Source organism: Mytilus trossulus, chromosome 8, assembly GCF_036588685.1.
Source record: "Mytilus trossulus isolate FHL-02 chromosome 8, PNRI_Mtr1.1.1.hap1, whole genome shotgun sequence".
Classification (NCBI taxonomy): Eukaryota; Metazoa; Mollusca; class Bivalvia; order Mytilida; family Mytilidae; genus Mytilus; species Mytilus trossulus.
Window position 1 is genome coordinate 10,227,318 of NC_086380.1, and position 72,089 is coordinate 10,299,406.

A 72,089-nucleotide genomic window follows, 5' to 3' on the forward strand; every position below is an offset into this window, starting at 1 on the left:
CTGTATCCCTCAGTGTGAGTCTTAAGATTAGAACATAATGTTGACTGATGTATCCCTCAGTTTGAGTCTTAAGATTAGAACATAATGTTGACTGCTGTATCCCTCAGTGTGAGTCTTAAGATTAGAACATAATGTTGACTGATGTATCCCTCAGTGTGAGTCTTAAGATTAGAACATAATGTTGACTGCTGTATCCCTCAGTGTGAGTCTTAAGATTAGAACATAATGTTGACTGCTGTATCCCTCAGTGTGAGTCTTAAGATTAGAACATAATGTTGACTGCTGTATCCCTCAGTGTGAGTCTTAAGATTAGAACATAATGTTGACTGATGTATCCCTCAGTGTGAGTCTTAAGATTAGAACATAATGTTGACTGATGTATCCCTCAGTGTGAGTCTAAAGATTAGAACATAATGTTGACTGCTGTATCCCTCAGTGTGAGTCTTAAGATTAGAACATAATGTTGACTGATGTATCCCTCAGTGTGAGTCTTAAGATTAGAACATAATGTTGACTGATGTATCCCTCAGTGTGAGTCTTAAGATTAGAACATAATGTTGACTGCTGTATCCCTCAGTGTGAGTCTTAAGATTAGAACATAATGTTGACTGCTGTATCCCTCAGTGTGAGTCTTAAGATTAGAACATAATGTTGACTGATGTATCCCTCAGTGTGAGTCTTAAGATTAGAACATAATGTTGACTGATGTATCCCTCAGTGTGAGTTTGTAACCCGGATTTCGTTTTTCCTACATCGGTTTAGGAATGAAGAACAGCATTATACTACTGTTGCCTTTCTTGGACATATTTAACAATCATATATGTTTGTTTTGTTCACACACACATGTGTTGAGAAATGTGTTTCCATGTGGCTGTCATACAAGTTTTGAAAAGGTTATGCAAGCTATAAAACAAAATGCAATCCATCATTTTCTAGACTACAGAATGAAATTCTGTACCAAATCAAGGATATATCAGTTGTTTTCGATTCATAAATATATGCTTGTACAAGTCCTAGCCTTCAAGTTCCTTGTGCCTTTAATTTCTGTATGAGGAGCTACAAGTTCTAATATATGTTTGTGTGACACCTTACCTTTAATGTATGTATGACGAGCTATAAGAGCTTATCTATTTTTTTAGACCTTACCTTTAATTTCCGTGTGAGGACCTACAAGGTCTAAATATATGTTTGTGTACGATCTTACAGTTACTTTCTATGCGAGGAGCAACAAGGAAATATTTAAGTTGATATGATACATCACCTGTAATTTCTGTGTTATGAGTTCAAAGACATAATCTATGCTTGTTTGAGACCTTACTTTTAATTTCTGTTTCAGTAGTTACAAGGTCTAAATTTATGTCTACATAAGATCTTACCTTTATCATGTTTATTTTCTGTTTGAGTAGCTGCAAGGTCTTTTTAAATGTGGGTGTGAGATCTTACCTTTTTTTACTATCTGTGCGAGGAGCTACAAGGTCTAAATATATGTTTGGGTGAGATCTTACATTTAATTTCTCTTCAAGGAGGTACGAGGTCTTGTCTAATATGTGAATGAAACTTTGCCTTTAATTTCTGTGTGAAGAGCTCCAAGTTTCTAATCTTTGTTTGTTTGATACCTTACTTTTTTGAAGTTCTTGTGATGTGCTAAAAGGTCAACATATATGTTCGTATGGTACTTCACCGTTAAGGTCTGTCTGAGAAGTTACAATGTTTTAATTTATGTGTGTGTTAAACTCTACCTTTAATTTCTGTCTGATGATCTACACAGTCTAATATATAAAATTGAGAATGGAAATGGGGAATGTGTCAAAGAGACAACAACCCGACCATAGAAAAAACAACAGCAGTGTGCTTGTTTAAGACCCCAAGTTAAAGTTCTGTGTCAAGAACTACAGGATATAATCTGTGTTAATTTACCTGAAAGTGGAGCTACAAGGTCTAATCAGAGTGTGAATGAAACCTAACTTTCAAAAGAGGGACGGAAGATACCAGAGGGACAACCAAACTCATAAATTGAAAATAAACTGACAACGCCATGGCTAAAAATGAAAAGGATAAACGGGCAAACAATAGTATACATGACACAACACAGAAAACTAAAGAATAAACTTGTTTTGCGCAAGGACTTACATGGTCTAATTCTACATTTGTATTGGAACTGACCTTTACCATCTGTGTGAGGAGCAACAAGGTCTAAATCTACGTTTGTTTAAAAAAATATCTTTAATTATTTCTGTATGATGAGCTACAATGTCTTATCTATGCTTATTTGAAACCTATCCTTTGAGTTATGTGTAAGGAGCTACAAGGTCTAATGTAATTGTGTTTGAGACCTTATCTGTAATTTCTGTGTGAAGAGCTAGAAGTTATAAATGTGCGTTTGTATGTAAGACTCACTTTTACTCTCAGTGTGAGGACCTACAAGGTATAATCTACGTTTGTTTGAGAACTTATCTTTGATTTCTGTATAAAGAACTTCAAGGTCTAATCTATATTTATATGTAAGATCTAACATTTTTTTTGGTGTGAGGACCTACAAGGTCTTATTCTACGTTTGTATTAGACCTTACCTTTACTTTCTGTGTGAGGAGCAACAAGGTTTTATTCTATGTGTGTATGAAAACTTACCTTTAATGTATGTGTGAAGAGCTACAAGATCAAATCTACGTTTGTTTGAGAAATTACCTTTTATTTATGTATGAAGAGCTACAAGGTCTAATCTATGTGTATATAAAACCTTACCTTAATTGTCTGTGTGAGAAGATAGCAACAAGGTCTTATCTATGTTTATTTGATAGTTTACCTTCAATTTCTGTGTGAGGACCTATACAAGATCTAATTCATTCATGCTACGGTCAGTGTACGATACACTTCCTTCCCCTTCAAACTTACACCAGTGGGGACTGATAGAAGAACCAAGTTGCAAGTTATGTGGTGAACGAGGTACTATGGCACATATACTTTCAGGCTGCAAGGTTGCTCTGACACAGGGAAGGTATCGATGGCGGCATGACAAGGTCCTTAAACATCTAGCAGAGATCCTTGATGTTGAGAGAAGAAAGAAGAGACCATCAAAAACAGAGGCAAAGCAGATCAGATTCGTTAGAGAGGGAGATACAGGACATGCAACAAAGTCGCAACAGCACTTCATCTTGGACAAGGGCAGTGATTGGAACATGAGAGCTTACATTGGAAAGAAGTTTGTGTTTGCAGAATGCGTACAGACAACACTACGCCCAGACATTGTAGTTTGGTCACAGTCGTCAAAGATGATAGTTGCAATATAACTGACAGTTCCTTGGGAAGAGAGATGTGAAGAGGCATACCAGCGGAAGAAGGAAAAATACACAGAGCTGATGACAACATGTAGAGAGAGAGGTTGGAAAGCGTGGCTGTTCCCAGTAGAAGAGAAGATTGAAGAGGTTTTCATGCACAGTCGGTATGGAGGATGCTACAGGCAATGGGAATAGTTGGAAAGGCCAGGAAGACAGCAGTAAGACAGCTAGGGGAAGCAGCAGAACGTTCATCTTGCTGGTTATGGCATCGCCGAGATAATCTGAGCTGGAAGCCGCGTGCTGATGAGTAGAGGTTTGGCCACCTCTACTGACCGGCCAACCAGAGGATGTAATGGTACAGGGTCGAAACATATGGTGAAGGTTGGAACCATCTGAAGAAATGAAAGCACCGGCAGAGAGCGACAGGGATTCAGAGATGAAGGAAGATGAGCAGTCAAGAGAATATGACAGTAGAAAAGCAGAATACCACCATCTGTAAGTAATAGTCTAAGTTTGTATCTAAGAGGTAAGGTTTAGTTTCTGTAAGAGGAGCTACAAGTTATAATCTACGTTTGTTTGAGAACTTACCTGTAATTTCGAAATTAGCAGCCACAAGGTCTTATCTATAGATATAGACAGATGTGGTGTGAGTGAAAAAGAGACAACTCTCCATCCAAATAACAATTTATAAAAGTAAACCATCATGGATCAATATACGGCCTTCAACATGGAGCCTTGGCTCACACCGAACAATAAGCTATAAAGACCTTCAAAATGACTAGTATAAAACCATTAAAACGGGAAAACCAACGTTCTAATCTATATAAAAAACGAGAAACGAGAAACACGTATAAATTACATAAAAAAACGACAACTACTGTACATCAGATTGTAAAAGCTGAATTCTGAAAGCAGATTTAGCTACGAGATATATAACAAATCTAAAGTTTGATTTTTATTTGGTTCAATCACATGATCAATAATGAAAGTGAAATAGTGAAATAACAATATGCTTTTTGCAGCCAAAAAGGTCAAATTTTGGGAAATTACGCTAAGAAACCTTGATAATTTTTAATTCACTTGCAAGTGAATGAGTCGACCTCTTTAAATCCGTCTTCATGTTAACTTCAATTTAACCCCTAGCTATAGAGATTGAAACGCTTGCATTGTACGTGTACTCATCTATCTGATTATTTAAAGAAAAAGAATGTCAACAACGAAAGTGAAACTACGGTAAATCATTTGATTACTGATGAGATGCACATAAAATCATTCTTATACGGTTAAAAACAATGAGAAACATCCATTTTCAATCTATAAAATAAAATCAAACAGACCTATAAAAATCCAATTGCATGTGTTGGTTTAATCTATTCATATCTTTATTTATGTTTACATCGCTTATATGGTCATATGATGTCAAATCGATAGTTAATTAGATGGCGTCTGGACTAAAATGCACACGAAACGAACACATATGTATTATCTACCCCATGCTCTGTAAACTGTTTATTTTCGACTTTTGATAGTTTGGATAAATGTTTTACATTTTTATAAACCAAATATAAGAATTTGAGTCAAATCGGTGACCATGAATTCGACAGCTAGTGTCCCTTTAATCACTGGTATTAAAGAGATAATAGTAACTGCAATTACGATTATCCCAATATGGCGACGGTAGATATAGGTAAAATCTTTACACTCGTTTTTCTTAAATGTAGCATGTACTTGTCAATAGTTACTCAGCTGTAAGGTTTATCTATACCATTTCATCATATTTGAATCGTAACGGTGCACTGGAATTGTCTAAGCGCTGTGAAAATAGCCGTTGAAAAATTCGGGATGATAATCGTAACTCGGAAAAAAAGATAATCGTAATTATGTATCTAAAAATAAAAAAGATAATCGTAACTGGAAACTGTTTTATTAATATTGACACTAAAAACGTAAATCTGATAGCATATTATGAAATTACGGCGATGAATTATTTACGAAACGTACCAACATCTTATGACATTTCTTTTTATGCATATATATTTAATAGTTCTTATGAAAACAGCTATATACTAGTATATCATACAATTGAAAGGGTGAACAAGCTTCAAGAAATTTGGAAATGGGAAAACACGAACTTTGTTAATTTACAGAAATTTCCAAACACTAGGTAAGCCACAAAATATGTGAATGAGCGATGGAAATTATGATACATGATAATAATTGTCAGGCGACACGCATGTGTCACCTTATATCAGATTTCTGATTAAGACAGTAAACAAAAAATAATTTCTGAAGTAAATAGTAAATATAGTTAATATTGTTTAAATTCATTTATTGCAGGTGGTTATATGTGCTATTTCTGCCCCCGGTGATTTAATTCTAGAACATACCCTATTATGCCATAACGAAATAGGAAAGACATTTAGTATTCGTCAAAAACCGTTTGACGAGAAATTAGTGGCTACAGTTTTCATGTCACTTCGATCATTTTTCATGGATGATATCCTAACTTAAAAGCTATGATGAACAAGGGAAAACTTTGAAAAGTGTTTTACAGTGTCATTTCGGAGTCTTTTATAGCTGACTATGCAGTATGGGCTTTGTTCATTGTTGAAGACCGTACGGTGACCTATATTTGTTAATGATGAGTCCTGTCTGTCTCTTGTGGAAAGTTGTCTAACATACCACATCTTCTTATTTATATTGGCTACTTCATGACTGTCACTGAAATTTCAGTATCTCAGATATAAACTGTTAAAGAATCAAATTTAATTTTGAATTATGATAATATGACATCCTTAAAACATTTAATGCTATATAATTACATTAGATGTATGTTTCATTATAATACGTTATTCTGATTGGCTAATTGCACATCACATGGTATTCCGTAAGCAGTTGCATGAGACAATAACATTTCATTCATGATGACACGAGGTCCCACAATAAAGTGCACATGTGAATTTAAAAATTAAACTTCATGAAAATCGTGTTTTTATAATCCTAGCTATAAAATGTAATTATAAGTATTGAATGCTTCTTTTTGTAACTTTATAGGGTTGTAAAAGCGTTTGGCCAAAAGCCCGAAAATCAAGAAATAAAATTGATGTGGCTTTGAATTTTCTTACAAGAAATACTTATTCAAAGAATGACTGCAAAATTGAAAATAATTGAATAACCCATATTCCGCAAAATAAGAAACAAACTTATTAAAAATTCATAAATACTCGGTATATGAAAAATATGCTGCATACATATGCATGGAAGATATTGTAGAGAAAAATATTGAAGGTACTAAACAAGGAACATTTTTGTATTTGCATGCTTGCCATATAATTCGTACTTTTCTATTAAATTACATTTTTAACACAAAAAATACCATTGAAATGCTGAAAGACACGTTTATTATGTTTCAGTTACTATTATCCGATTAAGAAAATTACGATTATCAAAGAAGAAAAATACCATAGAGTTACGATTATCATCCCGAATTTTTCAACGGCTATTTTCACAGCGCTTAGACAATTCCAGTGCACCGTTACGATTCAAATATGATGTAATGGTATAGATAAACCTTGCAGCTGAGTAACTATTGACAAAAGCATGCTACATGTAAGAAAAATGAGTATAAAGATTTTACCTATATCTACCGTCGCCATATTGGGATAATCGTAATTGCAGTTACCATTATCTCTTTAATACCAGTGTTTAATAAGAACGGTGTCTAAACGAACATAAAAACACTGAATTTAATTATTGTTCACTGAGACCTGGTGGTCTCTGACAGATAGAGTGTTTAACAAAAACCTAAGTGAAAATTAACGGCAGTGTGACTTTTAATATATTGCATTTATCTTTAAAACTACGTATACAATATATTAAAAAAAAATAGTGCACCGTGTCTAAACAGATTATATTGTAAATTTTAAGGTCCCATTTGGGTAAGTTTGGCTCTTGTGTTTTTTGTTCTTGTATTGCCTATTATCTTGATAACTTATCTACAGATAGCTAGTTTTTCTTAGCAAAATGACATAGACAAGAACAGATTAAAAAATAAGTCAATTACAATTACTGTTATTTTCATCATTGGTAGTGGGACGTGGTAGGAAACACGCTTGGGAATTTCTGTTTTTTTTTTACTTCCGAGTCATTACCTTGCAATAGGAAAAGAACAATCAAGACCCTATTCCAAAGACATAAACTTTTCAAACCCCCTCCCCCTTACCCCCTCCCCTCAAAAAAATAACGCCAACGAACAATTACACACACATTTCTTTTATACTTTGGTTCGTAATAACAAAAAGACTCATTAAATTGCTTGTCTTTACTGAACGACTGTATCCGAGTATCCAGATGTAGGAAGGTAGCAATTTATCACACATATCCTTTTTGAAGAGCAGTTAATCTTAACTGCAATAATACGTTCAATACCGTCATTTAGAGTTTCCACATACAATGTAGCTATCAAAGGAATTCCAGCCAATAAGAACTCTACCATTATCACGTGAACGCACAGAGTGTACTTTCGGGAAGTTACAGTCAATTGATAAATTCTACTATGACTTTTGGACTAGGTTTAATATCGGTCTATTTCTGTATTTTATTCTTACATACTTTTGATTTTTTAACCCTGTATGCTTATATTGCCTATGTAAATTTTAAAACTGTTTGTATGCACATTGAACGACAAATTTATGTGACGTTAAAAATTTCTGACGTCAGACACTCAAATCAATTAATGTGTTCGTAGATAGAAGATGTTTTTGTGTTCGGTTAAATTGTCCCCTTTTAAAATTGTCACGTTATACGATGATGACTGATGTACCCATATTTTGACTATTTTATTAATTGTGACTGTTTATGTAACGCATCATGTAAATATAACGGAATTTGATGAGACTGTTATTAAAGTGAGAGGGTTAGCGCTATAGAACCAGGTTTAATCCACCATTTTCTACATTTGAAAATGCCTGTACCAAGTCAGGAATATGACAGTTCTTGTCCATTCGTTTTGATGCGTTTTGTTATTTGATTTTGCCATGTGATTCTGGACTTTCCTAATTGATTTTCCTCTGAGTTCAGTATTTTTTTGATTTTACTTTTTGATGTAATAGCATTTAATTAAAGTGTTTAAGTGTTCTTTATATTGCCACAACCAGTGCTCTTGTAAACAGATGAAATCCTTAAAAGGTAAACATTTTCTCCAAAAAGGGAGCATTGCCTCGAAGGCCTCCTATATTGAAATTCAAAGGTTAAAAATGGTCAACCACGTCCCCTCGATTGCACGGTTACATCTCCCGTGTGTCTGGTTCTGTCATTTCTTTGTCTAGAAAAGGTTTGAATATTGAATATCAATAAATTTGGTTGGTTTCATTAGATGTGGTAATAAATAGACAATAATAGTGCATTGACTTGACATATCAACGAAATAAGGGTGAGGCTTAGAAACGGGGAAATGCGAGGCTGCAGTGCCGAGCATTTTCCCCGTTTCGGGCCGAATCCTTATATCGTTGATATGTCAAGTCAATGCACTATTGTTGTCTTTATACTGCAATCTAAAAAAAAACATTTCCTATTGTTGTTTAGTGTGTTAATGTTATTTATTTGATATAAATATTGGGGGGAAAAAAACTTTAAAAAGGCCTCATATCACACAGGCGGAGAAATATACAACACGATGAAATGTACATCGATATCAGTACCTGTTGAAAACCGGAATCAATGGTGAACGAATTCGTTTGTTTACAGACTAAAATATCAACAATTAACATAAAACATAATGATTTATAAGTTGCAAACAAAAAATAATAATAAGTGAAATATGTTTTCCCAAAATATGTCAAAGAAACAAGTTTGAGTCGTTAAATGCATCGTTGTTTACAATGGAAACAAGAACAGGTTGAAGAGGTCATATGAATAATTAGATATAATTTCGACAATTTCTATTTAAATATTCATGAGGAAAAGTGATATCAGGTCAGTGACTGTATATGACATAGACAATAACTTTTTAGTGTCTTTAAATATCAACTGTATTTGTACGAGGCTAGGAAACAAGGTGTACATCTACACCTGTTTCGAGCCGAGTACAAATACTGTAACAGCTGATACTTAAAGACACTAAACAGTTATTGTCTTTATCCTGCAATTAATTCTGTATATTGTGTTTTGAAAGACACAAAAACTAACATATTTAGCATTTATTTTAGATTTGTACATAATCCCTTGAGACCCGCGTAGTAATATCAAAATCACACATAACGCTGAAGACGGGTTCGCAAAAAAATTTATCATATACTTAGACTAAATAACATATAAATTTTACCGTATGATAATAGCATTAAATTGACGTAGATTTCATATTTTTTTAATTGGTGCTTAGCGGGCTGATATGAAAAGTTTATCACATGCTTCGATTGTTATCACATGCCTTTCCGTAACGTTATCACATGGCATTCCGGTGATACTCGGCCAATTCCGGAAAAAAACACTTCAATGCTACGTTTTCAGTGAAAAAACATTACAAAGTAGTGTACAAAACAATTATAATGGAAAGTGTATCGTGTAAAATAATAAAAATAATTTAAAAAAAACAAACAAATTATTAAATAAATGCATTTTTTTCCCCTGAAACATGATAGTAGAAAATTTACTTTTCCAAACAATGTTCGTAATTATGTATATTGTTGAATTATTTTTTTTGTCGATTCGTTTATATTAAACTGTTGTTTTTTTCTCTCTCTCTCTCTGTTGAGGCATATGACAGAAAAAGTTCATATTGAATGTATCAAATTTTGGGTCCGACGTCCGTGAACGTTTTTACTCTTTAAAGTTCGGGAACCACGTAAAAGGATCAATACATCAATCTGTTGTTTTTCTTTACGGTTGAAGCATATGATAAAAAGATCATAACATGTCATTTTTCATATCGCATGTATTATCAGCCTTCGGTCAATATCAGCCCTCGAGCCATGCGGCTCTTGGGCTGATATTAAACCTAGGGCTGATAATACATGCGATATGAAAAATGCCATGTAATAATCTGATAATATCGAATGGTCAACAATTATACATCGCTAAAGGTGAACAATTATCTAATTTAACATAACAACTAATTTCAACAGTAAAAACAAATAACAAAACATTGTCAAATTTGAAACAGAAGTGTACGAGTTGTCCTACGCTTCAGACTTGCCATTCACTAAACATGCATGCTGAAATTGACATGGTTTATTTTGTAACACAACCATACACATTCAAATTTTGAAATCGACAATTGTCATCGTCAATGGAATGCAACTGGAATACACATTCTGAGGTCACACAGGTTCAAACAATACTCATTCCGGCAGTGGGCGGAGCTTTAAAGCGATATCTGTATAGTATACAGATACAGCATAGCGATATCTCTAGGGCTGTATCTGTATAGTAGGACACCCAATTGCAGGATAAATAGAAATATACGGTCAACGCATTTTGACTGCTCAAATAGAACGAGTGCAGTATAAATGACGGTAATATAACACTACATTGTCAATGATTTCGGTCCACTACATATTCAATGATTTTGGTTTCAATAGCTTGTAATAAGACGTTTTTATTTAGAATGTAGGACAGAAAGTCACAGGACAAGAATTCACAGACAAAAAGTGACGGACAAAAAGTCACAGGACAAAAAGTCACAGGACAAAAAGTAAAAAAAAAATAAAAATTTCTGATTAGGGCTTTTTTTACCTGGGAGGGGGGAGGGGGGGGGGGGGGGGGGGGGGCTGGTCATTTTGAAATCAAACATACAAAATTTCTTGATCCACCCTATAAAATTTCACTATTTTTATTTGATCCCCCCAGTAAAAACATTTTATTTTTTTTTATCCCCCCTCTATCAAACATGCAAAAATTTTAACATGCAAAACACTTATCATGTTATTTCACGAAAATATCGAAAATGATAGATTCTCAGAGGATTGAGTCAAAATAAATAATTTGAGGGAAATTTGTCTTGAAATAGGACACTTCCATGAGGCCTCTGCCATAAATATAAGTAGGTAGCACAAGCCAGTATTTTGAGCAATTTTTTTCTGAATTTTTTTCTTCTTTCCAGTATCGTGCTATGTGTTTCAGAAAAAGAGAGAAGGTTTTGATCCATAAAAACGTTTAATCCCGCTGCAAATGTTTGCACCTGTCCTAAGTCAGGAATCTGATGTACAGTAGTTGTCGTTTGTTTATGTAATATATACGTGTTTCTCGTTTCTCGTTTTGTTTATATAGATTAGACCGTTGGTTTTCCCGTTTGAATGGTTTTACACTAGTAATTTTGGGGCCCTTTATAGCTTGTTGTTCGGTGTGAGCCAAGCTAGGCTTCGTGTATAAGGCCGTACTTAAACCTATAATGGTTTACTTTTTAAATTGTTATTTGGATGGAGAGTTGTCTCATTGGCACTCACATCACATCTTCCTTTATCTATTAAAGAAAACTTGATCCTAAGCAACTCTAAAAAATAACTTTTTGAAATAGTAAGAACACATTATCTACTAAGAGGAATATATTATATGTCCTCCTCTTACACACTGCTTAAGCTTAAGTTTTATGTAAGGCCTTATTGAAATGTCAATTGAGGCGCCAAACTTTTAAATGGAGATATTTCATGCTTTCAGCTTGAACAACTAAGTTACTCATTTATTGTCCCATTTCATTTATAAATGTGTGATAGTACATGTAGCCTCAAAATTTTGATTTATTAGCCTAAAGGTACAGATTTTGCGGGAGTAAGAGGTATAAATGGACTCAAAGAGATCTTGTAATGGAAACAAAAAGTTACGTTAGTGTTGTTAATCATCTCAAAATTATTTTGTATTCAATATTCAACTGTCTGTATGCAGATTCTAAGATGAATATTTAATCATTTATTGGAGAATTTGTTATTCTTCACTTCATTCCTTCATGATGCAGCATGCTTTGTATTTTTGGAAAAAAATTGCACAAATCGCTTTCGATTTCGCTTTAATTTATACTTTATTTCTCTCAAACTATTAAGCTGATTAAAACAAAACTTGGCAGTAATGCTTGATAATTTAGTGATCAAAGTGAGTGAAATACATGTATAACGACTGAAGTGCGGAATTATTTGGATTATGAATCACCTACATCAACTGTATATGAATGGTGCTAAAAACGTATTTCGATTTGACTGTTGCAATGTTCTTCTTGACATGTTGTCTCTTGAAGTGTGCGAAATACTTATTTCCATGTGTAAAAAATATTGATCCCCCACTTTGAGTTTATTAAAAAATGTGAACCCCCACTTTTCCACACACAGAAAAAAACTTGATCCCCCCTGTATTTTGACCAGCCCCCGCCGCCTCCCAGATAAATAATGATAAGTCCCTTATTTTCTTTGAATACTTGAAAAACGCTTATTTCTACAAACATATATATTTGCATTTTTCTTGAGCTATTGTATATAAACCAACTTTGTAAACAAAATGTATCAAAAAAATATCGAAGATGATCAAGTAATTGTTAAAAAAAACAAAATGTCAAAGTGGCTTGGCATTTCAATGGCTTCATGGTGCCAAGAAATCTTTCTTTTGCGTGATTAAAATTAAATAAATCTTCATTTTTTTAATATAATGATACATGTCCTAAACTTTAATATGAATATATGTATTGAAAAGTAAATATTTCAAGATATTTCTCTTATATATTCAAACAATTGTCAACATATTATTTGTGACTTTTTGTCCTGTGACTTTTTGTCCTACCATGCAATTCATTGTGACTGTATGTCCTGTGACTTTTTGTCCTGTGACTTTCTGTCCTTTAAGGTGGTATGGGAGTCTAAAAGAAAAATGATAGAATTTGTTCATACTTTGCCAAAATGTAGTATCTATTGATATATGTTGGAAAATATAATAAAAATGATAGGTTATCGCGCTTTTTCTCGAGCTACAGAATGTGACAAAATGACACATTTTGTATGGATTATACAAGAAAAAACACCATTTTGTGATTAGAAACTAAACAAAATGATAGAATTGTTAAATACTTAAGGAAAAGATAGCTTTCAGGCATTGCTTTGAGAATATCAAAAGAAAAGATATGGTCACTGTACGTTTTTTCCTGCTAAAATACAAAATAGGAAAATTACATGAACAATCCTTCAGAAAATGCACTGTTTTAGAGTTACCTCCCCTTGATATGCCAATCTCAAAAATATTAAAAACAACCAAAAATAATCAACATTTGCAAACATATAAATATTTAGAAGTTATATTCTTATAAATTGGCCCCTCAAATAAAAATTCACATTAAATATCTGAATTCCTGCATCAAATTTTGCTAACTTGATAGAAAATCTGGACCTTTGGTTCTCTGTTTTTTACAATCCAAGATGGAGGAAGACACCCATACCACCTTAATAGTTATGAATCGTTATCTACACTATGACTGTTGATATCAGGGTTGCTTTATAGTAATTTTGTTGATGGACATGAAAATCTGGGACTATCTTATCACTGATTAAACTATAATTGGTAGATCTATAATATTCCCTTTTTTATATATACATTTGCAATTAGCAATGCCATTTTAGAAAAGAAAAAAATAGCCGGCAGTCATCTGCTTCATATTTATTTTTTAGCCAAAATCTACTGATTTAGAAACAATTTCCGTTAATAGATCTGAAATACTTGTTTTTTCTCTGTTTTGAATTGATACGATGTAGTGCGTTGTTGTTGAAAAGTTATGGTGGGTTTTTAATGAGAGCTAAACTGATTCTTAAAGAAAACAATCTTGCAAGATATATATTTACTGATTATTTCCCCTGGCATGGAAAAGTAAATGTCTACAAACTGTCAAACGGTGTACATGTAAGAATCAGTTGTAATACTAATACAAAGTATATTCTAGTACAACTACAAATTAAAAAAATAAACAAACAAAAACCAACAAGAATTTATAGCATGCACCACCCGCAATAACTCTGCAATACAAAAGTTTGTTCACAAACAAAACATGTATAAAAACGTTGTCCAAAAGTGATAAAATAGTAGCTGCTAAGTTAAGGTTCATCATAACAAACGGACAAATATGGCTGTATTTACATGCCAAAAATTACTCTGAGTACAGACTTACCTGTAAAGTTGGAAAAGTTTTAATGTCCAGCATCCACTAGATATAAAAAAGTTAAATCCGTTTTGTGTTTCAGAAAGATAAAATCTATTGGATTTTGATGGGCATTTTTTTTCCTTCATGCTAAAGGTGTGAAAATTGACTTCAGTTGTGGAACAACTATGAGATGCTCCCTCAGGTAAAAACCGGTTTGTATTGTTTTCATTGTCCTTAATTGACATGGACACCAGGTATCTTCACAACTATAGGTGAGTTAAAGAGTTTATCTGAGTCAGTGAGTGGACAGTATCAAAGTAATGCAGGTGTTTGTTTATTTTTGCACCTTCTGAAGAAAGGAAAAAAAATGCCCAGCAAAAACCAAGAAAGATTTTATCTTTCTTAAACACAAAATACTTTTATATCCCTGAGGAACCAGTAATGATGCACCTAACGTTGTGTTTGTCTCTACATTTAATCTACCATTTAAAAGAATTAGAAAAACGGAACAGAATGAAAGATTGATCACTTGTTAAAATATTTCAATCATTAAACAGTTTATTTTTGAAACAGTAAAAGCAATAAAAATCCTGTTTGCTAACATTACAAACGGACTGTCAACCTTATGATGGGTACCAGTAATGACGCACTGTAAACAAACCAGTAAAAACCACTTGCACGTACCTGATGTTCGAAAAAATGCTTCAATCCGGATAACTTAAAGTTAACACTTTTTTCAAAAAATTCAATTTTATTAACAAATTTTGACATTTACAGTCACTTTTATGATCATGTTGATAGCAACACAATTTTTTTACATTAATTTAATTGTAAGTTGTATCCTATTTCAAATTTTATATTAAATTGTTCAAAATTTATCAAAGTGACATATATATTCCAAATACTTGTAAATATGAAGTAATTGCATTCATAAAACAACATTGAAAATAATACATTTATCAATGTATATTTCATACAATGAATGAAAAAAATCGATAAACCATAGAAAATTATATAAGCGATGACCATTTGTTCTACAGTGATTCCCGCTTAAATGTAAAACCATGTCACATGACAGTCACATGATTTGAAAAACACAACCTGGGGAAGCATGCGCTTACATACTTTTGCCGATCAAAGTGGATTAGGACTGATAATCATTTGGGGAAGGGTAGACTGTTTTTGACCTTAATAAAATGGCGGAAATTGCACTATCTTTAATAATTCAAGCAATAATAACATTTCTGGACAGAGTTTTAGGCATCTATGTTGTAGTCATATGACCTTCACCATCATGTTATGAATAGTAATAATCAATGACGTAACAGCTTTTGTTTAGAAATATAAAACCCAAAACTAAATTGGTGCATCATTTCTGGTCCGCGTCAAAACAGGTACCAAGACGATATATCTAGTGGATGCTAGGCATTAAAACTTTTCAAACAGCACAGGTAAGTCTGTACTCAGAGTAGTTTTTGAGGTAAAAATACGGCCATATTTGTCCATTTGTTATGATGAACCTTAAATAGTTTATTAAATTGTTGACAGTGATTTCTAGATCAAAAATGATTTATGGTACTGTACGTAAGCCTTTGAAAAATTGTTGGCTTAAACTCACACACCATGACATCGTTTACAGTGAAATTGATATAGCACTCGCTCACTCATTCGCAGCATCAAAAATTATAAACATCAGGGTCACAAAATATTACACTACAAAATGGCAAATTGGGTCCAAAAAGAAAAAAGAAACATACAAACATCTAAAACCAGATCAAAATAAAATGAGTCTCGATGAATGGAGAGCTTCAGTATCCAAAAGTCTTCTGAAAAGAATATTCCTTAAAAAAAAACTTAGTTACAAATCAAAACCAACTAAAAAAGCTGTTTAACAAGAAAAGCAAACTTTACAAAAAGAAAAAAGGAAATCTTAAGTACAAAAAACAATATACATGTACCAAGAAATTAAAACCAAGCTCTAAAAAGAAATGAGCATGATGAGAAACTCTTATATATGGACCATAATTTGGTATTCAGCCTTTGGTTTCTTTTTGTATCCTTTTTTATAAGTTCTAAGATTTTAACTTTTATTTTGTGGGTTGTGTTGGTGTTAGAATAGTATGAATGAAACAATTGAGTTTTTCGAGAGAAAAATGATACATTTTGAATCGACGTTTACGTGACAGGAAACCAAAGAGGAAACCAATCTTTATTTTCTTTATTTTGCACAATATAATTGAAAAGGCATAAATAAACACCATTACTAGTGTTACTTGCTTCATCTTAATATTTAAAATCTATTTTCGGTGTTATATTAAAGTTTTTTTTAAACGTGACAGGAAACCATAAGAAACCGAAAGCATTTTTTTAGTTTTATTTTATTGCAAAATCTGCTTAAAATAATCTGAACAGTATACTTTTTCTTAAAATTCATCTTAAATGTAACAGTATTAAAAAACTCCTAAATATGTGCTTGTTTTGAAATCAATTAGTACAATTTATTCAGAATTTTCCATATTTTCTTCATTGATACAGGATACCATAATCGTTGTATCTTGATGTTTTGGCCAAAAAAATATATTTATATTTGGTTTTGAAATTCCAGTTATATAAAATTTATTCCAAATCATTGGCAATGTAAAATTCTTTAAATCCAGTAAAGAAAAAAACTTTTAACGTGGAATAAAAATCTTAAAAATAGGCACCATGTGATATTTGTGACCTGTACACCATCTACATGGTTTCCACATTTTAACCTACTTTAGTGGGCTACAATCAATAAAGTACTTCCTTTCAAGTCATGCCTAGTAAAAGTTTACTTTTCCTTTGACAAGTTTATCATTGTTTATTGCGTTTCTGAAAAGTGTTTGCAGAACATGAATAAAAAAATTAATTAAAAATTGTGACAAAGTTACCAACTTTGTACATTCCAAGTGTAACGGTATATTAACATGCATTTTTCATTTAATTATCTTTATTCACCTAAAATATCCAGTAATATTTACTGCTGAAGCAAAATCAATCCAATGAACATTGGCACCATGATAAGAGACGTAATTTCGATTTAATTTTCCAAGGACCCTTTACATCGTTATTGGGAAACGTAGTGTGTTTAAACATCGGTCAAATCTGAAATCGATTTTGTCAAGTCATTGGGCATTTATTTTCACACAAGATCGTATGTAACATTATGCACATAGGAAAAATAATAGACCCCCGGCGCAATCTCTTTGAAAATTGTATTTTCCTTTTTTAAACAAGTCGAAACAAGTCTACAGATTATGTTTGCTAACATCCCGTTGGAAACAAAAACAATGTTTGGAACTAGTATATCGTATGTCCGGCTGTAAGGGCGTGATCACATGGTAGTCACATGTTTCACGTATGACCGGAAATGATTAGAACTTAAGGACAAAAACAATTTTAATAAATAACTGGACTTCTGTTTCGTGTGAAATGTAACGCATAACGATAACGTCATTTTCTTACTTAATTATTACGAAGATCAAAACAAGAATGTAAATCATCTCTGATTTACCTGTTTACGAGAGAGTTCATATTTGCATATTGTTTTTAAGAATTCTATTACAACAAAGCAGATTACATCATCTAAAATTTGCGTTACGAAATCGGACACAAAAGTCACGCCACTGTTCTTACATCTGCTACTTAAATACTTATAGTTCTCAGCATTTTCTTCTCACTATTCTTATTGGTCAATGTTCTTTGTTATTTGAAAGCAAAAGTTACGAATTTGCCAGTGACGATTATCTATAAATCAGTCAGCGTTATGCTCTTCGGAAGCTAAAAGTAATGCGAGAAACGACACAAAAATACGGTTGTAGAATCTTTGAAATTCGTATACATGTATTTCAATTTTTTTTCTAGGGAAGAGTAGCATACACCATTGTACACTTGTATGTTGATAAAAATAATGGCATCTTTAGATGTAGTTACAACTTTTCTTACAGTAATTCACATTTTATCACTTTTCTATAGTTATAGGAAACAGAGCCCAATAGCAAATTATGGTCCATTTAGAAAATACATGTACAATGTATGATCTTCAATATTGAAATAAAGGAACCAGCTGACCAACCTTGCTTCAAAAAAGCTATAGTCCTATATTAAAAGCCAGAAAAATTAAAATACTGCCATACAAATGTAGCTCCTCTAAGAAGTGTAGGTACATTGCACTCCAATCCAAACAAACAATTTAAATGTAAGTCAGCTTTTACAATGTACATCTGAAGCAAATACTGACATTCCAGTTAAAGGTCCTAGTATTCATCCAAAAAATGGCAACAATAACAATATCTAGGGATGGTGTTTATAAATTTATCAAAAACATAAACTCTAATAAATCTGCTGGTTCTGACACCATCTCAGGCAAAGTACTCATGCAAACAAAACATTGAGATATGTAAAGACATCCTTGCATTAATAATCAATACAAAGTACAATCTGACTGGAACCACACAAATGTTATACCTGTATTTAAAACGGGGATAAACTTAACATGCTTAAGACAGCTGGTACCTACAGAACTATACAACTGCTATATCCTTAACAGTTCCATGCATAGCTTGCTAATAACTTGAACACAACTTTGCAAGAAGCATGATGCAACATCTCGAAAGCATTAACATACTATGAATTATAACATGGATTTAGGGCAAAGTGATCGTATGGGTTACAAGTCATCTCTATGATCATGATTATCACAAAATAATGATAAGATCATACAAACACATCTTATAATCATTGATTTTGCCAAAGCATTCGACAATTAATTAAGGTACATTTTTGTACCATACAAAAGATTACTTTATATTAAAATGAAATACTTTGGCATATCAGATCAAATCATAAACTAGGTCCAATCCCTTCTTTCAAACAGAACTCAATCAGTACTTTTAGAAAATATGTCATCTTCCAAAATACCAGTCACATCAGGTGTGCCACTGGGTACAGTGCTAGAACCTAGAATTTTCCTTTTTACATAAATATGACCTTCCAGAATACATTGAACATAGTTAAATCAGACTCTTCACAGACGACAGTATAATTTACAGACAAATCAAATCTTAAAATGACTACCTCAAGCTTCAAGAAGATCCAGAAGCCACAATACAATGAGAGCAAGACCACCTAGACAAATGCAACATCATCATTATCATGAACATAACTACCAAAAGAAATCCCATCCACTTCTACTACAAAATGTACATGTATGGATACATCTCAGAATCAGTAAACATGCAAAATATTTAGGTATCACAATCTCTTCATAAACAAATACTTTGCCAAAAAAATTTCCATGGATCAAGCTTTTCTTGATTTATATGTTTTGTGGTTTATCATTAATACATTTGTAATAAGAAGCAGTCCATCACTGAAGATTTACATACCATACATAAGTACACAAGGTCAAAATAATTTGGAATACCAGGCATTTTACTTAGAGAAAAAAAGAAGGAACCAGAAACAAAATGAACCACATAAACCACATAATTTTTATGAACGAATCTACCAAGATTTACAATTCCCAAAATTGCAGCAATCATACACTTCACCCTTTGCCCAAAGTTATTGGAAGCAGTACCTCCCTCTGAATGAAGCCAGTTGAATTGGTATGGGATGGCAGGTGGGGTGTTGTCCAATTTTGAAATGAACTGACATTTTATGATCTACTTTCATCATTTCTACAATATTACCACTAGAAACCTCCATGAGACCAACTTCACACACATGTAAGAATAGCAGCATACCACATCGTAAATAACTTTATTGACTTACTTTCACTTTTAACTATGCTATATATTCTTATTTTACTTTCACTTTCCATTTACATCTACACTAACCTCTATTGATCGGCGAACCACACAACTGCAAAATCTGTACTTCACTGTTTGATTTTATGTGTAATATTGTCCTGAAGACATCACACTTGTTGGCAAAACATGTCGACCAGAATAAACTCTTACAAATGTACCATGTGGTAATTGATGGGTGTTGTTGTCTTTATTGTTTTTTTTACTTATCTATAGTGAAAGACAACTGTGAATACCGTATTTACCCACTATTACCCAACCACATGATAACCACTTCTGGCATTGGTTCACCTTGTTCAAATTCAATTAAAAATAAAAATAAAAAGTAAAATATTAAAAAAACTAAAAAAAATCGAAAAATCGAAAAAAACAAAGAAAAAATTGTAAAAACTAATAGTTTAACCATGATGACACATATACAAAAATATGAAATACAAAAATTTGACAATCTATCTGTTAACAAATATATATGTAACTGAATTTTATAATAAATTTAAGCATGGTAAGGTGTCAAAAAAAAAAAAATAAGCTTTTCAACATGTTCAAGATGTCATAAATATTTGGACCAGTTTAACCATGATCATACATGTGCCCAAAGTTTTGGGTTGTGTTTGTAATAATCTATAGATATATATCATTATATGTTGCCATGGTTGTTTTATACAAGTGTTGCAGTTAGGAGTATTATGTAATTGCTATGTCCCTTGTTTAAAACTATAAATTTCATATTTAATGATTTACATGATTCTTATTCAGTACATATTTATTAAATTGAATAGATATACATGATATAGGAATTGATAAAATATGGTATAAAGAGAAGTAAACATAAATCTGATGAAATTGCTCATCGACTTTCTGAAACAACTTAATCAATGGGAAATGAAATATATCTTTTATTGTTCTTAATAATTCAATCAATGTTATGTGTTTTATGTTTTTTGGAAAGATTAGAACTTGTTCTAAATCTTTACTTAGGCACCACCCTCCCTAACAACAGGACAGGTTAGCTACTGTTACTAAATGTATTCACACTAAAATATAGTTCCCTTTGGTTTTCATGTATGTGCACATAATACACATATAAACTGAAAAAATGGGTATATTATTGGAGCAGTTCATTCAAGAATGTATGTCATTAAGGTGTGTTGATGTGCAGGCTTTTAAAAAAAAACATTTTGATTAGGTAAGTGGGTATTGATTCAACTAGTATGATTGACAACTGTCATTATCACTAAACAATCAGAGACAAGGTGGACCTTTAATTACAATGCCCCACCTCTTAAACTGCTAATCAAAATGACCACATTACCTATCAACCTCAGTCTTACATAATTATACAGACCACTTTTATATGCATCTAATTCTTAATACACAATTATTTGACCTCATAATTGCGGCGTTTTACGTTTCCGCAAATTGGCATTACTTTTCCGCGAAAAAAAGATGACGTTTCCGGAAAAAAAAGTTTACGTTTCCGCAAAAAAATATCTTTCTTTTCCGGAAAAAAAGTAACTATTCCGGAAAAAATAAATTATTACTTTTCCGCAAATAATTAAGGAATACCTATTGATCGAAAGCAAAGCTATAATAAAAAATAAATAAGTATTAAGTTAAAGGTCATCATAACATGTAAGTAAAATACATCATTAAAATGTATGAAAACGTATGTTCAAACATATCTTGATATGAGTTCATAAGTCAGTTCTGGCAGAATATTTGTAGCCAACACGTCGTGCAAAGACCATAGGAGCACATTCACCGTTTACAAGTTCTGTATTTTGTTTAGGAAGGAAGTCCATCTTCTCCTTTTCATACCATCGAATGGGTGCTTTTACAGTTAGAGTTCTCATCTTTATGTAAGATGTTGTCTTCAGTTTCAATAACACATCGACAAAGACAAATATGGTAGGATGGCTAGCTTAAAACTGCTCGCACAGGTAGACACTAAAAGACTCGACACAATTCGTTGTTCTCTTTTCCTCGGGGTCAGGGGTGATGCCCAAATGCTTGGTGGAAATCTCAATTGCCACCCATATGAAATTCCAATATATAATCGGTAGACCTCATGCATTTATCTTCAGATGGAGCATCTGCAATTAATTCAACAAAGCATTCTTTAATCATGTCAGTTGGCAAGTAAGCCAAACCAAAGATTTCTCAATGAAGTTTAACTCATCCTTACTCGAGTCAACTAGTTATATCTAGTAAATTGTAGCTATACTGAGATCAGAACATTTGTTTTATTAAAAATTAAAAAAAAATAAAATATCACATATGTACATTCAAATCTTTATAATTTACCAGGTAAATTTGCGGAAAAGTAATAAATGCAAATTGCGGAAACGTATACTTTGAATTTGCGGAAACGTAGTATTGGGACTTTGACTAATTAGCGGAAATGCAATACGCCCCATAATTGAATACACAAATGTGTATATTAGATGTTTGATATTTATAAGGATGATAGATTTATGTATTGCCAATTACTTTTGATCTACATTACATAAAGTGATACTGTAAATTGTATCTGAAAGATAAATGATTAATGGATAAACAAGATCTTAAAAAATGAAATATGAATATATAAAAGGTATTCAAGTATGGCCTATAATTTACTTGATAAATTTCCAATAATCATCTGTAATTAACTAACAATTTAGATTAGTTCACTTTTTTATCAGGAATTTCCTTGAAACAGTTTTAAAATTTTAAAACTTAATTATAACAAACCATTGTTTATTAGTTTATTTCCCACCAATCATTATGTCTATTTTAGTCATTTGATTTTTTTTTAGAAGTAAATATATATTTTTACAATCAAGAAAGAATCCACATTTCAATAAAATAAGTTTTTTAATTAGTTTACGTTGAAAAATAAATTTGAAAATGACGTGTGTTAAAAAAAACTTTACAATTTTATCAAATGCACTCTAAAACTTTTAATCTTCAATGCCATATAACCTCTGTTTCAACTGACAAAATGCCCTAAAACAACATTTTTAGATTATTTTTGTTGGCACTTTAAAGCTTTTAGCTGTTGGTCTAAATTTATGTCTTACAAGGATAGTTGGTAGCATTTACTAGAAGAATTTTTGCATTTTTCTTTTTTTTTAAAACATGTTCAGAACCGGCAACATAATTTCGATTAGATATAAACTGCAGTTTAAATGAAATTGTGCAAATTTAAAGACCCATATTATTTGATTTGAGCTCATTTTATCCTCACACTGGAAAAGCAAGTTTCCTTCTAAAGACCTGCTGTTTAAATGCAATAGTGCTTTATAAATGTTCATTTTCCCCACCATACCTAAATATGAAATAATTCAAACTACTGTTCTAATCTTTCCTTGAGTGATATCCATCACTTTGATTATAATCCTTTTTACATGTTTTAGACAGCTTGGTTAAATAATGTATACATGTATTACATGTATTAAATGTTTTACCCTATAATTAATACAGTAGCTGTTTTTGTAAATGTAGTCCATCCTTTTGTAGCCACCATCATCTAGACTTAGATAATATCCAATAATAGTCATGATAGTATTTAGAAAATAGAATTACAAGCCAAATTAGAAAACAAAGAAAATGTATAATTTCATTGATACATCTATATAAGAAATGTTAGCCAACCATTGTTTATCAGGCACATTTTGTACCTGACTTAGCGCAGTGTATGAGTTACTGAGGTTTTGTCTTATAATATATTTGTTTGGTATATACATGATTTAAATATTAATTATTGACTTGATTAATTAAATTATTTATATTTTTTTCAGAAGCTGAAGAGGCACTTAACCATGAAACATGTGACTTAAAGGAATAGTGATAAAAACTAGTAAAATGAGGCTGTTACGATATCGCTATAAGTCAGCATGGATAGCTTTCCTGATATTATTCTCCATTGCTGGTGTTATGCTGACTTACAAACGTCTAAGTGACAGTCGCAGCGATGGAAGTAAGAAAAATTATCTGAATGATCTCGTTCAAGGAGGAGATATGAACTTTGCCCCTGTGAATCATGGGATGGACAAACCACGATATCCAGAGGTTGATATAATGGAAGTTCAGGCATTACAACATAATATAGAAAGACAAAAAGATAAATTACAAGCTTTACCAAAAATAGAACTTCCAGCTCTTGATTCAAACAAATATCGTAGAATCAAATCTTTATTAAAAAATTTATATCCTGCAGATTGGGGTCGAGCCCAGGATGCAGATGATATGATAATGGAAGTCAGTCAAGAACTTTATGACCTTGGATTTGAAAGTCCAATGTCATGTAAAGACATTGATGGACTAAGAATCTCATCTTCATTCCGTGTGGGAAAGAAAAAGTTCATTGATAGAGCTTTTGTTCCAGACAAAGGGGTGGAGGTTATTATGAAATCTCAGGCAAATGACCTTGACATCAAAGTGAAATGTTTACAGAGTGTTTATGATGCTGATAAATGTTCTATGATGGGAAATTATGGTTTATTGAGAGAGGTTTTATGGTTTTCTGTTTTAAAACATGATGGTATTGCCGATTTATTAGGTTATTGTATACGAGGAGACCAGATTGATCATCTCATTCATAAAAAGGGAGTTATTCTATTAACAGAACCAGGAATACCTGTCATGCCCTCTACTTTCAGTATTATCAAATTTCAGGATAGACTTAAGGTACATGTATGCTAGACTTCAGTCATTTAGTCTCTATTACTTTCAGTATACAAGTCTAACATTTGTCTAATGAAGGCTAAGGTCCAATATAAATTTTTGGGGTATAATTTGACATCCGATCAATGTAAACACATTAATATGTTCAAATTTTTTAAATGTGTACATAATGTACAGCAGAATCAAAAATCATACATTTCTTTACTAAAAAAAACACAATTTAGTTGAATATTTTCAGCTCATGCAAAGCAGTTTAGGGAATTAATACATGTAATATGTGCATTTTATGTATGACCTTGGTTTGTAGTACATGTATTGCAATACAAAATTTAAACATCAGATAAATAAGTTGTGTAAATTGTGTTTGTTTTTTGTTGTTTTAATTGTGGAGTTCCTTATTTATATTTAATATGTCATTTGTATGTAAGAAATTTAAACCAATTTATATATAAGATAATAAAGAAGAGGTATTATTTTTCTAATGTGAAAACTATCCACCAATACATTGTACATGTACATGTTGTACCAAAAGGTTAAAAAAGTAAAACCTTTAAATCTACATACAGGTCAGATTAGGACTTTCAAATGTGAGTTTGCCTAGATATGTTCTGTAGGATAAGTCACAAAAAAGAACATGTAAACCAAAAGGGGAATATTTGAAGAGACAAGTCATCTAAATTTTAAAGAAATTAGACATGTTAGATATGCATAACCATGATAACAGAAAAAAAGAGATTTTCTGATATACTAATAACTTTATGATCAATACATGTAGTAACCACAATTTATATTTGCAGTATGCTGTACAGCTATCGGAACTGCTCCACTTTTTGGAGCACCACCCACTTGGTAGCCTTGCCTTAACAAATACATATAACTCAGATTTTGTGATAGTGAATAATAAACTAAAGTTAGTAGATCTGGATGATGTGGCAATAGAAGAGAAAGCTTGTAGATTTAATGCAGATTGTAAAATTCCTGGTGCTAGTCAAGTCAGTAAGTTATTTGTGTAGTGTATATAGGCTAAATAAAATAACCAAACATTATTGTCTCAAAGTACAAATTTTATTTTACTTGTAAAAGGCATAGAAAAATGGGAAGGATATGAGGCTGTGTCAAACACACTTATCCGGCTTTTAGTCGGATGCAACTGCGTTTTTTATGGCAATGTATGGTTGGTTTTTTTTCAGTATTAATGAATTTGAAGCAAAGGACACAAAAATTCTGTAAATTGCATTGGAACTTAATTTATTCTAAAGTGAAAGATTGGCTGTATATATAGAGCTAAAGTTTATATGATCAATGCATTTTGACTGCTCAAATTTCCAGTTTATGAAATTAAAGTTGCTTGACCATTACCAAAGAAAATGATGAACAACAGTACTATTCCACACAAACATGACAAATTGACACAAGAGAATACTAAAACTAGTTTTGGATATACGATTACCATGATTACCAAATGATTTCAGTATACATACTTATCAATTATAGACTTTTGACGAGGTCAATACATTGTATATGGACCTGTTCAGATTATATTGATGAAGGACGAAGTTCGAGTGTTAATATAATCTAACCGGTTCATATATAACGTATTGACTGAGTGAAAGTCCTTATTTTCTATATGTATTTGATATATTAGAAAAAGAAGTTCAATAGATATAGGAAGATGAGGTGTGAGTGCCAATGAGACAACTCTCCATCCAAACAACAATTCAAAAATTAAACCATTATAGGTTAAAGTACGGCCTTCAACACGGAGCCTTGGCTCACACCGAACAACAAGCTATAAAGGGCCCCAAAATAACTAGTGTAAAACCATTCAAACTGGAAAACCAACGGTCTAATCTATATAAACAAAACGAGAAACGAGAAACACGTATATATTACATAATTATATAAACAAACGACAACTACTGTTCTTTCTGTGTAGTTTTAATTTGTTTTTTGCAAGAATTCATGTTATTAAAAATATAAAAAAAATTTAACAACTGCATAGCTTGTTGCATTAATTTCTTGTATTCTAATTAGCGTATGCATTTAATATAAAATTCTTGAAATATCCAGTGAAAAACTTTTATTTTTGTCTGTTGTGGTCGCTTCCTCTGTGGTTTTGTTATCATGGCGTCATAAATCTAAATTAAGTATCATTTTCATATTGACCACCAATATACATGAGATACGTATAAATAGAAACATTATAAAGCGTCAATATAAGTAAAAATAGAAACAAGGCGTCAAATACGGTAAAATAATTTTTGAAACATGTGATCGTCATATCCAATGAAAACAGTAGAATGCTACCCCATATGTTATATTATTTCATATGTTCCTTAATTACCTTACCTTTATACATGCTTGAAGTATATTTATCATGTTTATACATACTGCACAGATAAGAAGACAACTCTTTAATAGTCATGACAGAGGTCTTCAACTGCCAAACGGGAGACATCTAGGTCACCATATATCTCAACACTCTAGACAAACCACAGATTTATTCATTTAGAAAGAATCTTAGCATTAAGAAAATTGGAATGAAAACAATAAACATGTTATAGAAGGCGACATGCAGTTTGACTGAGTGATGTTTAAACATTGCTTTTATTTCAGAGGTAACATGTAGTGAGGCTGGGAAATGTGTCAACAGGAATGCCAAACTTAACTTGAAGAAGATGGGTCCTTTAATGTTTGAACAGATGTTAAACAATGCACCACCAGGCTATACTAGTGAAGTGAACAAACTAAGAAATGGCATTATAAGTATGACTATCACTAATGATGAAGTATTACAGAAACTGAGAGATATAGAGAAAAGATATGGTATGTATCAGTGCTTGCTTGCTAGCTAAGACAGATATTTCATACTATCAGTCAGGGGTACTACTTCATTTTGTACTTGTACAAGTAATTTTTATATACTTGAGGAAGTAAATATTAATATACTTGTATATTAAGTAAATTTGTAGGATACTTAAACAGGTGTATTTGATTACTTGTTTAGGTTAAAAAAAAAATGGGCTTAGTTGTGTCCCTTAGACATTGAGTTTTTTTACTTATACAAGTAAAAAAGTTATCTTATCTACTTTTCTTGAATTCTTAGGACTTCTTTTCTCTAATAGAATTTTTGATTGCCTGTCTTTTGCAGATGTCTTTACTAATCATTTAAGTGTTATTTCATGGACAATGAAAATCTTGTTTGCCTGTTATCTTCAGAACACTGCTCATTTACAAGCCCCAAGGGGCAATTTTTTAAGACTTTGTACAAATATTTAAGATCTTTGCGCATTAACCCTTTCATCCCTGACGTGGCTTTGATGCATCGCCTGATGTTGACACAATGCTGCTTCAACCCATCGCCTGACGTTGGCCCAACGATGCTTTGAGGCATAGTTTTTCGGTATTTTTAAAATCAGTTTTATGACAAAACGACGGTGCAAATGAAAGGAAAATGGACGTAGTCATTGAGCGTATTTTGAAATTTGTTTTCATGCTTCGTTTAGTGTAATCGTACTGTTTAAAATAAGAAAAAAATACTGTTGAAACGTCATTCACTAAGGGAGAAATTAATGGCGTCCTCCGTGGAGCAACTTGTGGTCAACATGTTCAACGGCCGTTTATTTCCATGTTATACGTCTTAGAAAAGGCCTTCTCTGGTGAAAAATTGGAAATGTTTATTCCGTGACCTCGTTTGTGATCATTTGCATATCATTGTGGATATTCCAGGGGGGCATTTAGTACAACATTTCTTGATTTCAGATTCGGATGTGCTAACCTTATTGTTCCTTTGTTATTTCTTCATTTGTGGCTGTAAATGGCCATGTCAAACATTTACTTAGTCCAAAAATGAGACAGCATGCAAGACTCCTTTTGAGTTTGGTTTTTCGATTCTAATTCATAAATATATTAATTTATTTAATTTTTTTTAATTGTATCACTTCAGACATTTGATAATGTGCAAGTCTTTGAACCTACACTCCAAGTATGCAGACCACAATTTTTAAAAGTCAAGTCACACTAACAGAAGCCCGGATAAAAATAAATTATGAAATACAAAAGCTAATAATACATGTGTATGTCCAGTCTTTTTTTACTTTGATATAAATTAGATATAATGGAAAAAGAGTTGATATTTTAACAGATTAAATTGTAAAGATTGTCGTTAGCTGGTATTGCAAAGTACATGTGGACATGTAGCAATAGAAAAGAACCATATTTTAATTATCTTTAATGTGAATGGAAAAGAACTTGTTCACCTCCAGATTAATTTGACCATGAAATGCACTAAAATTGGTATCCAACAAATTATAATGAATCCACAGTAGTCACATGCAATAATGAATGCAAATTTCCAAGAGTGACTTAAATCCCTTGCTATAGTAGGGTGTCTCTTTGGCTGTGTGGGATAAATAAATATGCTGCCATGTCCTGGTAGAATGGGAATGAAAATCTGAGGCCTTGTGTAGAAGGAATGTCATGCTCTGTGCACAATAACAACCCTTGAGGGATCAGTAGGTGACCAGTTGCAAGGCAAAATTTATGTCCATATCCAATATACCTTCATTTTCAAATGGCAGCCCAAATTTACTGACGGGTCATACTAAACAGGTTATACATGACCTACCTGTTGTATTTATTGTTAATTTGTTTTTTTAGTGACCATGCATGAACTATATATATAGCTATTTGCCACCAGACATTTAGCAACCATCAATCAATCAAATCTCCAAGACAATGATACACAATACAGTGAATATAAAAATAAGATGTGGTGTGATTGCCATTGAGACGACTATTCAACAGATACCAAATACCCAATTCTCTTTATGTCTTCCTGCAAAATTAAACTTGGTTATTGGAATAGCTTTATATATGTATTTGGTATGGGATTTGCTCATTGTTGAAGGCTGTACAGTGACCTATAGTTGTTTATTTCTGTGTCATTTGGTCTTTTGTGGAGAGTTGTCTCATTGTCAATCATATCCACATCTTCTTTTTTATAATATCTCCCTTTGTTTGTTTATAAGTTGAAATTTTGTTCTAAAAAATGAAAACTAATTTCTTTAGTAAAAACTGAGAAAAAAAATGAGAATAATGTATTATGTTTGTGATCATTAATAACAGTTCCAGAAAAAGAACCACAACAAGAGGAGAGACCTAGAGTTCAAGAATATGTTGTACAGAACAGAGACCAGCCAAGAGACTCAGTCAGACAACAAGAAATACGACAACAGGAGATACAGCAAAACAGGATCATACAAGATCAGGTATATCTTTACAGCAACAACTACAGGATAAGGTATTTAAAAAACAACATTGAAATGAACTCTCCATAGAAACAAGACCATCAGTTTGGAATTTGATGCAGCATGAGATAAAGGGCATACGATTCAGTTTTCATCCCATTATTTTTTTTATGAAAATTTCATGTAGGCTATTTTTACCAGATTTAATCCAATATATGTAAAAAAAAAATTATACCTTCATGACAGTCAGGGGTACTACTTATTCAAGTGATTTTTATTTACTTGACAAAGTAAAAACAAATATACACATATAAGTAAATTTGTAGGATACTTAAACAAGTGAATTTTATTTACTTGTATAGGTAAAAAAAAATATTGGCTGAGTTATGTCCCTTAGACATTCAGATTTTTTTACTTGTAGAAGTAAAAAAGTCATATTATCTTCTTTGATTGAATTCTTAGGATTTCTTTGCTCCAACAGAATTTTAAATGCTCTGCTCTTTGCAGATGTCTTTACCTATCATTTCAGTGCAATTTCATGGACAATGAAAATCCCATTTGTCTGTTATCTTCAGAACACTGCTCATTTACAAGCCCCCAAGGAGCAATTTTTGAAGGCCTTGCGCAAATACTTAAGATCTTTGCGCAATCAGTTTCATTGTTGAATTAATGAAATGGAACATTGAACTTTGATAAAAAAAAAATGAGCAAACCTGGGAAAAAACATTAAGGGCGTGATTTTACATAAAAAAACTTGAGGATTTTTGTGGGATTGTAAGAAAAATTTACTTATACTAGTAATTTTTTGAGAAAATTAAGGGGAGATTATTCATACATTATTTATTTACTTATATATGTATATTTTTTTTTACTTCTTCAAGTAAATAAAATAAACTTGTACAAGAAGTACCCTGACTGCATGATGATCATGTGTTACTTTTTGAGTAAAATGAGGTAGAAAGTTCAGATATTTGTCCAAAATTCATATTCCTGGACGTATCTTTCCTTTCGACAAAATTGCATACCTTTTTTGTTTTAAAAGATAAACACAAGCTTTTTTTGTTAAAATTATTTGTTATTACTGTTTTATTTAAAAGTTTTATAACTTAATGCATTTTGTTTCTACAAATAACTCATATGTATCAAATGTTCTTGAATATAGATTTTTTGCTGTGATAATTCAGATATACTATTAATTTAGAAATAATTCGGTGCATTTTTATCGCAATTTTATAATTTTAGACTAAAATGCAATTTTTGATTAATGAGATTATAACCCTAGCCTGTTGCATTTTACAATAAAAAAAAACTTCACAATAATTTCTGAATTTACAGTAAAATTTATTTTAGCAGCAACCATTGGAGATTAAGGACGGTGATTATGAGAAGGTAACACAGTCTAACTTCCCTGGAAAATATGATTTCCCTTGTCCCCTGTCTCGTGTAGCCTGGGGCTGTGTGGTAACAGTCAGAAGTCTGAAGGAGGCCAAACAGACATGTAACTCAGAACCTAAATGTCAAGCTTTTGTTCTCTTCACTTCTCAACCAGACGCAGAAGGTACAGTGTTTTATTGAAATAATTTCCGTGTCGCTTTGCCTTTTGATGTGTAAACAGTATACAACTGTGGGATATATGCATGACATAGGGAGGCAAAAGATACCAAAAAAATTAAAAAATAATTTGAAGAAAGACAATTTAATTTTTCTGATTATTCATGTAAGGAATTTATATTTGTGATTTCTTCTGAACTATCTTTCAACATTTCTGTATGATCAAGAGAAGAAAAGAAAAATGTGCACTCTTCTCACTAAAGATCTAGATACTGGAGTCTTTTCTTATCTGCCTAATGAAGACCTTATTTTTCAGTCTTGATGACAATGGTATTGAAGAACTCTCGTTTAGGTTCACCAGAAAAGAATGTGGGTGCAACTTTATTTCTGTATACACCAAGAGGTGAGATAGGACAAAGTAATCAGAATCTACAAGTAAGTTTACCTAATAAAGCTGTGGAGCAGAGGGCAGAAAGAAATGTAGCCAATGGAGAATCCAGTGATCTGAAACCTGCACCTGCTGATTTCCCAGAATGCAAAGCTCGTATTGATGACTCTGCAAAAGATGCTAGAAAAAGTAGAGAAAGACGACTGATGGCACATCTTGGATTGAAATGTGAGATTTTTTGCTATATCTTTTATGATATTTTGACATTGTGCTTTTAATTTAATACTGAAATAGAACAACAGGTTTAAACAGCTTTATAGCTTACTTGTAACACAATTCAATACTATTGATGTGTATAAAACTGCAAAATCTCCAGGAATTGATACATCTAGATTTTTATGCTTTACCTGTACCAAGTGTTTAAGTAGAATCTCCTAATTATGTTCTTGGTACAGTAGAAAGTTTAAAGAAGACTTGTGTTTGTATGATCTTTGATATTAATTATACAACACAAGCATTAACTTAATTTTAATTATTAGTTTTTGGGTTCAGTTGAAGGTTTAAAGTAGACTGCATGATCTTTAATATGAATTATTCTACACAAGAAATAAAATTAAGGTGTTACCTTAATTTAATAATTATTATTAACAGGTTTTCTCATTAAAAATGTCAATGAATTACATATGATATATCGATTGTAACATGTATATCCATAAGTAAATATTAAACATGTCATACATAAATTAGCTCTCTTGCTGTTGTTGGTAGATTTCATGAAACTTTGTAGTTAATGAAGATTTAATATGTAGTATCAATTAACATTTTGTGTAAAGATTTCATGAAATGTAGGCCAAACTGTATGAATATTTAAATCTTCCAAGATTTATCACTACCTTTTAAATGTACAAAATATAGTATAAAGTTGAGAAAGAAAATGGAGAATATGTCAAAGCGACAACAACCCAACCATAGAGCAGACAACAGCCGAAGGCCATCAATGGGTCTTCAATGTAGCAAGAAACTCCCGGACCCATAGGCGTCCTTTAAAGTGCATTGATCTAAATATTCTACACATTATATCAATGAACATTCAAGAAATTTGTCAATGAAATATATGCTCAGATATTCAAGTCACAAAATGATGGTGAACTCTTGTAAGGTGCAGGAACTTAATATCTATTCTAAAAATATCAATGATATCATTGTTAAAGTTTAGGAGTTATCTTCCTTCACATAAAAATGAAGTGGAATCAACAAAAACCAATGCTTTATACAATGCAATATTTAATTTTACTTCCTACTGATAAATTAAAGCAACCTTTACCCTTCAGTGCTTACAAGCACTTTGATTTGAGTCTTGAACTTAAGAATCTGGTGAGATTTTGGTTGCCCATTGTTATTTGGGAGGGAGTAGTGTTTCACTTAATAACACAATGTTGTACCCCTAATATTGACATTTTTACCTTTCATGTCTGTTTGATTTGTTCACACATTGTTGTCAATAGATGGAGTTTTATACGACTGATATAAGTGAGAGGTTTAGCTAGCTATAAAACCAGGTTTAATCCACCACTTTTAACACAAGAAAATGCCTGTACCAATTAAGGAATATGACAGTTGTTGTCCATTCGTTTGATATGTTTGAGCTTTTGATTTTTCCAGTGACTTTCTGTTTTAATTTTTTTTGTCAATGTTTAGTATTTTTGTGATTTTACTATCCACTAAGGTTCTTTATTTATGAATTGATTTTTAGCTTACACAGAAGCAGATTGGATCCAGAAAATGAAGTGGCAGAAGATAGTTAGCCACGAGGGACTGAACGATTTTACATCTCCTAGCACTGTTGGTGGCAGGTTTAACGTAACAATGATTGGATCTGACACAGACAGTAAACTTAAGAATGCCTTGTACTTGGCAGAAATTGGACCTTCTCAGTTTCATATTGCTCATTATATTGTTTATAAACTGGATAGACTTTTAGGGGTAAGTATTAAATAATTCAGAACATGAAAACGTATTCAGTTAAAACTACTTCTGTGTACTATGTACTTTGTCCTTGTCATTTTATTTTTATGCCCCACCTACGATAGTAGAGTGGCATTATGTTTTCTGGTCTGTGCGTCCGTTCGTCTGTCCGTCTGTCTGTCTGTCTGTTCATTCGTCCGTTCGTTCATCTGTCCGTCTGTCCCGCTTCAGGTTAAACTTTTTGGTCAAGGTAGTTTTTGATGAAGCTGAAGTCCAATCAACTTGAAACTTAGTACATATGTTCCTTATGATATGATCTTTCTAATTTTAATGCCTATCTATATTTTTTACCCATTTTCACAGTCCATTGCGAGTGGGGCATCCATGTACTTTGAACACATTCTTGTTTGATCTCTGAGTTTGGCTGTCCTTTTTGGTATCTTTTGCCCCTCTTTTGTGAAATTGGACCATCTCAGTCTCAAACTGCTCATCATATTGTGTACCAAATAGTACTTACCAGTTTGGGTAAGTAATGATTAGTTTGGGGAAGGTACTAATTAGTTATGAATTGGTACTTATATTTTTGGATATATATACGAACACATTACTATAAAAATAAGTTCATTTGAAACTTCTTCTGTGTACTTTCCAAAATTAGACCATGCTAGTTTCATGTTCCTCATTATATTGTTTATAAACAGCAAAGACTGTAATGGGAAGAAACTAAATAGTTTGAAGCAAATTACACAAAATACTATTCAATTAAAACCACTTACTTGCTGTTTAAAAAGAGTAATTTTCCAGTTTTTGGACAATAACTTGTAAATGCTTTCAGCAGTTTTCAAGAAACTAAGTGACTGGTTTTTATCTATCAATATAAGCTCCTGTAAGCATGTTAAGTGTCTGATATGTGATTGAGGATTTATAAAATTTCACTCGTTGAAAAAGCGACTGGTTCATCATGCACTTATGGCTCAGCTCTTTATTTAGAATAGTTAACATTCAATTGTATGAATGTATAACACCAAACTAACAGATCTTGCATCAGAAAATGATGTTTCTGATCATATGTATTCTGAAATAACTTGGACAATTTAAAAGACTATAATTACTGCATATGAAGCAAAGTTCACTTGAAAAATGCCTTAGCCAAAGGGTTAATGTTCCTGAGACCATAACAAATAAATCAAAATCCACAAAAGAAATATAGAGGAAAAAATTAATACTTTTCACTGATGGTTTTAATATTTATTTCATGAATATACGTTATATACAGACATACAAAGATGTGGTATGAGTGCCAATGAGACAACTTTCCATCCAAGTCTCAATTTATAAAAGTAATTCATTAAAGATCAAAGTAAGGTCTTCAACAAGGAGCCTTGGCCCACACCAAACAACAAGCCATAAATGGCTCCAAAAATTACTTTTCAAACCGGAAAACCAACAGTCTACTCTATATATAAAAACCAAGAAATGAGAAACAATTATGAACCACATCAACAAATGACAACTACTGAACAATGGATTGCTGAAATGTATAGTTTTGCATTCAAGGAATACAAACTAATAGTTTAGTTAGAACTAGAACGCAACCGTGATAACGCATGACCATGGCTGAACTCAATTATATAACTGTGCGTATGCCTTATTTTAGTATTGGTATTGTCATCTGATAAAAAACATGCCGATTATAAGATGCACAGTTTTCTCTGCTTTCAAAATCTTTCTGTTTGAACCTGTCAACCTGGAACCTATCAATTATTGGTAATATTAATGATTTGGAAAACAAAAGGGCCTGGAATGGAGTAGTTTTTATTTAACAATATACAGCAAAATTCTGAATACACCGTTTGGTGGTGCGCCTGTCTGATGCGGGACGTACAGATTAGGTAATAGGCAACAGGTGAATATATTATTGGTATTGGTGTGGGACTCGATCCAGAACTTCTTAATTATTGGCAATATTAATTTCGTGGAAAACAAATGGGCCTGGAGTGGTGTCATTTTAATCAACACCATTGTACTATATAAGTTATATATAAAGTCGAATTCTTTGATTCATCGATTGTACCCGATGACGGCTTACAAATTGGACCTTGTTATTTTAGTATTATAGATACTTGTAATGTTTGTATTTATTTATATTCTTTGACTTGTAGATATACCACACTCCTCCCAGTATAGTTTGGTATATGACTAGGAATGAGGTTGATATTGTTAGAGGTGATGATATTTGGAAAAATAGATTGGACCTTGTAGCTCCTCATACAGAAATTAAAGGTAAGGTCTCATACAAACATAGATTGGACCTTGTAGCTCCTCATACAGAAATGAAAGGTAAGGTATCATACAAACATAGATGGACCTTGTAGCTCCTCATACAGAAATTAAGGGTAAGGTATCATACAAACATAGATGGACCTTGTAGCTCCTCATACAGAATTTAAAGGTAGGTCTCATACAAACAAACATTGGACCTTGTGCAAAAAAATGTAGCTCCTCATACAGAAATTAAAAGTAGGTCTCATACAAACAAACATTGGACCTTATCGAACCACAGATAAAATATCACGTTGTGATTGGTTTAACGTCGTCACGTGGTGACCCCCTATGAGACCGTATGGGGTTAGTAAGTTTCATATGGGGTTCATAACGCGTTAATGGCGACGTCATCTATTAATGTTGTTGTGTTTCATTGTTTATTTTTTAACAAAACGCTGCAAAAAAACGTCCGATAAATTCGTTATACGGTTAACTACTGACCCCCTACGGCCTCACCCCCTATGGGGGTTCTCTTTATTCAGAAATTAAAGGTAAGGTTTCATAAACACATAGATTTGACCTTGTAGCTCCTCACACAAAAAGTAAGGTCTCTAACAAATCAACCATAGATTACACAAACAGATTTAGAAGCTCCTCATACAGAAATTAAAGTTAAGGTTTTATATACATACATAGATTAGACCTTGTAGCTTCTCGTACAGAAATTAAAGGTTAGGCCTCATACAAACATAGATTAGACCTTGTAGCTCCTCATACAGAAATTAAAGGTTAGGCCTCATACAAACATAGATTAGACCTTGTAGCTCCTCATACAGAAATTAAAGGTTAGGCCTCATACAAACATAGATTAGACCTTGTATCTCCTCATACAGAAATTAAAGGTTAGGCCTCATACAAACATAGATTAGACCTTGTAGCTCCTCATACAGAAATTAAAGGTAAGGTTTAATATACATACATAGATTAGACCTTGTTGCTCCTCACACTTAAATCAAAGGTAAGGTCCTACATACACACATACATTAGCCGTTGTGTTAAGCAATAAAAAAGGATGTGACAAGATGTTTCTTGAAATGATGGCATGGTTATATAAACATAATTTGTTCCAATTTCATGCAAATTTAAAAAAAAAATGATACCTACATTTTAGATCAAATTTAGGTTGTAGCCTTCTCCTTTGAAACAGTAAAGGTGGTACCTAACACTACAGGGAGATAACTCTGTAAAATCAGCTTAATGTTTTAATCACGTTGTATTGTTAAGGAAATATGAAGCTTCTCGATGATCCAAATTAGTGTTTGTCAAACTGCTATATTTCCAATATTTTTTTTCCAAGAAAGTGATAGGTTCAAGTTTTTTAAAATTTTTATATTTTTTTCAACAGGTCCAAATAAATATTTTGTCAAAATTTTATGAAAATTAAACGAGCCAAATAAATTTTTGTCAATATGTTGGGTACCACCTTAATGGAATGGTATGTTACAGGTATATTGACATGCCCTATCCCTGCAGTGCTGAAACAAGAAAACCTTCTGATAAATGAACAGCCATCAGTTGTCCAGGAAATAAAGGAATTTACTCGACAGGAGAAGATGCAGGTGGAATATGTCCTGTTATGGTACCTAACGAAGATTTATCATGTCAAAGAAACTCCATATGCTTACAAAGGTAATTTACATTCATATGTTTGTACTTATTTTGTATTGTTTGACACTCTACAAATCTTTTTTATAGGCAATATGTATTATGAAATAATTTTAACTTACGATTTCTACCATTTAACTAATTAGGAGTCTTGTCATGCTTATCTCATTGACTTGTTTTCAATTTTCAAAGAAAAACATTTTTAATTCGATAAAATTTGTCATTTCAAGGCATTAACTCCAATAACAAATTGCATCAGTTTTGTTATTGATTGACAGTAGGTAGATTTCAACATTTCTGCCATATAGTTATCAGATTTTCTCTAATGTTGTTTTCAAGACAAGACTTTTATCCCTATGATCTATTTTTATCTATGTTGACCATGTTAGTTGGCACACAGGGTCTTCAGAGATTTTTTAACTATATACGTATACCTCAATGACTAGATGACAATTATGGATTGGTTAAATTTGCCAAGTTTCTTTTGAGAAATTTTTGTAAAAGTTAACTAGATATAGGAAGATTAACAATGAGACAACTCTTCATCCAAATAACAATTTAAAAAGTAAACCATTTTAGGTCAATGTACGGCCTTCAACACGGAGCCTTGGCTCACACCGAACAACAAGCTCTAATGGGTCCCAAAATTACTAGTGTAAAACCATTCAAACGGGAAAACCAACAGTCTAAACTATATAAACAAAACGAGAAACGAGAAACACGTATATATTACATAAACAAACGACAACTGCTGTACATCAGATTCCTGAATTAGGACAGGTGCAAACATTTGCAGCAGGATTAAACGTTTTAATGGATCCAAACCTTCTCCCTTTTTCTGAAACAATAGCATAACATCACAACATAGAAAACCATACGATAAAATATCAATTGGCAGACTTAACTCAATCAAAAAACGTATGATTACATAATGAACGAATAAATTTGATCTGCGATATCTGAATACAAATACAACTGACCACAACTGATGACAATAATGAGTAAAGCATTTAACTAACACATTTCCTTTTAATTCATACAAATCTTTTACACCTTAGAATTGCACTATACATGTAAACTATATGACTTCTATCATGTATAAAAAAACAATTTACAAGATTGTTTAATAGTTATCAAAGGTACCAGGCTTATGATTTAATACGCCAGACACAGATTTTTCTACATAAGACTCATCAATATGCACATGAAAATTAAATCGTTTCAACATTTTCAGAAGATGAATTGTACTGTATATTATCTCTATTTATAGGACATATGATCCAGTTTGGTGCTGATGGTAGCTTCCAAGATTTAAGTGTTAAATTAATTCCATACATGTACAACTGCCAGTTTCCTAACATTGTATATAAAATGATGTCCTGTTTCAAATGTCATTATCCAGGAAAAAGTAAATGGTCAATATGTGGTCTTGGAGAAGAGGTATAGTAACACTTTTTATTTTAGGAGAGACACTATTTGTATGCTTTATATTTCCTAGAAAATCTTAGATGATTCATTCCTTGTATAATGATATATATAACATATATTTCTCTAATTATTCATCAATTTATCCCTTTCTGCACCCATTGTATAAAAAAAATTTAATCAACTTGTGGTTCGTTTGATCTCAGTACTTCATTGGTTAAAATCTGATTGTGACATCAATTTTTACTTGCTTTCCTCTGAAATTCCTATTGCGACAGCATGAAAAAAACGACCATGCCTGATGACGTCACATAGAAAGAACACATCTTTTTGCAGATCATTCAAAAAGAAGGAATAAGGTTGCCTGCATAATGTTATAAATTCATTAGAGAAACAGCTTCCACCACCAAATCTTGTGTAATACGATATTTATCCATTATCGGCAGTTAAATTATCAATTTTAAAGTCTTCGCCGATGAGGCTGGGACTTTAAATTTGAAAATTTAACTGTCTCGAGTGGATATATATCGTATTACACGAGATTTGGTGGTGGAAGCTGTTTCTCTGGGGGCATGGTTTCCAGTTTGGGTGCTGTATTTTACATCCTTGTTTTAGTTCAAAACATTCACTATTTAAACAAAGTGGTCCAAGACCACACTTATTTCGTAGCGCATTTCTATTATAACATAAATGAAAATTAAAAACGTAACCTGCGCTTTCTCAATAAAATGTTGTACTACTTTTGGGACAAATTATATAAAACTTCATCAGCTCTTACTCAAAATATGGACAATTTTATGTTTAGGGGGTCTTTGAATCTTTTGACAGCTTCCAGGTGCTAATTTTTAACCTTTTTCAGTTGGACCAAAACACAACTTTCCTTTAGAATTCTGGACCCAAATTTTTTTTTAGTTTAATTTCACCCACCTACTTTCAATTTGAGGCATAAAACATGGAAAATTTAATTTTGAAGGGGTATAAAAAATGATTGGCAAGTAACCCACTGTCAACTGTAGGGACTATATTCATGGACAATGAAAATCAAGGGAGGACAATTGTGGTCTTGGACTTGTTGTTGAAACAAGCTTGTGAAAAAACAAAACCAATAAACTGACCTACCTACAAAAACTGAGCTACCTTCTGTAATTATTTGTCAAGAAAACCTTAAACAAAATATTGTTTTAGACCCTATGACACACTGAATTCAGAAACAAAGAACACATGTGTTATTCTGTCTGCTATGTAAAAAACAGAATCATAAAAATACTGAACTCAAAGGAAAGTTAAAAAAAGAACCCTGTAATCAAATGGCAAAATCAAAAGTTCAAACACTCTGCACAAATTGAAAACAAATGTCATATTTATTACTTGGTACAGACATAATTCCTTATGTAGAAAATGACAGATTTAACCTGGTTTTATAGCTAGCTTAACCTCTTACCAGTATGATAATCACATGAAACAAACAGACATGATGGTTCAAAATGTCAAAAAATATTGCAGTCAACATCGTGTTCTAATCTTAATGACTACAAAATCAAACTCATATCATGAATATGTGAGAAAAAAAATGACATATAAAGACAAAGCACATAAGCAAAAAAGAAAGTCAAGAATACAAATAAATGATCACAACATAGCAACATTTGTCCACAATCATACCACTTCTTTTTACATGTGAGTATAAGTGCAGCCCATGATTTATTTGTTGTCTTTATAAGCTCACAATATATTTTAATTTGTAAATTACTTACCTCCTAATTTTGCTGCAGTCATATGCATTTTTAGCTCACCTGGCCCGTCCATCTGTGCGTCCGTTCCCTTCAGGTTAAAGTTTTTGGTCACGGTAGTTTTTGAAGAGGTTGAAGTCTAATCAACTTAACTTAGTACACATGTTCCCTATGATATGATCTTTCTAATTATAATTCCGAATTATAGTTTTGACCTCAATTGCATGGTCCACTGAATATAGAACATAATAGTGCTAATGGGGCATCTGTGTACTATGGACACATTCTTGTTGGCTTATAACTCAACAAGAATGTGTCCACAGTACATGGATGCCCCACTGGCACTATCGAGGCGGCTGGGACTTTAAATTAAAATATTTAACTGTCTCGAGTGGATATATATCGTATTACACGAGATTTGGTGGTGGAAGCTGTTTCTCTGGGGGCATGGTTTCCAATTTGGGTGCTGTATTTTACATCCTTGTTTTAGTTCAAAACATTTACTATTTAAACAAAGTGGTCCAAGACCACACTTATTTCGTAGTGCATTTCTATTATAACATAAATGAAAATTAAAAACATGTAACCTGCGCTTTCTCAATAAAATGTTGTACTACTTTTGGGACAAATTATATAAAACTTCATCAGCTCTTACTCAAAATATGGACATTTTTATGTTTAGGGGGTCTTTGAATCTTTTGACAGCTTCCAGGTGCTAATTTTTAACCTTTTTCAGTTGGACCAAAACACTACTTTCCTTTGAAATTCTGGTCCCAATTTTTTTTAGTTTAATTTCACCCACCTACTTGCAATTTGAGGCATAAAACCTGGAAAATTTGATTTGGAAGGGGTATAAAAAATGATTGGCAAGTAACCCACTGTCAACTCTAGGGACTATATTCATGGACAATGAAAATCAAGGGACGACCATTGTGGTCTCGGACCTGTTGTTGAAATAAGCTTGTGAAAAAACAAAACCAATAAACTGACCTACCTACAAAAACTGAGCTACCTTCTGTAATTATTTGTCAAGAAAACCTAAAACATAATATTGTTTAAGGCCCTATGACACACTGAATTCAGAAACAAAGAACACATGATTAAGGAAGCTGGCTTGTCATCTTGTCATGTTCTAGATTTTTTGTCAGATTTTCGGAATCCTCTGGTTTGATCCATTTGAATGACTTAAATAAATTTGCCTGGTGACCCCCATTTTTTTGGTAAATCTTTTACATGTATAATGATAAGCCATTTGTAAAAGTCTCATTAAATTTTAATTACTTTTTTTACAGTTTTCCAGAATTTCAACTTGTCAATGAGAAAGCTATGAAAAGTGAAGAGAGAACATTTTTCCGCCAAAATTACATTGGCTTATATATAGTGAAAAAAAACAATGTGACCTATATATTTTTTTTGCTCTTTGGATTTCTTTATTAATCCCCTATTTATATAAACTAGTGTTTTGAAAAGTTAATTACTTTGAAACTGGGAAGGGAACTCCCTTAATTGCGTTATTCTCTCTGCTTTGTAAAAAGCAGAATCACAAAAATACTGAACTCCAAGGAAAATTTAAAAAGGAAAGTCTGTAATCAAATGGCAAAATTAAAAGCTCAAACACTTTGCACAAATGGAAAAAAATTGTCATATTTATTACTTGGTACAGACATTTCCTTATGTTGAAAATGACAGATTAAACCTAGTTTTGTAGCTAACTTCTCTACAGTATGATAATCACACGAAACAAACAGACATCATAGTCCAAAATGTCAAAAGATATTGTAGTCAAAATTGTGTTCAAATCTTGATGACTACAAAATCTTTGTTGAACAAATTTTGCAAGACCTGGACATTTTGGCTCTTTCAAAAAATAGGGAAGGCTCATTAATCTAAATAACTGTTTATATTTTACAGGTCATGAAGCAGGTAGAAGAGGATGGATTTAACTTGTCAGATTTCAAAATTCATCAGATGACAACAAAGATTTTATCTCAAGTTATAAACGAAGCAGCAGCAGAAGTATTAGAAGCAGTAGATCAGTGTATACGATCACACAGTCGAGAAAAAGTCCTGTATTGATAGTTATTGTTATTGTTTTACATTGTGTAATACTATGGTTTGAAATAGTGCTTAAATTGAAAGAGCATCAAAAGTATTTTTCCAAATTTTCTTGAGCAAATGTTATATAAGAAATGGATAAAAAAAATGAAGAACAGTAAATGTTTGCCAGATTCATAGCAGCACATCACCAGGTTACTCAAAATTGTATCATTTGGCTGGATTTTTAAATTTTGAATGATGATTACTCATTTTTATTTTTAATAAATCATTTGAAAGCATGTAAAGAAATATCTTCCTCAAAGAATTTTACTTGTTTAATTTAAATGCTAGAATTTAACTTGTTTATATTGTTAATTGAACAATACTTTGAAAACTAGAATGGAACTTACTGATTATGTTAAGATAGCCTAGTTTACTCGTCAATATAAGAAAAAAATAACAACTGAAATTGATTACAGAATATGCTTAGATTAACAATATTTTAATGCACTCATTGGCAGATGTATATGTATTGTGTAATCTTGAAATTGCAATGGCTACCCGATTGCTCAAATGGTATCTGGTAACTGCAAATAGAAAAAGTTTATTTTTAACCTTGAATTTAATGACTCTCCTTTGTTGCTCACAAACTGTATCCAATATAGTTTATATGTTGTGATGTATAAACCCTGTAAATATGTATACTGTTTATTGATCTCATTGAAAATGAAGAAACCAAGAATAAGTATTTATTATTATGAAAAAAGAATATTTTTCTATGACTACTTTTATATATAAAAAGAAGGAATAAACATGAGGTGTAGTTTAGTTGTTATATTGTTTTGTAGATATGTATACTCTCTTTATCAAACTTGAAATGTTAGATATGAATTTGCATTTTTATAAAGTGTTATGAATGTTGTTGTATTGTATTGTTTGCATGTTTAATGTTGTTTTTGTAAAGAGTGGATGAATGAAATTATTTTCTTCTATAGCTTTAAGTTTTGTATATTATGTGTTATATATATTTTATGTGGATTAATTGACCAAAACTTAGAATAGAGATGGAGTGTTGATTATTTTTTTTTATATATGTCATTGTGTAAGTGGTCAAAGCTCAGATTGGAGACTTAATGGAGATTTTAAGTGAAACATTATATCATAGATTTTGAAAATACTGAACAAATGTTAGTCAATGCTTATAGTACCATTTATTGGTTTATTGTTTGTACTTTTTTATTTGTTTTTGAGCAGATATTATATCTAATGAGATTCATTTCCCCTGCAGAAACAAAAGGTCTGATTTTTTGTGTAAAGCTTCATTGTTAAATAATTGAATTGCATGAACTTTATGTTCAAACCTTAAAAACCATTGTGCTTCAGTGACTAAACTGTTGTTCTAAAACCAATGGGTGGGAGGATGAGAGGCACTCAAATTCATCTGATATGTTTGTTTGCATTGTCCTCTATATTTTCTATATTACAATGTATGTTTAGTTTTGTGAGCGCAGGTCAACAGACAATAAAAAAGCTTAATAAGGAGGGAAGTTAACTGTCCAACAATGTCTCATTTTGGAGTCTATCAATGTATCAGTGACACTTTGCCTTATACAATTATTTTTGAACTATTATTAAAAGATTGTTTAAGTTGGATTATTTCACTTAATTGAAATGGCCAATAAAATCTTCTTTGATTTATAAAGTTGAGGGCAATATGTGTGCACTTAAGTATGCAACCTTCATTATTCGGATCATTAAACAATCAATTAAGAATTACATTAAGGATTGTAGAATAATTTTATATGTTGAAAGATGAAAAATATGCTTTTATTAAACTCTATTCTTTACATTTATTTTCATTATTCATTATTCATTTGAATTTATCTATTGAATTTGTTTATTTTTGCACTCCTGGTTTCTATTGTGAATGCATTGGTAGAAATGAATGATAGAATAACAGTCTAAATAAAGATACCATATTGCAAAAGAGAGTGGGCAATGTTTATCAACCTTTAAATGATTTCATTAAATATGCATATACATTAATTGACCTGACAACATGTTATTGATTTAACAAGTTATACAATTGATCAAATACTTTTGATAGGTATATTAAGCATTAAATTCAAGCATTTTTTTACATATAAAATATGTAACTGTTGTTAAATTTACTTAATGAACTTTTGAAAGCATTATTATTTTCATTGCCTGCAAGATATTTAATCATTATTGACTTATTAAGAGGATTTTTTATTGATGAGAAAACGCAGAAGATAATTGTTTTGGTGAGAATTGATTATCTCTGTATTCATGATTTTTTTTTATCATTGACACTTTTATTATTTGATAATGTATGAAAAAATTACAAGGATTTTATAAGATTTTTAAATAACTTTTTCTAAACAATATTTGATTAAATAAAAAAAAGGATGGGGTTAAAGGTGTACATAATAATTATGTTATAGGCAGTACACTAAATAAATATAACTTCTGAATTCCAAATATCCGACAATAAAAATTAATTAAAAGAGTAGCTGCTATCTTTCATTGAACAATAGTTTTACTCAATGTCTTATTACCAAGTATTTAATTTTAAACAATGCCTTTATAAAGCTTGCACTATAAAAATGCAGGTAATGAACCACTTATGTTCCAAAGACTTTACAGACTGAGTTTACAGAAGAGGAAAGTAGTACAGTAGTAAAATATATATATTGTGCATTTTCTGTGTTATTTGAAGACATAATTTAGAAACAATCATTTTCGAAATGTTTTTACTGTTTCCTCTTTCTTACATTTAATCAAGAAATCCTTGTTCACAAATTCAGATGGTTGATTTAGAAATTAATGTTTCAAACACTCTATCTGGTGTCGAAATTGTCCATACTGATGATAGCAGAATGATGATATTATCCTTATTTTACATAGTTACTTGATTCAGAGAAATGTATCAAGTACAAAATGAATGTATATAACAATGTAAATGTCTTGCAGATATCATAGTTATTATCTAAATAATATACTATGGTTTTCATGATCTAGTTTTCTTATGAACTTATTATTTATTTGTAAATTTAAAATGAGTTATTTTCTCTAGACTTAAAGTCTCTGTTGTGTATTCTTACAAGTAGCATTTATTCCTGTTTATATCAGAATATTACTAATGATTGTTTTGTTAAATGTAATACATATATTTATGCAAATGTTAAAAATAAATGCTTTATAAGTATATTTGAAATTTATTTATGTGTGTCCCTGTCCAGAGTGTTCTTGTATTTATTTCACTGAATTCCTGTCATGTAATGATGTCATTTTAGCGCTATTTTTAAAGTCGTGATTGAGCACAATATTTAGATAGCCACAAAACCAGGTTCAACTCATAATTTGTTCTTAAAATGTCCTCTCCCAAGTCAGGACTATGGCAGTTGTTATTGTAAAATAGATCGTCTCTATGATTGTGCATTGGCATTTGTTTTTGCTAAACTTCAGTATTTCTATTGATCTGTTTTCCCCTCTTATAATGGATGTTTTTCCCTTGGTTTAAGTTTGTAACCCGAATTTGTTTTCTATTAATCAATTTATGAATTTTACACAGCGGTATACTTTGGTTGTCTTTATTCAGAAGTATGTCTCAAGTCAGGAGCCTGTAATTCAGTGGTTGTCTTTTGTTCATGTGTTACATATTTGTTTTTCGTTATCTTTTTAATTCACATGGCCAGGAGGGCCAAGTGAGCATTTCCCATCACTTTGCGTCCGTCATCCGGCGTCGTTAACTTTTACAAAAATCTTCTCTGAAACTACTGGGCCAAATTTAACCAAACTTGGCCACAACCATCATTGGTTATCTAGTTTTAAAAATGTGTCCAGTGACCCAGCCAACCATCCAAGATGGCCGTCATGGCTAAAAATAGAACATAGGGGTAAAATGCAGTTTTTGGCTAATAACCAAAGCAATTAGAGCAAATCTGACGGGGTAAAATTGTTAAACAGGTCAAGATCTATCTGCCCTGAAATTTTCAGATGAATCTGATAACCCGTTGTTGGGTTGCTACCCCTGAATTAGTAATTTTAAGGAAATTTTGCTGTTTTTGGTTATTATCTTGAATATTATTATAGATAGAGGTAAACTGTAAACATCAATAATGTTCAGCAAAGTAAGATTTACAAATAAGTCAACATGACCGTAATGGTCAGTTGACCCCTTTAGGAGTTATTGTCCTTTATATTCAATTTTTAACTATTCTTCGTAAATTTTAGTATTTTTTACAAAAATCTTCTCCTCTGAAATAACTGGGAGAAATTAATCCAAACTTGGCCACAATCATCTTCGTGGTATGTAGTTTGAAAAATGTGTCCAATGACCCGGTCATCCAACCAAGATGGCTGCCATGGCTAAAAATAATACATTGGGGTAAAATGCAGTTTTTGGCTTATAACTCAAAATCAAAGCATTTAGAGCAAACCTGACAGGGTTAAATTGTTTAACAGGTCAAGATCATTCTGCCCTGAAATTTTCAGATGAGTTGAATAACCAGTTGTTGGGTTGCTGCCCCTGAATTAGTAATTTTAAGGAAATTTTGCTGTGTTTGGTTATTATCTTTAATATTATAATAGATAGAGATAAACTGTAAACAGCAAAAATGTTCAGCAAAGTTAGATTTACAAATAAGTCAACATGACTGAAATGGTAAATAGATCCCCTAAGAGTTATTGTCCTTACATTTTCCACTGAAACTACTGGGCCAAGTTCATTATAGATAGAGATAATTTTGAGCAGCAAGAATGTTCAGTAAATTGAGATGTACAAACACATCACCATCACCAAAGTATAATTTTGTCATGAATCCATCTGCTTCCTTAAATTGTTTAATATTCACATAGACCAAAGTGAGGGACACAGGCTCTTTAGATCCTCTAGTTTACTTAAATAAGGCCGTTAGTTTTCTCGTTTGAATTGTTTTACATTGTCTTATCGGGGCCTCTTATAGCTGACGATGCGGTATGGGCTTTGGTCATTGTTGAAGGTCGTACGGTGACCTATAGTTGTTAATGTTTGTGTCATTTTGGTCTTTTGTGGATAGTTGTCTCATTGGCAATCATACCACATCTTTTTTATATACAAGTATCTGATTCAAGGCGGTAATAGAACAACAGAAAATATCAGATGGCTATAATTATAAGATACCCAATAATAACAATAGCAGCAATGGTTAATTCCAGGCCACCACGTGCACAACTATTTAATGATTATGCAAATTATGACATACTGCCTTATATAAAATCTTGCACCACTTAGTATCCAAGAGTAGACATTGTATTTGGTGTTTACTAAATGAAAAATTAACGACTTGGTGGAGAAAAGGGCAAGGGGCTGGTGCTAGACGGAAAGTTGTTGGTTCTGTTAGAACACCATGGGTTTAGAGTAGTTTTCTCTGTGGAGAGGACAACAAAACAGAATAGTTCAAATTTCTTACTGACAGAATTGAAATTTAAGAGACTGATGAAAATGCTCATGTTACTCAAAATCAAAATATTTTTTACAATTTCAATATGGATTCTTTCCAGGTATACCGTTAGCTTGTTATCATGAAGAAACAGATATACAAATGTGTGTTCATAATTGATAAACCTGCACGTAAAAATGGTTGACAAGATTAATTTAATAAATACGTGCACAAATGCACATGATTTTTTGGGATACGATTGCTGTCAAGCAATCTGTAGACTTTTATCATTGCCCCTTTGACACACTCCCTCACGTCCTTCGTTTTATTCTAAACATTCGGCAACATCTCAGATTCTTATGATTGTCTTGCTTTAAAAGGTAAAAACAAGCAAAACAATTGAACATAAACAACTTTCCTGTAATGTTTTACTCATAATCTTCATGTGTGATATTTTCCTTGACTTATATGCGTGTTTTTAACAATACGGAAAATCAGAATTAAACAGTATTTATATTTAGTGTTTTTATAAATTTAGAAACACGTCAGAGGGAATTCCCAAATTTTGATAACTTGCGAGAGTTCTCTGAAAGCCGATCGATAATTCTATTTCTGTCACAAGAACTGAAGTGGAGTATTTCTATATTTTACCGTTATGAAACTGATATTTGATACTGTACTCTCATAAAGAAATGGAGAACCATTCATCATATCATTTAATAAACGTTCTTGTTCCAAATCGCAAGTCGCGGATTGTTTATGTATTAATGCCCATGAGTGGTCTCACTAATTAGAGACAAAAAGAATTGTAGAGACAAAAAGCGTCAAGAAGCGACAAGAATAATAATATTAGCAACAAGAAACTATTTAGCGACAAGAAAACATTTTTTTATTTATATTACTTATTTGAAATAAATATTAAAAAAATATGCAAAAGAAAACAATTTCAACGACAGGAAAGTTAATTTTGATAGGGGGGAAAATGAAACTTGTAAATCTAATTCAGTTGCTACATTTATTTACATGATATTTTATAAGGTATCACAGGAAGTATATTTTGTCTTTTTATTTGTTTTTAAAACCATTTTTGTACAATATATAATTAACTTGCAAAATGCATTATTTGTGCATAATTGTCCAGAAAATTCATACAAAATTGTGAAATACAAATTAAGAACTGAAATCAAACAAGAGGAAAACATATTTAAAATGTGAATATTTTTCATCATTTTATTTAGTGTATTGTCTCATTTAACGATATTTATCATGTTTATGCATATAGATTGAAGATTAAAGGAAACTGATGACAATCTTGAGTTTTCAACAGGTGTTCACTATTCGGTACAATAATTTTATATTCTGGTGCGTGTAATTGTTGAAGGTGTTAATGGATGTTATTGTTGCAATAAAACAATTATTTAAAGGACACTCACCTAGTTAATCTCATTTGTTGCTCTTAATTGTGTATTACCTTAGAGTGAAGCCACAGCTAATGTTGGTCCTATCAGGAAAAATTAATTGTACAGTTAGAAAGGAAATAATATTTCATGTTTTTGTTTTATCAAATCCTTCAAAAGGAAGGTGACAAATCTTTGTTTTTATTTTCATTTTATAGCGTTTACATTTCCTTTGCTCTTACACATGTTTAATTTCTACATCTATCAATATGATAATAAAAAGTACACAATCTCTTCATCGATTTTTTTTTTATTTCTTCATCTTTCAATATAATCCTAAAAAATATTTTAATGTATGTGATAACAAAATGCATTCTTGTCGCTAAATAGCTTCTTGTTGCTTTTTGTCGCTTATTATTTTTCTTCTTGTCGCTTCTTGACGCTTTTTGTCGCTAATTAGTGAGACCCCACATGCGTGTAGTTTTCCTGATTTCAAGGGGTATCAGATTGAGTGATTCCCCGCTTCATTGATTAATTTGAAACTCATGGGATTCTTTCTATGTCTGTCTGCATATGGAGGGCTATTGTTGTTGCATAATTTTAAATCACATGCATAATTTAAATTAAAATAAATGTTTCATCGTAAAAATTACCTATAACACCCCTTCAGCAGAAATGGAATCTTCCATGTTATCGTTTCGAGTTGTCTCCCTTTTCGAAGTATTCGTCAAGAAGAATTAACTCGTTAATGCCGGTAAACGTCGTATTATATTAAGAACGATCTCAATGTAAACAGAGGAGTGTGTACGGAAAGGAGTCATGCCCTCTGACCCAAAGGAACTTCAATAATTAAAGAGTAAGAAATGGGTTTCCTCCTAAACTGGTCCGCCGTTCTATATATAGCTTCGCACCGAAGGTCAGTGTAGCGATAAGTGAACACAATATGATAGGGGTCCAGTTTAGGGTTCCTCCTAGAATTACGGTGATAAGATACGGAAGCAAGTTAACTCGTACCACGGCATTGGAACCAAAAAAGTTAACTTGTACTACTGGGAAGTCGTAACATTCAGAAAAATATATAAAAAATATGATGTTTTATGGGTTTCTGTTTGTAAACTTAATAGAAATAAAGTTGAATTACTTGAATTTTACACAGGAGTTAAATGAAAACTTAGACAAAAATAAAGAATGTTTTGAAGCATTAATGTTTTAACTGATCTTTCAAACTAGAACGTAGGCGGATCCAGCCCCCCCCCCCTTTTTTTGGAAAAAATTTGGTTGATAATAAAGGGAATCATTGAAGCATGACTGGAGCGGGCCCCCTCTTAGGTCAGTCAGCGGGCTCCCCCTTAGGAAAAGTTCTGGATCCGCCACTGTAGAACTTAATCCAGAGGAAAGTTAAAACATTGCTTTAACTGTACCTTATTAAAATTGATCATGTTGAATATGTATATATCCAATTTAAGTTAATTAAAGCTGTAATCCATGATCACAAATTGAATGCTATGTTTACAATTGTTGAAAGCCATGTGCTTTTTTTGCAGGGAAAATGCGGACCCCCTTAACAGGAATCAGTTAAATTTCATTGTTACATTTATTTATAGACAGTAAAAATAATTTTGGCAATCATTTTGACTAACTGCTAAGATTTTATTATTCATGAAAAATTTTCTTTGGGTGAAACTGTATATACCTTAATTATCTACATCTGCCACAGTATTTTCTATCCAATATACAAGGAACATAAGCTACACATTGGTCATTGTACTTTCAAATTATATACATTTTACAGACTTAAGAGGTATTGGGTGAAAGTAAGGTATATCATGTATATTCATCATTTAACACCATTTGAATGCATTTAAATAAGTTGGTACGAGTTAGCAATGGTTCGATTTTTTTTTTTAATGGTACGAGTTTACAATGGTACAGGATAACTATAATTCGATAAAACACACTAAGTACATGGCGCATACACTTGTAACGGGGATTGGCTATTCTTTAAGTTGAGTGACTATTCAGATTGTTACATTTTGCATGTGCAGTTGAATTAGTTTAGAGAATAATACTATCCAGCTGTACCAGGGTTACCGGCCAAAAATGCTTGAGACTCGCGCATGTTCATGCTTTTTTTGCAACAGTATTCTTGGATCTATTTCTTTCCTCTTTGATCTTTTGAATTTTGGCCAAATCTCATGCATTTGTTTAATGAAAATTTGGCAGAACTGCTATACATGTGTCAATGAAAACTATGGCAATCGTATCCCTCAGAGCATTCTGCTCTTTGATTTTACCTCTTGATAGATAAGATAAATGTCTATGGTTTCAGATAAGGTATCACTCTCATCAAGTGAACTTTTCCTTGTCCTTTGAACCAAACTTTTGTTACATTTTCACCTTCTCCTTGCAATATTTTGTATCATTGTTGCACCAAAAAAAAGTTATATTTCACCATGTTTACTATTGGAAATGAAATCTATGGAAATTTCAAATGCATAAGCTAAGTTTTTAAGCCTTGTTTGTGAAAAAGGTAGGGAAACAGGTAGTTTAAAAATTATGAGTGTCACTTTTTTGGATTTTTCCCTAACGGTGTATCGCTACCTTAAGTAAAATCTACACCAAAGTCAAGTACATATAAGTATTGAACTAAATAAAAATATCATTTACAGCAACAAAAGACAACAGAATAACGGGATCCTAGATTAGGACAGGTACATGAAGACTGTGGCGGGATTTAACTTTTTCGTGTGTGCCAACCCATTAACTTATCTGAGATAATGTTGAAACAGTTCAACATGTGAACAAATTATGAAAATCTGCAGAAATGGGCTTTACAAGTCAGACCAGTAGAAGTAACAAAAAATAATAAACACATAGACAGGACATGACAGAGTATTTATCCATCTCTACAACAAAAAAGACACTAATTACAGATCTTTCGAATATTCGCAGGGACTGATTTTTTTTTAAAGTCCAATTACATCTTTTTAAAAATCATTTGTCTAAGATTTCGGTATCAATCATTACAATGCCAACATTTTGTGGATCTAGTGTAAAGGCGACATTTACAACCGACAAAACATAGATATCAACACATCGTTGTGATTGTACATGAAGGCAGTAAAATACCGATGTTCGAAAGTCACAAATCGATTGAAATTGAATTTGTACATAACATTAAAATTAGTTGGGTATTAAATTACGGATAACAAAACAATAATTATACCAATAAAACAATGTTTTTAACGAACAAATATCATCAAGATAACGATTAGTGTTACTAAAACTATCAAGAAAATGCAGTTGTGACGGGTCCTCACTAGAAAGTGTGATTATATCAACATGAACAAAAAAGAGCAATTCTGTCATATAAGAGGCGCAGTGATGTCAGCTTGGATTAACTCTTAATATGTTAAATAAAAGTCATACCAGTGTAAGGTTCAAATAGGTTTATGCCACCACTTTCTTTGTAAAAGTCTGGAATATGTCACTCGTGTCCCATTTGTTTCGTTATTTGATATTGCCTTAAATGTTGTTATTTTTTTAATGGATTTCTCCATTTTGTTTTAATTTACCTTGGGTTTCTGACAGTTTTTAACGACAAGTAGATCTCTCTTTAAGAAAAGTCACCGGCATTTCACGGGTTACATGAAGGACTGCTATCTTAAAATATAAGTTGTTCAATCCCGCCATTCATTCATGTGACGGTCTTGAATTAAGGAATATAGTCAGTTGTTTTAATAATATGAAATATTTAGTAACTCTGGATTCGGTGTACATTACAGATCCTTTATAGTCAGTGCAGAGTTAAAAAGTAATTTTAGGAGAAGAGTCGATGTTCAGCTTGTTTTGAACAATGTCTAGTGATGCATTTATCCACTAGATTTGTTCTATTTTTTATTGTGAGGTATTTCCTCTTCTTCTCTCTTTCCCTTTTTGCTTCATTATTCATATATATGTGTAGTACAATGGTACTATAAAGCATGATGGTCAAGCTTAAATCCGATTCGTCTACGCTAAAGGTCGATGGTGTCCGTCGCTGGAGTGCGATATGACGATCATACCAAAATATTTATAAAGCCAAACAAGTACAAAGTTGAAGAGCATTGAGGATCCAAAATTCCAAAAAGTTGTGAAAAATACGACTACGGTTATCTATGCCTGGGATAAGAAAATCCTTAGTTTTTCGAAAAATTCAAAGTTTTGTAACAGGAAATACATTATTCTTGTTATTGTTTAGCGTACGATCTGATAGTTGTCCAAAAAGTGTAATAGTTACATTGCAGTAGTTAGTTTATACGGAATTAAGAGGTAGTTGTTTTTTGTTCGTTTATTGTTGTTTATTTAAATTACGATGCTATTTTTCTCATTTGAATTGCTTCACACTAGTTGTATTGAGGCCCTTTGGTCGTAATAAAATACTATGCGGTGTACATGCTGTAAGACAAATCGAATGTTCCACGTTAAAGGTCATACTGTAATAAAGGTTGCATTAATTACATCAAGTCATATTGGCAATCATATGATGATACTATGCATCTAGGTTGCTGTAATTTTAAGATAAAAAAAAATGTATACTTATATAGAATTATCTAATTAGAAAGTAAAAAGGTATTGTTTTTACTACCCTAGCTGTTTTTAATTAAATTTTATTTTACAATTTTACAAATTAAGTTAACCTCGAGCTCCTCCGCAATGTTCAAGATTGATATTATTTGTTTCTTTCGTCCTTTATGTCTTGTGTTATAAAACAAACCCTTAATCTCGACAAACCCTTAATCTCGACAAACCTTCTCCTCATGACACTGTTAAACGTTGCCAACGTTGATAATTTGTGGGAAAATACACTGTAGTGTTTTAAAATGAAAAACGCAGATCATCGCACTTTATTAGTGGATAACATTGTCGCACTTAAGGAGTAGGACATCACACTTTATCGTGACAATAACGGGTAAAACATTACGAATTAAAACAAACATGACAAATGCGTTGCACATATTTAACCTTGTAATTTTATATCTTTTGACCTATCTTTAAGTGAGGGTAAATAGATATAAATCAATAAGATTATTCGACATTATTCGAGTAGATAAAAAAGAAATACTATTAAGTATGTGCACTTTGAATAGTCACATGTTATTATTTAGTACTGCCTTCACAACCATGGATTTCATTTATAGAAGTTGACCGAATTTTTCACAACTCATTCATTTCATTTAATAAGTGATTGTTAACTCACTTCTTAACCGTAGATTCATATCTCGTCATAGCTCGTCGAATTGAAAATCAACATAGTTGATGTAAATTGGTTACTACAAATGGAGACGGGAGTTGGCCTTCAAACGTTTAGAACAACGACGAAAGGCAAGTTTGAAAGATTTATTTTTACTTACGGAATGCTTTATTATTTTATTGCTTCACCATGTTTCATTTGTGTTATAACATCAGGAATGAGGATTGAATATACAACACAATTCTGATAACAACTAGAGAAGAACAAATGTTCAACGGAAAGATAAACAGTACTTGAAAAGCTGAGGGCTACGTCGCTCATGGTGAAATATAATCCGATGATAACGATGATTGTCCACAAAGATTCTGTAGTTGTACTCAAGTGTCAATATAGCATAGGCCGAAATATTACGCGTTTAGTGATTCATTTGAAATGTACATAGGAAATTCATCTGTAAATCAAATAGACAGACTCGTTTTAACAACTAACGAAGGTTATATGCGAAAGATATCTTAGTGACATACAAATTAATATTAAAGTCAAAACTTCATGGCAGAAAACTAAAAAGACCGACAGATAATTACAGTATACACTTGTGAATTGCTGGGTCCTGTGAAATCACAAAAACACTAAACTCCGAGGAAAATTCAAAACAGAAAGTCCCTAATTAAATGGCAAAATCAAATGATAGAACACGCCAAAGGAATGGACAACAACTGTCATTTCTGACTTGGAACAGGAATTTTCAAATGTAGAAAATGATGGATTGAACCTTGTTTTATAGCGCTAAATCCCTCACTTGTATGACAGTCACATATTAATAAAGATGATTTTTGATGGGTGTCAATTTGAGTCATTTGTTTTGATTCTCGTTTGGTCATAATATTTCCCATTTTCCATATCAATGTGCGTATGCATCTTTTACTTTCATGGTTTGAGGTTGAAGTATTCCTGACGAAAGGCAAATTTAATAAAATGTCATTTCATTTTCAACCTTAGTTTTGATGTTGTTTTTTTTTTTTATTTTTAAATGCTTCTTCTTTGTTGTGATATGTTTTTACAATGAAAACCTTAAGAAGGATAAAAGAAAAGTATATGAAAAATTACTTATACGTTGTATTTTTGATGTTTATGTAACTTGTACCAGTATATTCATTACCTATTTATTTAATTTCAGCCAGTATTTGACAAATTGATGTACCTATGTTGTAAATGTATTATGTGGTGAAAGATAAACTGGATTTGATATGATGGCAGAGTCTAGTTATTTATATGTTGCAGCAATAGATTTTGGAACAACCTATTCTGGTTATGCGTTTTCATCTTATGCCGATTTCAAACGAGATCCACTAGAGATCCATGCAAACCAATCATGGAATGCTGAGAGTAGAGAACTTGCGTCGTTAAAAACACCTACAAGTCTGCTTCTTGATAGTGACAAAAAGTTTGTTGCATTTGGATACGAAGCAGAAAATGAATATGCCGATTTAATTGGTGACCAACTTCATGGAGATTACTTTTTCTTTTCAAGAATTAAAATGATATTGTATCAAAACAAGGTACATATATGAAGTTAAATCAAAATTACATATTACAATGTTTGCAATTTATAACTTAAAATGTGCATAACAAGTAATTTGACAAAACAGGCTATGGTATTAAGTTTTCTAAAAGGGGCACTAGCTGTCAAATTTTTGTTCAGTGATTTGCCGAAAATTATCATAATTGATTTATAACAATGTTAAACATTTATCCAAACTATTAAAAGTCGAAAATAAACAGTTAACATGGCATTGGTTCGATATTATGCAGCTTCTTTTCGTGTGTACTTTGGTTTAGACGCCATCTAATTAATGATTGGGTAGATTAAAAATATATGTTAAATTTTATGATCTTTATAAGAATGATTTTTGTGGATCGAATCAGTTAATTACATGAATAACCTTTGTTTCGCTTTCAAAATTGACATTATTTTCCTTTAAATAACTTTACATGCACACTGTATGTGTTATCCGTCTCTAGCTAAGGCTTTGAATTGAAGTTCACATGAATACGGATTCAATGAGGTCGAATTATTCACTTACAAGGGAATAATTTATCATCAATGTTTCTTAGCTTATTTGACAAAATTGAACCATATTGGCTGCTAAAGAGAATGATTATTTCACTATTTCATTTTCATTATTGATTGAACAAACAAACAATCATATATTAGATTTTATATATATCTCGTATTAAGTGCCCATTCTAGCACGTATTTTTCAAAATATAGTTTATGAGCTTTGATGGAAATACGTTACTGAATACAATTGATAACAACACGTTGGATAATTAAATGAGTCCGAAACGCTTGTCTGGATAAAAGAGGGAGGTTTTGGCATGCCACAAAACCAGGTTCAACTCACCATTTTTTCTTTAAAAATGTCCTGTACCAAGTCAGGAATATGGCCATTGTTATATTATAGTTTGTTTCTGTGTGTGTTACATTTTAACGTTTTGTTTTCGTTGTGTCGTTTGTTTTCTCTTATTTTTGAGTGTGAATTCAGATTACTTTAAGACGTGTCACGGTACTTATCTTTCCCAGATTCATATATTTCGTTTTGATGTTATATTTGTTATTCTTATAGGATTTTGGCTAATACTTAGTCCGTTTCTGTGTGTGTTACATTTTAATGTTGTGTCGTTTTTCTCCTCTTATATTTGATGCGTTTCCATCAGTTTTAGTTTGTTACCCCGAGTTTGTTTTGTCCATGGATTTATGAGTTTTAAATAGCGATATACTACTGTTGCCTTTATTTACCTTCATCAGAAAAGCTCAAACAAAACAACTGAAATCCGAGGATGTATAAGTACCGTGCCCGTTGAAGAGTTATATGAAACAAAATACTTACAATAAATAGATTATTCATCTTCAGTCGTTTTTCCTTGAGGGAATGCAAATCTTAACATATAACTTTCAAGTGACATTTAAAATTTTTGGGAAAAAACGAATTAGAACAAAAATAGTATAACTAATCACGACCGTCAATCAGTTAATCGGGAAGATTATATCAAACACTAAATTGCTGTTAAATCGTGAAAGCAACAGAATCGGGAGAAACATGCAACGTCAAATAATATTATAAGTTAAAGAATTATAATGACGATTTAAAACCTACTGTTAGGAGAACAAGCGAAGAATATTCTATCCATTACATTTTAAAATCGTCACTTCCCGTTTACTCAAATTTACTACTAGCTTTTATTAAATCATAGGTTTCTCATACAAATTCCAAACATTTATGATTTTTATGTACTTCTGCCTTATGTAAGTGAGACAAATGTCTACCTTTGGTCAAGAAAGGCAACATTAGTGTATCTCTGTTCAAAACTCATAAACCCATGGACAAAAACTAAATCGGGGTAAGAAACTAAAACTGAGGGAAACGCATTTAATATAAGAAGACAACAACGACACAACATTAAATTTTAACACACACAGAAACAAAATCCTATGAGAATAACAAATCTAACATCAAAACCAAATACATGATTTTGGGATAGATAAGTACTGTGACACTTCTTATAGTTATGTGAATTCACACTCAAAAATAAGAGAAAACAAACGACACAACTGAAAAACAACGTTAAAATGTAACATACACAGAAACGAACTATAATATAACAATGGCCATAATCCTGACTTGGTACATGACATTTTTAAAGGAAAAAATGGTGGGTTGAACCTGATTTTGTGGCATGACAAACCTCCCTTTTTTATTGACATGTGAAATATAACATCGAAATGACAATACAACATTACAAGACTACAATATAAATAAATAGGAGAACATTATTGACAAAGAAACACACAAATAATAGCTAACAAAAGGCAACAAGTTTAAAATTTTAATACGCCAAGAGTGCATTTTGTCCACACAAGACATACTAGTGACGCCCAGATACAAAAGTTTGAAAGCCGAAACAAGTTCAAAGTTGAACAGCATCGAGGACCAAAAGTTAACAAAATTGTGCCAAAAACGGCCAGGGTTTTCTGTTAGGTACCAGAAAATCCCTATAATAATTTATACTTTTGCAAACAGTATTTTTTATAAAATGACTATACAAAAGATATGCATGATAAAACTGAAGTATTAACTAATTACAGGAAACAACCGATGTACATTGCATAACCCGCCAAAATGCAACACAAAAAATAAACACATCCGAACAAATTAAAACCTTAACGCCAAGTGACGTCATATTTTAAATTCTAAGAAATGACAAAAAAATGACATCACATTTGAATATGTAAAACAGATCATCAAAAAATTAAAAATGACGTCACATTTGAATGAATAAGATAGAATTAGGATTGGTTCAAGGTTATAATGAACTAAATACTGATATTACATAGAGTAACAATGCACATTTCAATACTTATGAATAGCAAACTCAGGTAGCAATTAACTATATTATATAACTATGTCCGGTTTGTTTTGAATCTAACTTCAAACGTAAAACATCGTACAGATTACGTTGAACAAAATCAAATCTAATAAATGAAGGCGGTGATTAATTTTCTTTACCATTACACATCAATATAATAAAAAAAGACGTCAACACATTTGACAAAATCCGATGAGAATTACAAATATAACATTAAATATTAAACTGGATACATGAATTTGGGATAGATAAGCACCTTAACACGTAAAGACCATGTCACTTCTTGTCTCATAAGATAGCTTTTTCACACTGATGATACATGAAAAAATACCATTAATTTCGAGTTTTGTTTTCATAATTATTATTAGATATTTTCTCTGTAAAATGTCAAAATATATATCTGAAACTCCGATAATAAATATTTTGAAGTTAAATGACCTTATTTTTTGTCGATATCTAATATTGTACATGTTTTCTAGAATTTATCGAAAGATTTAATGATTGAAGATATTAGTGGCAAATCAGTTCTGGCTCTAGATGTATTTTCCTTATCAATAAAAGCACTGAAAGATCATTTCGTTGAAAGAGTTAAAAAACTGGTGAAAAATATCAGAGTAGATGATATTTTGTGGGTACTAACAGTGCCAGCCATATGGAATGATAATGCAAAACTGTTTATGAGGACAAGTGCTGAACAGGTAGTTTTTGTTTTACATATGTATTTAAGCATCTTTTGTAGCCAAGTGTTACGATCCACTCTGAAAAAAGGGGAGTGGATCGAAACTATTGGTTAGCTAAGATAGTATTGAAGGGGATATTTATGCATTGGTATTACTAAAACTTTCAATTTTAGATAAATCATTGTCATTGAGAATGGAGAGTCGAGAGTCTACATATAAGACATTTTAATAAAGAATCATCGCAAAATTATTTCATTATTGCATGATTGCATTAAAACATTGTTACTTATAATGCCAATTTAAACTGTTCAGCAAACAATTGAATATGATAGTTTATCCACTCAATCATTCAAACCAAATCAGTGTACCTTCTTACAAATTAAACTTTTAATGAGCGGAGGAAACATTGTTCATACTTCTGACTGCGCAAATATTCTATTCTTAAAATACGTTTACAACTATCAGATTTTTAACAGAGGATTATTTGTAAAACGACAAATAGAGTATAAACACATAATTTCGGAACCAATATAAAAAAAATGTTCAACATTAAACAAGTTATATAAAAAAAACATGTCGTTTAATTGATTTAAGGCGACGACATATAACAATAGTCCCCCAATTGCACATTTTGCCTGATTAGTCGAACATGTTTATTACTATGGTGGTATTTTACTATCTTCAAATGAATGACCTCGTAGCATTTGACCAATGTAAACATTCGTATACAATGTGAATGTAAAATGTAAAAAAGATAGTGCTTTTTCATATGTTCATGGCGTCTTTCCACTTATTCATTAGTTTGTGTTCATATAGATATTATAGACTGGAAAAGCGTTATTTCATATGGATTCGATGCCTAAATATTTATTTTCATTAGTAGTTTGTTATATGTTATACAATAGTTCAAAGATTGATATTATCACAGGCAGGCATACTTTCACACAAACTTCGTATAGCCCTTGAACCAGAAGCAGCTTCAATTTACTGCCAAACGCAGCCCATTCAAAAAAGTGCTGATGCTGGCCCTGAAATAGTTGTTGCTCCGGTAGGAACGAAATATATAGTAGCTGACTTGGGAGGTAAGGTATAAAATTATAAGTTAATCATAATTTAAAAAAGCGTCTTACTTCCCGAACTATATACGTATCAAATATATTCAAGCAAGACAGTCCGTTACATAGATATAGGAAGATGTGGAATGAGTGCCAATGAGACATCTCTTCATCAAAATAACAATTTATAAAAGTACACAACTATACATCTTATACATCGAAAATATATTTTTATGTTCATTCAATATATATCTACAGCCAGTCGGTATTCCAATGTTTTTTATACCCCCGCTTTAAAAAAAAAGGGGGGGGTATACTGTTTTACCTCTGACTGTCAGTCCGTCCGTCATTCAGTCCTTCCCATGAAAATTTCGTCACATTTTTCTCAGGAACTACAATACAAGGATTTCTGAAATTTGGTTTCAGGATTTATCTAAGTCAGCTATACTGTGTGATGCGTTTTCAGACCGATCACTTGACAACTTCCTGTTTACCGAACACTTGTATAATTTTACACATGATAGCCAAGTTGAAAATTTTCGTCACATTTTTCTCAGGAACTACAACACAAGGATTTCTGAAATTTGATTTCAGGATTTATATAAGTCAGCTATACCGTGTGATGCGTTTTCAGATTGATCACTTAGCATCTTCCTGTTTACCGAACACTTGTATAATTTTACACATGATAGCCAAGTTGAAAATTTTTGTCACATTTTTCTCAGGAACTACAATACAAGGATTTCTGAAATTTGGTTTCAGGATTTATATAAGTCAGCTATACCGTGTGATGCCTTTTCAGATTCATCACTTGACAACTTCCTGTTTACTGAACACTTGCATATTTTTACACTATTAATATTATCCACTTGCGGCGGGGGTATCACCAGTGAGCAGTAGCTCGCAGTTTCACTTGTTTCTGTTTGTAGTAACTTACTGACGTTTTTGTTTGTAACTCTTATGATGCAGCGTTAGTGCAAAACCTTCTCAAAGAAAAGAAAAGAAAGGCATCTACCCATTTTTTTCTTATTTGCGTTGGATATATTGATTATAATCAAATTACCAAAATAAGTGCTCGTATCACATATACCTATGTAAACTGTGTATTCAAGGTATTACCGAAACTAGAAGGCTACTTCAAAGATAGATTTTCACATCGAAATTGACACCGAAAGGAGATTCAAACTAAAATATTTGACAAACATTATGATGTCAGCTTTACAAATGTCCACTACACATTTCCTACTATACCATACATCTTTCACCATCGTATGGCATGTATATATATCAGTCCAGTCGTAGATAATCCCATACATACTTTATTTTTATAATTGATATTAAAAGAACATTGGTATTAAAGAGGTGAATTCTTCAAGTTTAATTGAAATAAACATGTAACAGTGTGCAAAGTGATATTTAAGAAAAAAAACGGACAAAATTCAGTGGAAATCAGCTCTGATTATTTCTACCCTAGAAAAGCATCAACAATTGTGTTTAATAATATATCATAGTATCTTTGAGGTATAGTGATAAAAGCTACTGACAGCCAATGACGATTATTGAAATCAAACAATATATTTCTTTGCTTTTGTTGAAATTCAAATGATTATATAGCATGGAGTAGAGCTTTGTCAAATGATGTTATGGAGAATATTTTTTGTTCAACTAAAAACTACCTTAAAATACTTAAAACATTAGCTCTTGTACGCAATGTGTTTTCCTACTTCTAAATGTTCAGCATTACAACGCCATTGTTTAGTTTATGACAGAGTAAACTTTGCAGTAAATCTGGGGAAAAAAAACCCATTTGTTCGCATTTTTTACAGGTGAAAAAGAAAGATAAAATTGTGCTTAATGAAATGTCTTTCCAATTCATATGCTTGATTAAGTGTTGATGCGTAAAATGAAGCTGTGAAAAATATCATTTTGATTGGATAATAATTTCAAATCTGTGTGTCCATCGATAATGTCGTAGACACTCATCTACAATATATATGCTTCTTTGAAACAATGTTAAAAAACTGAAATGCAGATTCAAACTAAAATATTATACAAACATGATGATGTACGCTTTACAAATGTCCACTACACATTTCCTACTATACCATACATGTATCTCCATCGTATGGCATGTATATATCTCATTCAAGTCGTAGATAGTCCCATACAGACTTTTTTTTTATAGTTATGATTAAAAGAAACCATAGTAAGAGGTGAATTCTTCAAGTTTTATTCAAATAAACATGTAACAGTATGCAAAGTGATATTGTAAGTAAAAACGGACAAAATTCAACGGAAATGAGCTCTGAATATTTTTACCTTAGATTAGCATCAACAATTGTGTTTAATAGTATATCATAGTTTTCCCTTTCTTTGAAAAATAAGGATCAAAGCTACTGACACCCAATGACATTTATTGAAATCAAACAATATATTTCTATTGCCTTTGTCGAAATTCAAATGATTTCAGGGCATGGAGTAGAGCTTTGTCAAATGATGTTATGGAGAATATGTCTTGTTGAATTAAAAACTACGTTAAAATACTTTAAACATTTGCTCTTGTATTCAGTATTACAACGCCATTGTTTAGTTTATGACAGAGCAAACTTTGCAGTAAATCTGAGAAAGGTGAAAAAGAAACATAAAATTGTGCTTAATTAACTGTCTTTCGAATTTATATGCTTGATTAAGTGTTGTTGCGTAAAATGAAACTGTTAAAATATCATTTTGGTTGGATAATAATTTCAGATCTGTGTGTCTTTCGATAATGTCGTAAACACTCATCTACAGTATATTTGCTTCTTTGAAACAATGTTAAAAAGCTGAAATCAAGTTCTTGTAAAATGATATCAATGTGTACATATATTCAAGTGAGATTCTTAACCTCAAACATTTCAGGCGGCACAGCTGACATAACAGTCCATGAAAAAATCAATAATGGAAGACTTAAAGAGATATATTTTGCATCCGGTGGTAGTTGTGGGGGAACGTCAGTTGATGCTGAGTTTTTCAATTTGATGGAGAAAATCACCAATCCAGCAATAATGAATGCATTAAAAGGAGAACATCTTGCAAGTTACCTTGATCTAGCAAGAGAGTTTGAAAATAAAAAGAGATCAGTTAAACCTAATACCACTGGGCGAATAAATATGAAAATACCAATTGCATTGAATCTTGTTTGTAAGGAATATGTGGGCCAAACTTTAAAATCCGTAATAGATTCTTCAGAATTTTCATCAAAAGTGTCACTGAAAGGAGACAAAATAAGATTTGAATTTAGTCTTTTTAAATCTTTATTTCAGTCAAGAATTGATTCTCTGATTAAACTTATGTTAGACATTCTTTCCGAGAAATGTTGCGATGGAATAACTCAAATCATTTTGGTCGGAGGTTTTTCACAATGCATGCTTGTTCAAAAGGCAGTAAAAGATACCTTTCCCAAACTTCCAGTTATCGTGCCAAAGAACTGTGATTTAGCCGTTATGCAAGGCGCAGTAATGTTTGGTCACCAACCAAGTATCATAGCTCACAGAATATCTAGGTGCACATATGGGTTTAGGAAGAAAAAACCATTTGACCCTGCAATTCATGATCAGAGTCACCTTGAAATAGTAAATGGCGAAGCCAAGTGTATCCGTCTATTCGATGCATTTCTTAAGCGTAAGGAACCCATTCAACCAGGCAAAATTTTTAAGACAACGGCTATAAGTCGACCAAGCGAAGGCGGAGAATTCAAATTGTATATTTTCAAAACAGAAAAAGAAAACCCCATGTATACGGACGAAGAAGGGTGTTCCGAATTAGGAGTAATCAAAGTTAAAAAACCAAATCCAACGATTACTGAAAAAATAAAAGTACATGTGGTTTTAGGGGAAACAGAAATACAAGTAAACATTTCCGGAACTGAACTGGGCAAGAAACACAGAGTTACGATTGAAATGATATAACACATAGAATCAGTCGTTTGAATTAAATCTTCTTTCATTTGATTACTTTTTAACTTAATTATTTGTGTTTTTGACGAAAATATTTATATTCTGGTTTATTTTAGATTCGACAGAATTTCATTGAAATCTTTATTCATACGTATACATACTTGTGATTAGCTTAAATCAATCATATTTATATCACTATTAAAACTGGTCATTTCAAAACAAGAAGAGTCTCAAATATCAATACAATAATCATAAATTGATAACGGAAAGTGTGAACTATTTCCGGAAACGTTGTCTTCCCAAACAAGGTAGATAATACATTTAGATAAATAAGAATTTCATTTTTACTTATTTTTTTACGATAAAAATGAAATATTTATGATACAGTTTAGATGAATTGTAATTCATTTAATGACTGGCTATCATCTATTTTGAATTTTTTGAACCATAAAACTAATTTTTGACTCTTCACATTGAATAATCCGCGAAGCGGGTTATGTAAAATGTGAAGAGTCAAAAATTAGTTTTATGGTTCAATAAAATCAAAATATATTATTGCCATTCATTATGAATAAATTTCTAAAAAAAAAAGGCTCAAAGAACTGTTTATATAATTTGAATTAACAAAAACAACGTACAAACATGTTGGCGTATGAATACTCAATGTAATAGTGGGCGTGTCGCCATCAAAATTGAAAATAAAACTAATAATTTTAACCAACCAGAAGACAGTAAATACACCAAATTTATTTATTATTGATTAACAGAGAGAAACCCTGTATTTCTTGTAAAGACAATTTGACCCCTCTCTAGAATGCTTGACTAATGCAGTAAATTGTTAACAGCATGCAATAGATTGAGTTTTTGAGCAAATAATTTTATAAAAGAGGCGAAAGATACTAAAGGAATGTTCAAACTCATAATTCATAAACATACTGTCAATGTTATGGCCTAGTGCGAAATAAACCAACACACAATCAATAGTACACAAAACACAGCAAAGAATACTGAGCCACATGAACCCCACCAAAATCTTTGGGTGATCTCAAGTGCTCCGTAAGAGTACGCTAAATGTGGCATCCGTTGTGTTGCTTGCTATTAAAATTCACGTCATTTGAGAATGTAAACAAACTATTTCATTCGAGTAAGTTAAGTATAAGACCGAATTGACACAATATTATAAAACCTCAGTTCTTTTGAAAAATATTTTATTTCAACAATATTTAGATAAAACGTATTGAATGTCTTTTTAATCAGAATAAAATCATCAAAGAAACTAGTCTTAAAAATAAATACGCCATAGGAAGACGTGCGTAACGTCTAAAAACGATCCATGATTAATTGAATAGAATTTAAAAAATCAAAGTAAAGAAAGAACGAAACAAGCTTACTCGATCTTCAATACGTTAGTACTAAAAAGGTAAAAATCATCATCATTATAGTAAGCTTTGAATTTTTTGAATCGGAAACATAAATCAAGGTAAATTAAGATATCACAGAACATAAATCAACTAGGAAAAGACATGTACTTTGTAAATAAACCAGAAAAAACAAATAAAGAGAAATATTCCATAATACAGTCCTCAGAAAAAAATACTTCAAGTATTGTATATCCTCCGTTGGACTGATGACATAAGGAGAGACATAAAATACAAAAATACATAAGAGCCACTCTCTTACACCGTAGATGAATTATTACAGAGAAAAAAAAAATAAAGAAACATTTTTAAAGAGTTATGAAAAACGAAATGTGGACGGAATGATATTTGACACAAATGAACAGGTCGGTTTTCACAATAAATCTCGCCCTTCCAATGCGCTATTCTGGTATTAGTTTTTTATAAGCACTCAAACCAGCCCGAACATTTGAAAGCTAAGAATTTGAAGGCTCGGAAAAGCTGAACATCTCAAAGAGACATTGTAAAACAGCATAAGTTTACCGTTGCTAAATTGTATTTGAATCTTAGTTGTTGTTTTTTTTTAAATATTTCAGGATATTTGAATATCATATGTAAAGAGGGATATGAGTTCTTTTTGTTATTGAAACCATAAAGGCCAGTAACTGTATTATTTTTATTCGTCATAATTTCCAGTGACATTTCTACTATTTTAATCTGGAATGTATGTGTCTTTCATCTGTATTAGATACTCAGCATTGTTTGTCTATAAAAGTACGTTTTCATTTCCAACGTACATGTTCGGTATAGTATTCTGGTTTGAATGATATAAATTTTACAATGAGTATGTACTTTTTCATTAGAAATTTTAAATGAAGGCAACAGTAGTATACCGCTGTTCGAAATTCATAAATCGATTGAGAGAAAACAAAATCGGGTCACAAACGAAAACTCAGGGAAACACGTCATTAATTAGAGGAAAATAACGAAACCACAGAAAAACAAACGACAATGTATAACACGCAGAAACAAATTATAAGATAACCATTGCCAGTTTCCTGACATTTTAAGAACAAGAAGGTAGTTGAACTTAGTTTTGTAGCTAGCCAAACCTCCCGCTTTTATGTTAAATATAACACTAAAATAACAACATTACATGACAGAACTGAAATACAAATAAATGGAAAAACCTTCAGGACAGAGAAAGACATAAACAAACAATACAGTAGAACATTACGTCAACCTACATACACTATGCCGGATGCAGTTTAATCCCAAGCTTCTTAATAATTTGTATATTTATAAACAAGTAATTTGAGAAAGATTTGTATAAATCATGTCTAAACCAATGTACCGCCTACTGAGCTGATACTAACTTCAGATGCTGATAGACCACCTGCAATGTCGACCTAATGATTAAAAAAAAAAAAGAATTAAGTAGTCAATATAAGCATAAATACAGTAGAACATGTTTGTATATTCATCTTGAATTTTATATATAAGCAGTGAACGTAATTGTTTATAACTCATTGGTCGATATGTTATGTAGCAAAATGTGGTATATCAGAATGCAATAGCAATTAAGTAGTTCTTTATTTGGTGATAATATCTAAACACTACTGATCGTCACAAATTTTCAAAAGTAAACTGACCAAAAAATAGTAGAAATCCGTTCTGGCGTTAGCACTAGTGTGTCTTCCTTCAATAAATCTTTAAAACCAAAGATCCCTATTTCATATGAGCGTCACTGATGATCTTAATTAGACGAAGCACGCGTCTGGCGTACTAAATTATAATCCTGGTACATTTGATAACTATTTGCACAACTGGATCAATGCCACAGCTGGTGGACGTTTCGTCTCCAAGGTTAACGCCAGCCCAGAAGTCAATACTTCGGTGTTGACATGAATATCAATAATGTGGTCATTTTATAAATTTTGTTTTTACAAAACTTTGAATTTTTCTAGATACTAAGGATTTTCTTATTTTGCCGTATTTGGCACAACTTCTTGGAATTTGGATTATAAATGCTTTTCAACTTTGTACTTGTTTGGATTTATAAATTTTTTGATATGAGCGTCACTGATGAGTCTTATGTAGACGAAACGCGCGTCTTGCGTACTAAATTATAATCCTGGTTCCTTTGATAACTATTAAGTTGCACTTATCCTCTTTGGAATTTTATTGAAACCATTATAATTTGGTTGGCATTGTGTAAGACATTCGTCATTATTAAAACCAATGTCATTTCAACTGATCGGACGGAGCTTGCGTTTCATTTACATAAAGACAGCCTATTGAAAGTTGTGTGTGATAAGGATGATGGCCTCTATAATTATAATTGATTTTTAATCACCTATCAGTGTCACAAAACGGATAATCACATACTGAGTGTATGATATTGGATGAATAACTGGATATTTCATTGACGAGTTTATCACGACACACCTGTCTGTGGTTGGGCAGGTATTAAATAAGCGATCCAGTTAACCTCGACCAGTTAAGTGAAATAAATCAAATAATACAACAGATAATTTGAGTAAAGTAATAGGTAGATAAAATAATGATTTCATTTATTTGATGGAACAATATTGCCAATCAGATTTTGGTTTAACGTGCCAGACTTTTTAAAAATTATCAGTCAATTTGGAGAAAAAAAGTGAAACATGACCGAAACAAAACACCCACCTAACTTTCCTTTTTTAGTTAGAAATTTGAAATGATTTGTTCGTATGTGTCTGATAATTCAAGAAATCTCTGGATAACATTTGGTTAGAATGATAGCAAATTACATAGTACTATATCTTGAAAAACAACAACAGGAAAACGAAACGGACATATATTTGCGCATTATTATACAGTTTGATGTACTCTTGGTGTACTCTGATGTTCTTCCTAACTTATGTTTACTGTCCAAGGGGCAGTAACTCTACATCTTAATAATAGATTGTGGAATACATAGTATATTATACTTCTTCAAAGGTTTTTTGTATATTCTCTTTAAAGAACATAATTATTTTGTAAATGATTATAACTTAAGAAATTTTCGCCCAAAATTGTATTTTCGTTCTTCTGAATCATTTTGTAACTAGTGATTATTTCTAAACAGTTTATGAAAACACAACAAAGATATTTTGCACGAGGTTCAAAATATGATTCTTTTTACTGCATCATTTTTTTCTTAAATATAGCAATGGACGAATTTGAACAAAAGTGCCGCATCGAAGGTGAGTCTCACCAATGGGCCAGTTATAGAAAACAAACGTTCATTCACAAATATATCATTTAAAGAAGGACCCAAATGCATCATCTTTGTTTTATTAATCATCTCAATACTGAAACGTTTACTTTCCTAGCCTTTGTTCTGATTTAAGCAAACATCTTCACATATATACAATCATTTTGGTTTTTGTTTATAAACTTGCAGTCTTGGTTTTTTTTTAAATTTGGAAATAAAATAAGGACAGCAACACTGAAGTAGTTGTCTTTAATTTATTTCAACTAATTATAAGCATCTTTGTTTTTTTCATATCCATTCAATTTTAAATATCTGAACATTTTATATATGTACGTGAAATTCCACCGTTCTTCTGAATATGCGAAGCAAATTTTCAAATTATTTAAACTGATCAATTGATATTGCATGTAACGCTAAGTATCTATAATATCTTAATACCGAATTAAATTAAGATCTAGTTTATAGTCTGATTCATTAGAATGATGACAATGTCTATCCCGTTTTAGTGTTTTAATTGTCCTGGGCTTTGTTGGTATTAAACAAATGTTAACTTCTATTCCCACGTTACCGTTGTACATTGGAAAGCAATAAAGAATGGCTTATCGCTGTCATGACATTTACTACGATTCGCCGTTTACATTGACTTAAATATATTATTGACACTCCATCCTGTAGCATACTGTTGCAAATCTCTTCCTGGAAGTTTTCTCAAGACAAGTATCTTATGTACCTTTAATCGGTTAAATGAATTGATTTGCTAGTTTGAAAGTTAGATTGATTTTTGTACGTTTTAATGTTTAACGGAGGTTTGCTACTCAGTTTACAAAACATACAAGTTTTCCATAACACTAGTATATATTGATATAAGATTAATAAAGGAACAAAACAAAACAAAATATATAGGTCAATGTGCTTGTTTTCGAGATAATAGCCATTGAAATTTTGGCATGAAATTGTACTCTCTTGATTTTTCATAGCTTTATCATTGACAAGTTCTCAAAAACTATAAAAAAAAAATTACAAGGATTTTATAAAACTGTTACAGATGACTTATAAGTATACATGTAAAAGAATTATAAAAAGAAAAATGGGGGTCAATGTGCAAATGTTTTAAGGCATTCAAATGGGTAAACCAGAGGATTCTGAATATCTAACAAAAATTCAAAACAATGACACGCGAACATCCTTAATGCTTGAAATGCTCATTAACATGTTTTATTTCTTCTAACTTATCGTATGTACTATCTTACTTAAGAAGCATGTAACTTTGATTTTCATCAGTGCTCATTTTTTGTATTTGAAATAAATAAACGTTCGTTGTTTTTGCGTATAATTTGATAACTATTTATCATTCAGGACCTTATTTAATTCCTCAACGGTATGTGTGAATTATTGAAGCCATATGATGAGCTATATTAGAAAATTATAATATAGTTTTTGTTAAGGTGGAAAGTTTCTTTGATTGACATCCTTATTTCTAAACTCAAATGTTCTCAATCGTTAAATTCATAATAAAGTTCAGTTTCCTTTCAGTCTTATGATTTTGTTTTTTAAATTACATGGCGAGGCACGATGTATACCATAAAATACTTACTGCACATTTGTTGATGATTCATTCTTAAAACAATTTAAGTTATTTTCTCAATGAAACATACATTTCTTGTTGTACTTGAAATATATAATTATTTATATCGTGCATTCCAATTATATCATACATCATACAAAAGATATAAAAGATCCACATATACATTTGTATAATTTGTTTTTCTCATCAGTTCTACATTATAACGTATTAGTTCTTTCGGTCAGTTATATTTGTCAGTACACTCTGTCGTTTATTCTTTATTTCCAGATTAACATTGGTACTTAATTACAAACACCCTTTAATTCATGTGACATTTACATATGTTGGTCGATCGTGTAAATAAAATCATGACAGCCGATTATGCATCTATTGAAAATCTATGTAAGTATTTTGAAAACTGATGTCACATTTTCATTAAAAAAATAAAAATAATCAATTATACGCTAGAGTTTACTTTCATAACGGTTATGTGCTAACGGGAACCAGTTTCGAGTCGCCTTAGTCTGTATACAACTTTCCAATAGAAATATATTCAAAAGGT

General features: G+C 31.7%; 2 protein-coding genes across 3 annotated transcripts; both read left to right on the top strand.

Moving 5' to 3' along the window:
* Positions 1–14,053: 14,053 nt before the first annotated feature.
* Positions 14,054–43,555, top strand: LOC134728258 (uncharacterized). Of its 2 annotated transcripts, none has more exons than XM_063592802.1 (12): positions 14,054–14,141; positions 23,996–24,884; positions 25,679–25,877; positions 27,498–27,707; positions 30,009–30,151; positions 31,481–31,688; positions 31,998–32,297; positions 33,823–34,052; positions 36,197–36,317; positions 37,806–37,988; positions 39,235–39,404; positions 43,031–43,555. In XM_063592802.1, the coding sequence occupies exons 2-12, from the start codon at positions 24,060–24,062 to the stop codon at positions 43,193–43,195; spliced, it is 2,754 nt and encodes a 917-aa protein (XP_063448872.1). In that variant the 5' UTR covers positions 14,054–14,141; positions 23,996–24,059; the 3' UTR covers positions 43,196–43,555. The 2 variants fall into 2 exon arrangements, with proteins under 2 accessions (XP_063448872.1, XP_063448873.1); XM_063592803.1 differs by having other exon boundaries at positions 31,484–31,688.
* A 20,681-nt stretch (positions 43,556–64,236) lies between these two features.
* On the top strand, positions 64,237–65,340 carry LOC134727323 (heat shock 70 kDa protein 12A-like). Its single transcript, XM_063591701.1, has one exon. It carries the CDS (start codon positions 64,237–64,239, stop codon positions 65,338–65,340), a length of 1,104 nt encoding a protein of 367 aa, XP_063447771.1.
* Positions 65,341–72,089: the final 6,749 nt, after the last annotated feature.

Bases quoted from the DNA above. Each gene is read 5' to 3' on its own strand.
- LOC134728258 (XM_063592802.1), top strand. From the start codon at position 24,060: ATGAGGCTGTTACGATATCGCTATAAGTCAGCATGGATAGCTTTCCTG. The intron at 32,298-33,822 runs GTGAGATTTTTT...ATTGATTTTTAG, and splicing joins GGCACATCTTGGATTGAAAT to CTTACACAGAAGCAGATTGG. The intron at 37,989-39,234 runs GTAATTTACATT...CTCTATTTATAG, and splicing joins AACTCCATATGCTTACAAAG to GACATATGATCCAGTTTGGT.
- LOC134727323 (XM_063591701.1), top strand. From the start codon at position 64,237: ATGATATCAATGTGTACATATATTCAAGTGAGATTCTTAACCTCAAAC.